The sequence below is a fragment of the Bos indicus x Bos taurus genome, chromosome 7 (genome assembly GCF_003369695.1).
Source record: "Bos indicus x Bos taurus breed Angus x Brahman F1 hybrid chromosome 7, Bos_hybrid_MaternalHap_v2.0, whole genome shotgun sequence".
NCBI classification, from domain to species: Eukaryota; Metazoa; Chordata; class Mammalia; order Artiodactyla; family Bovidae; genus Bos; species Bos indicus x Bos taurus.
Window position 1 is genome coordinate 70,584,599 of NC_040082.1, and position 71,593 is coordinate 70,656,191.

A 71,593-nucleotide genomic window follows, 5' to 3' on the forward strand; every position below is an offset into this window, starting at 1 on the left:
GCTTTCACCTTTTCTTTATTCTTATTACTCTTTCTCACTTCTTTCTCCTTGGTTTTTCTCTGGAGTGCCTAAGTAAGTTGTTCAAACATGTGCCATTCCATGGGTTATCAGTGATGGCTCATGGAAAAGTAGGAAGGCAAAGCATCCAAGACACAGCTGACTGCTGGCAACTCAAGCGCCAGGAAATGGTGAAGCCACATAAGAACCAGTAGGAAATTTTCTTCTTGTTGAAGGAGAATGAAAAGGGTGGAGAGTCACCTGCATAAAAAGCATCAGTAAGGGACTTCCCTGGCAGTTCAGTGGTTGTGTGTGTGTGTTAGTTGCTCAGTCGTGTCCGACTCTTTGCGACCCCATGGACTGAAGCTCCAATTCTTTGGCTATCTGATGTGAAGATCTGACTCATTAGAAAAGACCCTGGTTCTGGGAAAGATTGAAGGCAGGAGGAAATGGCATCACCAACACGATGGACATGAGTTTGAGCAAGCTGCAGGAGCTGATGATGGACAGGGAAGCCTGGTGTGCTGCAGTCCACGGGGTCACAAAGAGTTGGACATGACTAGACTTGTGCCTGACAAATGGTGGCAATTATTCAGTTTTCAACTTGAAAAAAAGCTTCACTGAACACTACATATCAGTATTTTTATGGATGTTTTTTTATTTTTTTGGCTATGCCACGTAGCACGTGGGATCTTGTCAACCAGGGTTCAAACCCCTGCCCCTGCGTTGAGATTGTGGAATCCTAACCACTGAACTGTGGAGAAGGAAATGGCAACCCACTCCAGTATTCTTGCCTGGAGAATCCCATGGACAGAGAAGCCTGGCAGGCTACTACAGTCCATGGGGTCGCAAGAGTCAGACACGACTTAATGACTAAACCACCACCATAAAGTGTTAAAAACTGGCCTTGGAAGATGTGTTTAATTTCATGTGTCAGCTTGGTTGAGCCATGGTCTCCAGATATCTGGTTAAACATTATTTTGGATGTTTCTGTTAGTCTTTTGGATGAGGTTTACATTTAAATGGATTGACTTTGAGTAAAGCACATTGCCCTCCATAATATGAGTGGTCTTGTCCAATCAGTTGAAGGCCTACAGAGAACAGAAAGACTAACCTCCTCTGAGCTAGAAGGAGCTGTGCCAGTTATGAGCCTTTGGACTCAAACTGCAACTTTTCTCTGCAGCTCTCCAGCCTGCTGGCCCACCCTGCTGATTTTGGACTGGCCAACCTCCAAAACTACATGAGCCAATTCCTTAAAAATCAATCTCTCACTCCCTTTCCTTTTCTCCTCTTCCCTCCTCTTCTTCCTCCTCCCACTGCCCCCTCCTCCTCCTTCTTTCCCTTACTGTTCTCCTTTCTCCTCCTGTTCTTCTTCTCTCTAAGATAGGTAGACAGACAGACAGACACATCTTCTTTATTCTGTCTCTCTGGAAAAGCCCAACTAATATGAGGAGGAGAGAGAATTATAAAATGGAGGGAAGAAAATAGTGTTCTCAGAAATGAATGGTAGTAGACAGCAATGGCAACCCACTCCAGTACTCTTGCCTGGAAAATCCCATGGACGGAGGAGCCTGGTAGGCTGCAGTCCATGGGGTCGCTAAGGGTCGGACACGACAGAGCATCTTCACTTTCACTTTTCACTTTCATGCACTGGAGAAGGAAATGGCAACCCACTCCAGTGTTCCTGCCTGGAGAATCCCAGGGACAGGGGACCCTGGTGGGCTGCCGTCTATGGAGTTGCAGAGTCAGACACGACTGAAGTGACTTAGCAGCAGCAGCAGCAGCAGACTGCAACTGAAAAGAACCAAAGATAGTAAAGGAAGCTGATTTACTGCTGTATGCTGCTCTGAACTCTTTCCCACCACCTTCAGGGATTACTCTGAAGGAGGCAACATACATTAGTCCCTTTCTTATTTTTGCTGATTGTTACTTCCTCCAAGCCTTAGCACAATGCTTGGCACAGAGAAGACACTCAGTAGATACTTGTTGAATGAATGGATAGTGTACTAAATAACTATGGTTCTAAGATGCCATAACAGGGGAGGCAAAAATCCAGCAGTGTAAATGACATATGTGTAACAGTCCAGAGGTAGGACTGGAAGGACAACTGTGCCATCTGCCTCTGGGCTGGGTGACTGCTGCAATCCCACCATGCCCTCCAGGTAATGGGCAGGGGGAAGACAGGGCATGCCTAATCCTTACAAGGGCAAGGCCTGAAGGTTGTACACATTGCTCCCCCTCACATCCCACTGGCCATAACTTAGTTGCAAGGATGCGCCAAGCTGCAAAGAAGACTGAGGTCAACTGAATTATCTGCCTGCAATTCTTCCTCTTCTCCCTGCCCTTAGCAAGTTTCACCAGGATGGAGAGTACTTCCCTATCCCATTGATTTTGGGATCCATAATCAATGGATCCCAAAATCAACCAGGGCGATATGTGGCAGAAGCGACAGTATGTTAGTTCTAAGCCAAGGCCATGTGTCTCTGCTCACCCTACCAACACAGCTGCCACCCTACATGGAGAAGAGCCTGCCCAAGTAGCCATTGGTCCAGAGAACAAGAGACAAGTGGAGCAGCCCTAAACCAGTGCATAGCCTAAAGCAGAGCTGCCTTTACTGGCCTGAAAGAAACATCAATGGCTTTTTTTTTTTTTTTTGAGATTTTTGGTCACTTGCTATGCAGCATTAATGCAGCAGAAACCTAATGCAGTGGCTATGGACTCAGCCTTAACTGAGGAGTTCTGCTGTTCAGTAGGGGAAAATGCACATTCGTATACTACAAGCATTCTATGGGTATAAGAAGGGCCCCTTCCTGGATAAAGCAGAGATAACCCAACCTGTGGGGGACTCCTATATGAGTCCAGAGCATTGTCAAGCCAGTTTAGTTAGCACGAATATAATGTAAGGGTGCATGGCTTCCTGGCACTGTCTTGGGTGGAAGCGCTGAAGATCAGCTGACCTGGAGCCAGTCACCTTGATGAGAGCAGAAGGGGGTATGGGAGTAGCAACTGTGTTTGGAATGGAGGCATCTGGGGAATAAAGTGCAAGCTGTGGGTTAGAGGAATGATAATAATAGAAAACTCTCTGAAAATCAATTAAAATAGCTACAACAACAACAAGCTTGGAAAGTTTTCCCCATGAGTCAGGAAGTAGTTTTAGTAATAAAAGCCTGAAATAACTGTATATTATCATATTTAAAAGTTATTTAGTGTCTGCTGCTGCTAAGTCGCTTCAGTTGTGTCCGACTCTGTGCAACCCCATAGATGGCAGCCCACCAGGCTCCCCTGTCCCCGGGATTCTCCAGGGAAGAACACTGGAGTGGGTTGCCATTTCCTTCTCCAATGCATGAAAGTGGAAAGTGAAAGTGAAAATGAAGTTGCTCAGTCGTGTCCGACTCTTTGTGACCCCATGGACTGCAGCCTACCAGACTCCTCCATCCATGGGATTTTCCAGGCAACAGGACTGGAGTGGGGTGCCATCGCCTTCTCCTGTTTAGTGTCTACCTGTTGCTAATACAGCTATAGAGAATGAAGCCATTCCTATCTGAATCCTAAACAAGATTTGTAATGCATGGGAAAGATAACTGATGCCTCGACCAGATTAATCAAAATTTACTTCTAAAAAAAACATTTTCTCCATGGTGCCTCAGTGCCTGAATATTCAGTTTGCACACCAAAAAGATTTTCAAAGGAAGAGACTCTCTGTGCTACTTGCTGGTTTGACAAATTCTTTGTCAACAAGAATTTAGATGTACAACAATGGTATCAAATTCTTTCTACTTGGGAAATTGCTAGACACCTGCTAGAGCTAAATAACTTTTGAAAGCACAGCAATTTGGGAGTGAACACATATTTTGAAGGGCTTCCCTGATAGCTTAATTGGTAAAGAATCTGCCTTAAATGCAGGAGACCCCAGTTCGATTCCTGGGTTGGGAAGATCCACTGGAGAAGGGATAGGCTACACACTCCAGTTTTCTTGGGTTTCCCTATGGCTTATCTGGTAAAGAATCCACCCACAATGTGGAGACCTGGGTTTGATCCCTGGGTTAGGAAGATCCCCTGTAGAAGGGAAAGGCTACCCACTCCAGTATTCTGGCGTGGAGAATTCCATGGACTCTATAGGCCATGGGGTCCAAAGAGTTGGACACAACTGAGCTACTTTCACATACATTTTGAGGGAAGTGAATTAACCCCTGATAAAGTATTGACTGCCTTTTGGAGACCAATTGAGGAAAATAAAAAACAGTTTAAAACATTTCTTCAAGTATGAATGTATCCTGAATTTTACCTAGATTTTTTTCTGACAATTTAAAAACACTTTAAGTTTTATTGTGAAAATTTTAAAACATTTTATGTTGAAAGAACCACGAAGGCCTTCCCTCTAAACAGAATGGTTAATATTTTACATTTGCTCTCTCTTCCCTGCCCCCACCACACATACACTGACATACATAAAATTTGAAACTAAGTTGTCAATATGACATCATGATCCTTAAATATTTCAGCATGAATCTCTAAATAAAGACAATTACCTATATAAACACAATGCCACTATCACACCTAAAAAAAGTAATAATCATTCTACAATCACAACTAATATCCAGATCAGATCAGATCAGTCACTCAGTCGTGTCCGACTCTTTGCGACCCCGTGCATCGCAGCACGCCAGGCCTCCCTGTCCATCACCAACTCCCAGAGTTCACTCAGACTCACGTCCATCGAGTCAGTGATGCCATCCAGCCATCTCATCCTCTGTCGTCCCCTTCTCCTCCTGCCCTCAATCCCTCCCAGCATCAGAGTCTTTTCCAATGAGTCAACTCTTTGCATGAGGTGGCCAAAGTACTGGAGTTTCAGCTTCAGCATCATTCCTTCCGAAGAAATCCCAGAGCTGATCTCTTTCAGAATGGACTGGTTGGATCTCCTTGCACTCCAAGGGACTCTCAAGGGTCTTTTCCAACACCACAGTTCAAAAGCATCAATTCTTTGGCACTCAGCCTTCTTCACAGTCCAACTCTCACATCCATACATGACCACAGGAAAAACCATAGCCTTGACTAGACAGACCTTTGTTGGCAAAGTAATGTCTCTGCTTTTTAATATGCTATCTAGGTTGGTCATAATTTTCCTTCCAAGGAGTAAGTGTCTTTTAATTTCATGGCTGCAGTCACCATCTGTAGTGATTTTGGAGCCCCCCAAAATAAAGTCTGACACTGTTTCCCCATCTATTTCCCATGAAGTGGTGGGACCGGATGCCATGATCTTCGTTTTCTGAATGTTGAGCTTTAAGCCAACTTTTTCACTCTCCACTTTCACCTTCATCAAGAGGCTTTTGAGTTCCTCTTCACTTTCTGTCATAAGGGTGGTGTCATCTGCATATCTGAGGTTATTGATATTTCTCCTGGCAATCTTGATTCCAGCTTGTGTTTCTTCCAGTCCAGCGTTTCTCATGATGTACTCTGCATATAAGTTAAATAAACAGGGTGACGACATAGAGCCTTGACTAACTCCTTTTCCTATTTGGACCAGTCTGTTGTTCCATGTCCAGTTCTAACTGTTGCTTCCTGACCTGCATACAGATTTCTCAAGAGGCAGATCAGGTGGTCTGGTATTCCCATCTCTTGAAGAATTTTCCACACTTTAAATTTTTAAAATTGTCCCCTGAAGATTTCTATGCAGTTTCCCCCACGATCTAATCAAGGTTTGTGAAGTCTTTCTGGAGGTTAACCTGGAAAATCTCCCCCATCTTAACTTCTGTTTGGTTTTGACTTACAACATTGACTGTTGAAGAGTCCAGGCCAGGGGATTTATAGAGTTGTACATTCTTAATGTGTCTGCTTTCTTCCTGATGGTGTTCTTTAACTTTTAAGCCTAGAAAAGAAAGTTAAGTTGCTCAGTTGTGTCCCACTCTTTGCGACCCCATGGACTATAGCCTACCAGGCTCCTCTGTCCATGGGATTTTCCAGGCAAGGATACTGGAGTGGGTTGCCATTTCCTTCTCCAGGGGATCTTCCCAACCCAGGGATCAAACCCAGGGATCAAACCCAGGTCTCCCGCATTGTAGTCAGACTCTTTACCATCTGAGCCACCAGGGAAGCCTATGTTGCCCTTAAAATGGAAATTAGATCTGGAAGCTTGATTCGTTTGGGGTTAAACATTGTTTGCAAGAATGCTTCAGAGCGTTCTGAAGAGTTCCACCTCATGAAGGTTCATCTTCATTCATTTTATGAAGAGGTCCATATGTTGGGTTTTTCCACTACTGGTGACCCTAATGGTGACTGGGTGGAGATGGTGACTGCCATACCTCCACAGAGAAGCACCTGCCTGGGAACAAAGACTGAGGCAAAGTTTACATGCTGGTGTTTTATAATGAGTACAATCTCATGGGAGCAAAAAAAGGGAGGGGTAAGAATTGAGGCAGAAAAGGAGGGAAACAAATAAAAAGTGATTTATTGCTGAGCTGCCAATGACTTCACAAGTGGCCTGCTTGTCACTTTGTCATGTGGGACATCTTTGGAGTTGCTGCGTGACACCATCACATCCTGGAGGACTCATCTGGGGAATCAACACTCCTATGGGGTGTTGATGCATTTGTACGTCTCGGCTGTGTTACCAGGTGCCTCTGGGCAGCTACTGGAAAAACCAGGGCCTCCATGGGTCCCACTGCTTTGGACCCAGGCATGGGAGCTGCTGCAGCTTTGACTCTGGTAGGTGTAATGACAGCCATGTCAAAGCAGGGACATCTGTCGTAGGAGGTGAGGTGACAAGGTGGAGGCTGGAGCTTTACAACTGTCACTGGGCCACTTTACCCAGCAGTCTGGGCAAGTGGTCCCCAGGGACAGGCAAGGCCACATGCATATGTGTGTGGGGGCATACATTGCATCGGGTATCAAAGGAACAACTTTCCCTTTGAAATTAGTAATGATCTGTGAAGTGGTACTCCGCCCCTGTGGGAATAACCTATTGCCCAACTACCTTTCCTGTAGTGATTGTAGTACCATTTGATTATCCTTGCCTGTGGCAGTTATTTTATTGGGAAATGCAAAATAAGGGGACTAGGTAGGCTCATTGTCACTAGAATATAATTTTTAGGATCCTTCAGGAGCACAACTATTTCATATGTATATGTATGGAGAGCAAGGAGGTGGAATATGAATTATATGAGTTTATATTGTTATTGGTATTTAACAGTGTTTTTCTTAAATTCTCCTTTATTTTTCCCCTCTTATACTGGACATTCCTCATTTCCAATAAAATGTATGTGCAGTCAGAATAACAGTGTTTCAGTTCAGATCAGTTCAGTTGCTCAGTCGTGTCTGACTCTTTGCAACCCCATGAATTGCAGCACGCCAGGCCTCCCTGTCCATCACTAACTCCCAGAGTTCACTCAAACTCACGTCCATCGAGTCAGTGATCCCATCCAACCATCTCATCCTCTGTCATCCCCTTCTCCTCCTGCCCTCAATCCCTCCCAGCATCAGAGTCTTTTCCAATGAGTCAACTCTTTGCATGAGGTGGCCAAAGTACTGGAGTTTCAGCTTCAGCATCATTCCTTCCAAAGAAATCCCAGGGCTGATCTCCTTCAGAATGGACTGGTTGGATCTCCTTGCAGTCCAAGGGACTCTCAAGAGTCTTCTCCAACACCACAGTTCAAAAGCATCAATTCTTCGGTGCTCAGCCTTCTTCACAGTCCAACTCTCACATGCATACATGACCACAGGAAAAACCATAGCCTTGACTAGACAGACCTTTGTTGGCAAAGTAATATCTCTGCTTTTGAATATGCTATCTAGGTTGGTCATAACTTTCCTTCCAAGGAGTAAGTGTCTTTTAATTTCGTGGCTGCAGTCACCATCTGCAGTGATTTTGGAGCCCCCCAAAATAAAGTCTGACACTGTTTCCACTGTTTCCCCATCTATTTCCCATGAAGTGATGGGACCGGATGCCATGATCTCCATTTTCTGAATGTTGAGCTTTAAGCCAACTTTTTCACTCTCCACTTTCATCAAGAGGCTTTTGAGTTCCTCTTCACTTTCTGCCATAAGGGTGGTGTCATCTGCATATCAGGTTATTGATATTTCTCCCGGCAATCTTGATGCCAGCTTGTGTTTCTTCCAGTCCAGCGTTTCTCATGATGTACTCTGCATATAAGTTAAATAAGCCAGGTGACAATATACAGCCTTGATGTACTCCTTTTCCTATTTGGAACCAGTCTATTGTTCCATGTCCAGTTCTAACTGTTGTTTCCTGACCTGCATAGAGATTTCTCAAGAGGCAGGTCAGGTGGTCTGGTATTCCCATCTCATTGAGAATTTTCCACAGTTTATTGTGATCCACACAGAGTTGGCATAGTCAATAAAGCAGAGATAGATGTTTTTCTGGCACCCTCTTGCTTTTTCCATGATCCAGTGGATGTTGGCAATTTGATCTCTGGTTCCTCTGCCTTTTCTAAAACCAGCTTGAACATCAGGAAGTTCACGGTTCACATATTGCTGAAGCCTGGCTTGGAGAATTTTGAGCATTACTTTACTAGCGTGTGAGATGAGTGCAATTGTGTGGTAGTTTGAGCATTCTTTGGCATTGCCTTTCTTTGGGATTGGAATGAAAACTGACCTTTTCCAGTCCTGTGGCCACTGCTGAGTTTTTCAAATTTGCTGGCATATTGAGTGCAGCACTTTCACAGCATCATCTTTCAGGATTTGAAATAGCTCAACTGGAAGAGTGTTTAGTTTATCCCAAATAAGCTTCTTTTTCATTGCTGGTTGAATGACCAATTTTATTTAGAGTTGGGCCATGTGTTTCTTTTAAGGTCCAACTTTAGGGCATTTTCCTTTTATGATTTACTCTTATTTCTGAATACATAAACTTTATGGCTCAAAAATCAACACTGTATAAACATATTTAGTCAGAGAAGTCTCACTCCCATGAACACTATCTCCACTCTGTTCCAATCTACCCCTTATAGGTAATCATTTTTATCAGTTTCTGTTTTCTCTTTTCCTATACTTTTTTTGGGGGGGGGGCAAAAATAAGCAAATACATATGTATATCTTGATTTTCCCTTCTTTCTTACACAAAATGTGACATGGTATATACTCTGTCTTCTTTTTTACTCTTAATATATATCAAAGGACTCATACTATACTTTAAGGTTCATAGATACCTTAAATGCTAAAATTTACTGTTTTCTATCTGTATCTAAGTTTCTATATCCAAGTATCTACATCTACCTACATTTAAGAAAAATACACTTAGTATCTCAAATGCATTGTTTAGTGTTTGCATGCATGCTAAATCACTTCAATCATGTCCGACTCTTTGTGACCCTATGGATTGTAGTTTGCCAGGCTCCTCTAGCCATGGGATTCTCCAGGCAAGAATACTGAAATGGGTTGCCATGTCCTCCTCTAGGAGATCTTCCCGACCCAGGGATCAAACCCAAGTCTCTTACATCCTCCTACATTGGCATGCAGGTTCTTTACACTAGTGCCACCTGAGAAGCCCCACTGGTCAGAGTTGGCTAGTCAATGCTGTAGCAACAAACTCAAAATCTTAATGGCCTTAAAGAATAAAAACTGAAAGAATCACTCAGTCATATCTGACTCTTTGTGACCCCATTAACTGTAGAGTCCATGGAATTTGGAATTCTCTAGGCTAGAATACTGGAGTAGGTAGCTGTTCCCTTCTCCAGGGGATTTTCCCAACCCAGGGATCGAACCTAGGTCTCCCTCATTGCAGGCAGATTCTTTACTGTCTGAGCCACCAGGGAAGCCCAAGAATACTGAAGTGGGTAGCCTATCCCTTCTCCAGGGGATCTTCCCGACCCAGGAATCAAACTAGGGTCTTCTACATTGCAGGCAGATTCTTTTCCAGCTGAGCTACCAGGAAGAAAGAATCAAAGAAAGGTTGACTTCTTGCTTAGTCTTATGTGAGTTGAGCAGTCTTCGTCTTGCAGCCACACGATCTAAAACATGTGTGCTCTATGGGAGCAGGTTAGGTAGCCAGGCCTAGAAATAGCCCACACCATAACCCAGTCACATAGCCCCAAACTAATTAAAGGGAGGTTTAAAACGTACTGTCAAGTTCATAAAGAGGAAACACAAATGGACTTTGGTGAGTATATAGCATTATCTTCCCCATGCCAGTCTTTATTCTTTCATATAAACTCCACAATAGCTCTTCCAGTTAGGTACTTCCCCCCATCTTACATTTAAGGATGTTGAGGCTCTAAGGCGTTATGTGCCTTTCAAAATCATAGTGTGTTGTGTGTCACAGTGTACTGTGTGTCAGAATTAGTTTCATATCCTGGTGTATCTGCCTCCAAAGCCTGTACATTCCATGGCCAAACAGTATCTCCCTACTGAAAAAGCATGGCAAATCCACTTCATTCATATATAAATACAAAATTTGAAGAAACAGAGGTTGGAACAATTGGTACAGGACAATAAGTATTTAGACTTAATATTTATAAGCTATTTCCGACAAAGAGTGCAAGATAAAAATTAAATCTCTAAGAACAATAAAAATAAAACATCACAGGACAAAATGTTTCAGTGACACTGGATGATAAAATAGCTTTATTTATAATTTCTGAATCAAGAGCTAATTGTTATAGGAATTTTTTAAAAATTCAAAGTACAACTGCAAACATTTCTTCTTCCACTTTCTAAGTAAAAGCATCATATATTCTTTGCATGAGAGAAATTATGACTCTGTCAAAACCATTTAGGGTAGCTTTGGGGAATTATCCCAAGTAATCTCCATGGATTTTTCAGTGAAAAACCTTTCCTCTAGAGGAGGAAATAAAGCAAATGTTAAAACCACTATGGTTTTCTGTAAAGCAATTATCCTTCAATAAAAAAATAAATTAAGAAAACCCACTATGGCCATTTGGACAATGCCTTTAGTCCCACATTATAACATATTTAATGCCTAAGACCAGGTGCAACAATGTTCAATTCCACGTACGTTTTTAATAAGTTATTACAGTACAGTAAACAAAATGAACAAACCTGGGAACTTTAAATGATTTAAATTAAGCATTGGCCATTTATATGCAGGGACTGAAGATTCCATGAAAAGATAAGATGGTTCCAGAGGGTGATTTCTCCAGAACAAGGCAAAGCTTACCCTAACCCATGGGTGTGAAACCAACTCATCCTGGCTGTTGATCCAACAGTTTTCACAATAATGTCCTGCAAGCCTCAACATCATCATTAGTGTCTTTCAAACATTTTGGACCCTGACTACAGTAAGAAATATTGTTAGTCATGTATACACACAATAACTCAGAGATACAAGATTTTTTTGAGATAAAATACAAGCAGTAGAGAAGGAAATGGCAACCCACTCCGATATTCTTATCAGGGAAATCCCGTGGACAGAGGAGTCTGGCAGGCTATAGTCCACTGGGTCACTGAGTCAGACACGACTCAGCAACTAACAACTGTGTGCATGGCAGTGGTGGGTGTGAGATAGATAGTAATTTGATTTTACTTTCAGGAAAGAGGAACAGCTGTCCTTTGGCTGTTTCTTACCACACTTCCTCCCAGTACCTAGTTTATATGAAGGATTGTGCAAAAGTATAAAATCACACATAGGAAACCTTCGGTAGTCACGGATTATTACATAAAATTTACTAAAATAATGAATGTTAAATGTTTATTGAAATTTTGTGGAATTGTCTAATTAAAAAATCAGTTTTTATTTTGTATTAATACTCTGCTTCTAGAGACAGTTAAGTAATAAAATTACAGATTGAAGATTGTCTTTGTAAAATTGTCATTTTTAAAATCTAGCAAACATTTTGTTTTCTTTCTCTACTTTAGGTCAAATCACAGCCAGTTACTGATTTCTCCTGCTTTATCTTTTTAAAAATCTGCTTACAAAAGCCTGTTTTGTTGTAAGAGGGTTAGGCTTTGTGAAGGATGGAAAATAGATGTGGATGTGATGCATGGGTTTTTCTTTCCCTAATGTGTCCTGCAAGCCTTTGTTTAATGTAGTCTTTGAACCTCTATGTTCCTGAGGTATGTAAGTGAGAGAACTAAAATCCATCCCAGGCAGTGATGAGGTCTAGCTCTGGCCATGGGAAGCAGTAGCTGACTGTGAGGGCTGGTGGGCAGTTTCCCCATTGCGTATCATGGGAATTCCATGGGCCAAGTGAAGGTCAACATTGTGAACTTTTAACAGTTCCTGTGGCTAATGAGATTGGGTGTGAAAAAGGAAAGTAGAAACACACTCGCTCAGAACTGTTAGTGGACTGGGTAGAAGTGACAGAATCATTAGTGGACTCAGCTTCCTCCATTAATGTGTATACTAGACTATTCTCTTATATCTCCATTACTGCTTTATTCTGTAAGGAAAAGTCTGCCCTCTGTTTAGTTCTGTTAACTCTAGCACGTTTATTCTGTATGTAATTGTCATACTTTGAGGGGAAAATCAGAAACAATCTTTATGAAGCTCAAAGAATTTTTAGTGAGTAGATGAACAGTGATGAGATATTTGAGATATCTTGCCAAAAATGCTTGAGAATGTTACCAGATTAATAATCATATATTTTAGAATGTAGGTTACCCAAAGGAGTAGGGTGACCAGGAATAGCTTTTTTACTCTTGAGAATACTTGAGAAAGGAAGACATCCTTTGCTTGTGTCAAGGTTGGTGTGGTTGAGCTGTGGGGTCACTGTGAAGCTGCATGTCCCACAGGCCTGTGCTCATCAAAGGTTCAATACCCGAGAGAGAAAGTCCTCTATACTTGGTTCATGGCAGACAGTGTGGGCAGGAGACAAACGCCTTAAGAATTCACCTCTGCTGAGTTGATGTTCTGTCATGTTTACTGTACTCTTGGGCTTCACCTGTATTAACAAGTTTTGTACTGATAAAACCTTCTAAAAGCCTCAGTGAATGAGCTTGTACGTCTTGTATGTGTATAGGAAACCCATCCTGTCTCTTACTGTGATTACTCATGTACAATATCATTGTGTAAAATTGATTAAAAAGGGAGAGCAGTTGAAAAAAAAATACAGGCTGTACACTCTGATCCCCTTCCCTAATCCACCCTATCCCCTACTCATGCTGGCATGACCTGGGTTCACAACCTGCAGGAGTTGTGACCCACAGTTTGAAACCCCTGAGTTACTGCCAGTTCCTTTGGCTGGCCCATCAAATCAGCTTGTATAGTATATTTCTTTTTTCTTTTCTCTCATAGCTCCCAGAGGGAAGAGGGGCCAAGTGCTTGGAAAGGAAACTGTCACCTGGGAGTCAGTAACAAAATCCCAGAGCCTGGAGAACTCAGCACCACTTCTGGAAATTCCTACAACTGCCCAGACATGACAAGACCCTATTACTTTAATACCATCCTCAAAAATGTTGAGATTCATTTAGCATTTGTCCTGTTAATCGAAATACCAGATTTAGCAAAACAATTTAAAAAAATCAGGACAGCCAGTAAGATTTTAATTTCAGATAAACAAGGAATAGTCTTTTTTTAGTGTATGTCTCATGCAATAACAATTATTCCTTGTTTGTCTTTAGTTCAAATTTAATTGGGTGTCCTGTGTTTTATCTGGCAACTCAACTGGCTGTACACCCTGTCTCTACTTTGAAGTTCCTAAATCTGATGGATGGATGTAGGCTGGACAGGATGTGGGCATCGTTGCTGGGAAGAAGGGGGAACATCTGGCTCAGCCTCCTTCTGCTCCCCTCAGTTTTCATTGCTGGCTACACACCCCACAGGCCCCTGATGGACCTCATCTGGAGAGCACCCTCTCAGACAGGGCAGTAGATTGGCGAGATGGCACAAACCCTGTTCCTGCTCTGTCCACTTGACCTTGGGGTCCTCCTGGAGCTTGGCATGCCAGACCTCTGGGATGCATGCTGCACTGCCACTCTAGCTCTGTGGCAAAGGGACAGTCACCAGCCCATCCAGCTTTTGAACGGAACCCCCATCTCTCCTAATAGTCACTCCCGTCTGTGCTAGTGATCTGCTTGGGGAGGGAAAGCCCACTGGGAGGACAGAACTCACTTCCTACTTCCCTCCTCCAGAGCCTACATTCCCAACCTCCCTCCTGCTTCCCCTTGCCTCCAATTCTACATATCCCAGAGAAAAGTCTTGCCTTTCCATCAAAGCATATTCTCTGCCCCATGTAGGCCCTCAGAATTAAGACCACTGGACTTGGTTTTTCTTCTCATTTTCCCTCTCCCACTGCCCCAGCAGGAAATCGGTAAATTTGAAACGGCTCACAAATGGATGGTTTAGTGAAATGATTCGATCCTCCCTGTGTCCTTGCTGTTCCAACAGTTCCCTTACATTTGGTTAATAGGAAGGACAAATGTTACCTCCTGGTCAAAGCTTCAGGTCAAGTTCTGAGCTCTGGGGCCCTGCAGGGCCTTCTTCCATGCCCTGGGTTGTTTTTCGAAGCTGCTGACCAGTTTCTTCAATGGGCTGTGAGCCTGAGGACAGGGGCCCAACATCTGCGGAAAAACACATGAAAAGGAGCCTGCCATAGCTGGACAGAGGGGGCAGTTGAAAAGTATGAGTCATGGTCCTTGTTATACCTTCTGTTTTGTTTTCATAAAACTTTTCAGTAAACACATTTTATTTCCTCTATCGAGACCCAGCAAGATCTGCTGCCGCAGCCACATTTCCTTCTGGGGTCTTCTCTCCCTTTGTTAACACTTACTTATCCAGACCTTTCTACCAGGGACATCTGGGTTTTCCAAGATGGCATTAAAAAAGAAAGAAGCTGGGACTTCCCTGGTGATCCAGTGGCTTCACTAAGACTTCATGCTCCCAACGCAGGCGTCCTGGGTTTGATCCCCGGTCTGGGAACTAGATCCTACATGCCACAGCTGAGTTTGCATGCCACAGGAAGACTGAAGATCCTGAGTGCCACAACTAACAGCCAAATAAATACTTACAAAGAAAGAAACTTATTGCTAATGTGTAAATGACTGTCATTGGGATACATTTGAAAGTTTGCATTTTAAAGGAACTAACAGGTATTAGTAAGCTCTGATATATGTGCCTCACATTGTGTCACATAAGGTTAAGACAGAACTTCCTGCATTCAAGAGTCATACTGGAAGACAAGATTTAAATACATGAAGTCATTTAAAAATGACCTAAAGAGACTGGTGGATAATAAAATGCAATTCAAATGGCTTATAAAGGTCACATAATCACACTGTGTTTCATCATTTATGAAAAATTTGATAAGGTTATTCCTAAAGTTTATTGATTCCAAATAAATCACCAAGGAGAACTTTCAAATTTCATGTGTAATAAAATAACATAGTACTCACTATGTACCAGGCACCATTTTTGGCAACTCCTCCAGTCTTTACAAGAATACCATGAGGTGGCCATTATCATTTCCCATTTGGCAGGTAGAGGAACTTAGGCGTCGAGAGGTTAAAGAATTGCCCATGGGCACAGAACTTTGTGGCGGAGGTGGCAGCTGAACTCAAGGCATAATGATATGCCATGGCATCTCTCAAAGCAGGCCTAAACTTGCACTTTCCCATACTTTTCAGATTGTGCTTCCTTACTTTTTAAATGAGAAAACAATGTATTATTCTTGGAGTGCCTACTCTATTTTCCATTACCCCACAGACTTGGCCCTCTTGGTTCAATCTTGTAAAATCTACAACCAAGTTTCTAACATTTTCTTGGCTCTATCTCTCCTCTAGGGATCTGGTTGAGTGGACTTTGTAAACTTCACTCAGATTTGAGCCCAAAGTTCTGCCTTATCCACTATATCATGTTTCTTTCTTCTTTTGCTCAAAATTTATCAGGCTAAATCTTCAACATTTTACATTTTTTTTCTACCTTTCTTAATTTCGATTTCACAGCTTGCCTGGGTTTCCATATAGGATTTCACTGAGACTTCGATTTCCTCTGTGGCTGCTCACATCTGCTGCATCCTGCAGCTGTTCATACTCCACTGGAGTCTCTCAAGATACTGCTGGGGGTGAGGTGAAACTGAGAGATGAGGAAAGGAGTAACACTAGGGATAGCTGTACCACAATGAATTCCAAGGGAAAGACAAATCAGTGCTGACAGTGACTGAGGTTTCAAGGAGGAAGAGGCATTTGAGCTAGTAATAGAATACTTCCGAGGACTTTGGTGGGTGGATAAGGAAGATGTGGCACCCCAAGCTGAGGGAGGGGAAATCAATCTGGAATCTCTGTGTTCCTCAGACCAACCATCCATGATCTCTTCCTTGGAAGAAACTGCCTCTTGTTTTCAGGTATTGACAAAGCCCAGAAAAATGCATATCAAATGTTTTTCTTGAGATATTTGCCTCACTCTGGGTTGCAGCTGAGTAACAGGATCCATTTCATACATCACACCCAATTCTGTACAGAAATTCCAATTGTTTTTCACCCACTCAAGAAGGCATGTGAGAATGCAAGCTTAATATTCCCCCAGACATGACCTCAAATGGATCTGGTTTATTTAGAAGCGCCAATCATCTGAAAAGGTCAGTCCTTCAACAGTTACCAGGAATGAAATCAGTGCGTGATACAATGCAGAGGTGACTGTCATATAGCAGTGAAATAACTGGGAGGCAGTAGGCAGAATGGATTATTAACTCCAAGAAGCTAGAGGCCCCTTAAACATTTTTGGTTTTTGCCTTGAACGGTTTCCAGGTGATACCTGATGAGTGTTTGCTGGGAGTGTAGGGTTGCCTTTAACTTCTGTTCTTCCACTATTCTAGAGGAGTCTAGTATTGGTTTGGGGGGCATGGGGGTGGGGAACATGAGTACCACACCTTTATCACAAAATAAGGTGGAAAACAGCAACTCACATACTGAGCAAAAGATCAGAAATGATACTTTGAAAAAGACTAATGTATGTGTTTCTCTTTTCATGATTAGTAAAGATTATTACTGACAATTATTTAAAATATTTCTAACAATTAGAAATAGTTATTCTGGTTTAAAACCCATTTCAAAAGAAATAAAGGAATTATGATGAGGTTATAGTTTTGCTTTGGAGGTATTCGTTAAAATTGTTTTCCCCAAAAGTACTTCTCAACTGCTCCTACATGAGGAGATGCTTTAAAGGGTTTGATTGGGATGTGTGAAACCTGGTCACTGCAATCAGGATCAGCATCCAAGCTCCTGGCACCAGGCTCAGTTTAGATGATAAAGATTAGAAATATTCCTATTTGAGCTAGGTTCTACTTCAAGTAGAGGATATATGACTCCTAAACCAGGGATTCCTCTCTCCTGGTTCCCTTCAAAACCTACCTTCAGGAAATACTCCAAATTAATTTTACATACTTCTTGTACTCCTGCATTGTCTTCAGTGTTTTACTTGTAAGTTTTTTTGTTCTTTCTTGATAACCAGTCTCCTCTCTCCTGTGACCTGATACATCCTGAAGGCAAAAGACATCTCTGTTTCAGACTGTTCTCCTTTGACTGCCCTTCTCCCTCTCCTCCCCTCTCTGCACCACTCCCCACTAGTGGAGGCCCTACAGGAAAACCTCAGCTTCCTGGCATCAGTATCTGAAGGTTCAAATATTCACTAGGTAACTGGAAAACCCTTTCTGATGGAGCTGGTCTAAAGGAATACTGACTTAAGAATGCTGCTGGTTTAAATGCAAATTCACAGATTTGAAAACCAACCAACTGATCTAGTGACAATCAGAACTTATAATATGGTTAAAGAAAGGTGTTTAAAAGCAGACTGGATTTCTCTGTGGCATGATCACACTCTGAGAGTCCTGAAAAAGGAGAGGCCAGGTGAGAAATGGGAGCAGCTTCCTAAGGGAGGGGATGCTCAGGGCTTTCTCAGTTCTCAGATGGAAAGGGCATTAAGGGGTCCTCCCCTGAAAGCTCAAAACGACTAGCACCCTGGCATACTGATTGCTATCTGGAAACTTCTAAATACCACAGATACTTACATAGCTCTTTTCAGTTCTAAAAGGGTTCCCATAGCCTTGGTTTCACTTGATCCTCATGAATGCCTTGCCAAGAATGAAAGGCAGATTTCACAACCTGAGCCTTGGAAAAGGAAACCGAATCTCCCAAGTCCACAGAAATCAGAGGAGCCAGAATCTGAGCTGGCAGGTAAATGTTCGCTGCATTGAACAAATTCAGAAACATATGAGTATTATGAGGTAAGCAGGGTCTCTTCTTGTAAGAAGCTCATAATCTAGTTGGGGAGAAATGCTCCAAAGTAATATAATTAAAATAATACTAGGATTAAATAAGGAAAGACCAGACACAAGGCAGTAAGTGCATCCTTCACTGTGAAACAAAGCAAGGCAGTGCTATGATTTTAAGTGTACTTAAATAGCTTTCATCCCATGATTAAACTGAAATTCCCAAGTGTCCTCCATCTACCACCCCACCTTCATCCTAAGTCTCTGCTTAATATTCTGGGTTTCACTTGAATTCCCTATGGCACACTACACAGTCTTCAGCTTTACACATCAGCTACGGAGATGTCTGGGCTAGTCACATCCTCTTTAGTCCCATATTTGCAGTATAACTCCAGGTCCCCACACCCAATTTTTAGTTATTTATTTTTAGCCACAAGGGACATAAAAAAGGGAGTGGGGGTTATCTGTCTTCAGTGTTCTAGAAAAGTCCACCCTCACCTCCTGGAAGTGCTAATGGGAGCAGATTTTAGAAAATAGTATAATGATTAAGAAAACCCACATGAAGAGAGACTTACAGGTGGAGGGTATTTCAGGAATGAATACCAACCAGGCCAAGGACTGAGTGAGTGACAAGACAGGAGAAAGTCAGAACATGCCCATGGTCAGGACTGTCTCCATCTGACACAGAAGATACATGGTGTGATGATTATGTGCATAACAAGAACAGGGGTAACAGATCATTTAAAATTGGGATTTCCCCAAATCTAGGGGGGCACTGGCCCACATCCACTGTTCCCCAGAAAACACAAATTTCTCCCAAATACCTTTCTTCATCTGAGGATTCTGTAGGCTTTTATGTGGAGGCTGCAGTCCAGTCTCCTTTTATGTATTCCTTATATTACACTGGCAAAAACAGATACTATAGAGTGGAAACAACTTAATATCTATCAACTGATGAATGAATAAACAACATATATACAGTGAAAAGTTATTCAGCCACAAAAAGGAATGAAGTGCTAATACATACTATAACATGGATGAAATCTTAAAAACTACGCTAAGAAGCAGACACATGTCTGATGATATTCATATGAAATGTTCAGAACAGGCTGATAGGGATGTATAGTAAATCAATGGTTCATAGGGGTGAGGGAGGCAAGAAAGGAGAGTGACTGCTAATGGACATGCAGTTTCTTTCAAGGGTGATGAAAGTGTTTTGGATAAGTGGTGATGGTTGTGTAACTGTATCAAGTATACTGAAAACCACTAAATCATACATTTTGGAAGAATGAAAAAATAAAACCAAGTATGCACTGTTAGAATTTTATTTTAAATTTAAGGAAAATTGGGGGAACTTAACTGTATTAACCTGATATTTGCCTGGGAACACTAGAAACATCAAAAATAAAATAAGTATAACTAAAAAAACTAGGGGCTTCCCAGGTAGCTCAGTGGTAAAGAATCCGCTTGCCAATGCAGGAGATGCTGGTTTGAACCCTGGGTCAGGAAGATTCCCTACAGGAAGAAATGGTAACCCACTCCCAGTATTCTTGCTTGGAAAATTCCTTGGACAGAGGAGCCTGGTGGGCTACAGTTCACATGATTGCAAAGAGCTGGACACAACTGAGCAAGCATGCATGCATGCACAAAAAACTATTCAAAAAACATGACAAATGGCAAAGAAACAAAGACCAGAAAATGAGGGAAGTGGAAGTAGTCAAATGAGTCCCAACATATACAAAACTGGTATTCCTAAGATGGGAATAGAACAAATGAAACAAACAAAAAGTACTAGACTGAAACTTTTCAGAATTAATCATAAGAATAGTAACCAACATTTACTGAGCACTTACTATATATATTGCACATAGTTTGAGCATCAACTCATGTCAGAAGGTCAAAAGGTTGAGCAAGGCCCACAAATCTTGAGCAAGTGTCCTCCAAGACTTTCGTCCTTTAAATAGAAAAGCTGAAACTATTTTCATTTGTGCTCGTGGTTTGCTATCTGACAGAAACCTTCTCCTAGTTCGGTAAATTCCAGGAAGGAACTGGCTGGCCAAGCTTGAGTCCTTTGTGACCCAATCCCTATGGTTAGGGTATGAGCTGTAACAACTGGCCCAGGTTGGGAAGAGACAGAGAGAAGCGCAGCATGAAGTAATTGGGAGATGAACCTTGAGGAGTGTGTTTATTGATTAGAGGTGGAAACTTTGTGAAGGACTTGGAATTCTGGCACAAGTATTTCGTGGGATGATGGAGCTACTCACTGAGAAGGGGAATGCTGGGAGAGGAGCTGGGAGGAATACTGTGAGTCAGTTTTGGACACGTGCATTAGAGCTGTCTGTAAGGGGACCCAGTTGAGATGTCCAAGTATGTAGCTGGATATATGGGCCTGGAGGATGAGGAGAAGGGGCCTGGGGGCTTATTTGTGGAGTTGATAATGGAAGCCAAGTGACTCATACTGGGATTGAAAGCAGCTTCTGGCAGGAAAGAACTCTCCTGAGAGGTTCCTTTTGTCTTGACATTGATAGCTTATGCTGAACAATGTGGGATTTGTGATCTCTGAAGAAGATGATTTAGCTTTGGGACCAGGGACCTGGCTTGATCACTTAAGAGCTTTTGTGTAGCAGAGTTTTATTAAAGAGAAAAAGGGACAGAGAAAGCTTCTGACATAGACATCAGAAGGGGGAATGGAGACAGCCCCCCTTGCTAGTCTTAACAAGAGAGCTATATGCTTTTTAAATTGGTTATTACAGTAAATCAAAAGAATGTCTCAAGGTTGTAAAGGTCTTACCAGACCCATTCCCATAATTTACATCTTAGGATAACAGGATTCAGTTCGGTTCAGTTCAGTCGTTCAGTCGTGTCCAACTCTTTGCGACCCCATGTACTGCAGCATGCCAGGTTTTCCTGTCCATCACCAACTCCCAAAGCTTGCTCAAACCCATGTCCATCGAGTCAGTGATGCCATCCAACCATCGCATCCTCTGTCATCCCCTTCTCCTCCTGCCTTCAATCATTCCCAGCATCAAGGTCTTTTCCACTGAGTCATTTCTTTGCATCAGGTGGCTAAAGTATTAGAGCTTCAGCTTCAGCATCAGTCTTTCCAATGAATATTCAGGACTGATTTCCTTTAGGACTGACTGGTTGGATCTTCTTGCAGTCCAAGGGACTCTCAAGAGTCTTCTCTAACACCACAGTTCAAAAGCATCAATTCTTTGGCTCTCAGCTTTCTTTATGTCGGGAACTGAAACAACTCTGTGCCCCTATTTCAATGATTAACTGAGATTATTTCCTTTTTTTCCCCTTTACAAACTATCATGGCCAAGCAGAATCTTCAGAGATAGCTTTGCAGGGAAACTGAATTCACTGTCTCCTCAGATTGCCAGCACTCTGATTAAAAGCAACTTTCCTTTTACAAACATTTGTCTCTTTCTTGAGTAATAATTTTTGGACATCGAGGATCCAGACCTAAGTTCGGTAACAGCATTACATAAACAGAAAGTGTTGGGTACAGAATAAAAGGGAAGAGGAAGAAGCTGGTTAGGAAGGTTGAGAAGGAGTAGTCAGAGAGGGAGGAGGGCACCCAGGAGAGAGTGGTGGCAAGGGAATTAAAGGGGAATAGTGTTGGAAGAAGAGGTGCATAGTCCAGTGTCTTACAAGTTGCTAAGAGGTAAAATAAGATAAGAGGAGAAAACGAATATGGCCATTTCTTTATGGGTCAGAGTTTTACAATATATTCCAGAATAAAAGAACATGTCACAAATAGCAAATATACAAACTGACTTTTGTCCCTATAGGGCTTTGGACCAAAATCAATACAAAGAATACTTGATAAGATAAGGAGGAGTCTATTAAATTATAAAAGAGGATCTAATTTCTAAAATGAATCCCAAATAATTATCACCTGAAAAATATTATGTTGGAAAAAAATATACTTGTGAAAACATTCAAGAAAACATCGAAAAACAAGGTAATGTGGAAGACTTTTAAGACGGTGTTGGCACAATGTGAAGAAAAGGATCCTTCTGCCTGCTGGAGTGAAAGCAGTGACACCATTTGGTAGGTCTACTGACAACACCATCAAAAGCCTTCAACAGTGAGCACAACCTTTTAACAACTGTTCCAAGGGTTTTATCCTGAGGAAATAATTAGGGATGTGCACAGAGATTCATCTACAAGTAATTCCACAAAAATGAAAAGCTGGAAACAAACCAAATGTACAAAATCAGGTAAAATAATTATGGTACATTTATACAATGGGAGACCACACAGTCATTAAAAATGCCATGGAAGTGTATTTTCTGACATGAAAAAATGTTTGCAATATATAAAGCAATAAAAGCTAATTATAATAGGAACTCAAGTATGCATATATATGAACAGAACAAATTGATTATTTCTGGCTGCTGGCTTTACGTATGGTTTTTATTTTGCTTATTTGTGACTTACTATTTTAAGATGCTTACTCCTTGGAAAAATAGCTATTAACAAACCTAGACAGTGTATTAAAAAGCAGAGAATCGCTTGGCCAACAAAAATCCATACAGTCAAAACTATGGTTTTTCCAGGACTCATGCATGGACGTGAGAGTTGGACCATAAAGAAGGCTGAGCACCAGAGAAGTGATGCTTTCAAACTGTGGTGTTGGAGAAGACTCTTGAGAGTCCCTTGGACTGCAAGGAGATCAAACTAGTCCATCCTAAAGGAAATCAACCATGAATATTCATTGAAGGACTGATGCTGAAACTGAAGCTCCAGTGCTTTGACCAGCAGATACAAAGAGCTGACTCACTGGGGAAGACCCTGATGCTGGGAAAAACTGAGGACAAGAGAAGCGGGCAGCAGAGGAGGTGGCATCACTGATTCAAGAGACATTAGTTTGAGCAAATTCAGGGAGATAGTGAAGGACAGAGAAGCCTGGCATACTGCAGTTCACGGGGTCTCAAAGAGGCAGACAGCTGTTGTTAGCAGCTGAACGACAACAAAATTTTTCTGCAATGAATATATACTTTTATAATAACTTTAAAAAACTTGGTAATTATATAAAGGTGAAAGAAGAAAAGAACAAGTTCACTAGAATTAAACCATGCTGTGCTGTGCTTAGTCGTTCAGTTGGGTCCGTTTCTTTGCAACCCCATGGACTGCAGCCTGCCAAGCTCCTCTGTCCATGGGGATTCTCCAGGCAAGAATACTGGAGTGGGTTGCCATGCCCTCCTTCAGGGGATCTTGCCAATCCAGGGATCAAACCCAGGTCTCCCACATTGCAGGTGGATTAAGCCTGAATTAAACCATAACTGATCATTAAAACATAAGCAAATCATGAAGTGTGAACATTTATTCTGAGTTAACTACACTTAGTTTTTCTGCTATCAGAGTAAGTGAGGCCTAAAATAGAAACTGGCTTGTGTTACAGAAAATAAAGTTACATACTTGTCTTTGAACTGTGAAATCTGTACATGTTACATATTTATATGTACGTATAGAGAAAATATTTGGAAAGATATCCACTAAATTTGAAAGTGGTTCCTTTCAGCAGGATAAGTGGAGGTGGGAAATAATTAACTTTTCCTTTGAACAAGTCTATTGTCTGAAAAATAATAACAAGCATGCAAAAAGTTTAAGTACATTTAAAAAGAAAAAGTGGTTGTAATTCTGAAAATATTTAGAAACATGATAGTATTTATGGTATGATGATAAAAATATCATATACAAAATATGCATAGTATGCTTACCACTATGTTCATGTATCTGCAGGTAAGAAAGGCCCAGATAACAATACTCCATCATGAAAATAATTGTTCAAGTTCATTCATTCATTCATTTCACAAATGTTTACTGAGCACCTACTAAGTGCTGAGCATACCCTTGTCCAGGCACTTGGGATATAGCAAGGAACCAAACAGCCAAACATGCCTCCTCTCAGGGAACTGACATTCAAGCAGGCAGAGGCAGATAGGAAGTAGTAAAGCATAATAAATATGGAAGGAGTTGATAAGTGCTACTGAAAAAATGGAGCAGAGTGAGGGAGAGTAACTGTAGTGTTGGGAGAAGACCCTTTAAGAATCCCTTGGACTGCAAGGAGATCAAACCAGTCAATCCTAAAGGAAATCAATCCTGAATATTCATTTGGATGGACTGATGTTGAAGCTGAAGCTCCAGTACTTTGGCCACCTGATTCAAAGAGCCAACTCATTAGAAAAGACCTTGATGCTGGGAAAGATTGAAGGCAGGAGGAGAAGGGGACGACAGAGGATGCAATGGTTGGATGGCATCACTGACTCAATGGACATGAGTTTGAGCAAGCTCCAGGAGATGGTGAAGGACAGGGAAGCCTGACAGGCTGCAGTTGATGGGCTGCAAAGACTCAGACACGACTGAGCGACTGAACAACAACAAAGGGATACTGGCAATGCTGTGGTAAGGGCCAGGGTTTAAATAGGTTGGTCAGGGAAGGCCTCACTGAGAAGGTGACATTTGAGGAAATATCTGAGTAATGAAAATATCCAGAATAGGAGCTTTATAAGCAGAGAGATCAAATTGCAACATCTGTTGGATCATATAAAAAGCGAGAGTTCCAGAATAACATTTACTTCTGCTTTATTGACTATACCAAAGCCTTTAACTGTGTGGATCACAACAAACTGTGGAAAATTCTTCAAGAGATGGGAATACCTGACCACTTTACCTGCCTCTTGAGAAATCTGTATGCAGGTCAAGAAGCAACAGTTAGAATTGGACATGGAACAATGGACTGGTTCCAAATTGGGAAAGGAGTATGTCAAGGCTGTATATTGTCACCCTGCTTATTTAACTTCCATGCAGAGTACATCATGCAAAATGCTGGGCTGGATGAAGCACAAGCAGGAATCAAGATTGCCAGGAGAAATATCAGTAACCTCAGATATGCAGATGATACCACTCTTATGGCAGAAAGTGAAGAGGAACTGAAGAATCTCTTGATGAAAGTGAGAGGAGGGTGAAAAAGTTGGCTTAAAACTCAACATTAAAAAAAAAAAACAAAGATCATGGCATCCAGTTCCATCACTTCATGGCAAATAGATGGGGAAACAATGGAAAACAGTGACAGACTTTATTTTCTTGGGCTCCAAAATCACTGCAGATGGTGAGTGCAGCCATGAAATTAAAAGACACTTCCTCCTTGGAAGAAAAGCTATGTCAAACATAGACAGCATATTAAAAAGCAGAGACATTACTTTGCCAACAATGGTCTGTCTAGCCAAAGCTATGATTTTTCCAGTAGTCATGCATGGATGTGAGAATTGAATCATAAAGAAAGCTGAACACTTTAGAATTGATGCTTTTGAACTGTGGTGTTAGAGAAGATTCTTGCAAGTCTCTTTGACTACAAGGAGATCAAATCAGTCAATCTTAAAGGAAATCAGACCTGAATATTCATTGGAAGGACTGATGCTGACACTCCAATGTTTTGGCCACCTGATGTGAAGAACTGACTCACTGGAAAAGACCCTGATGCTGGGAAAATTTGAAGGCAAGAGGAGAAGTGGCTGACAGAGGATGAAATGGTTGGATGGCATCACTGACTTGATGGACATGAGTTTGAGCAAGCTCCAGGAGTTGGTGATGAATAGGGAAGCCTAGCATGCTTCAGTCCATGGGGTTGCAAAGAGTCAGATATGACTGAGCAACTGAACTGACTGATGAACTGATAAGCAGAGAGAACAGCTAGAGCTTTTGCACTAGAAATATTCCCCAAGGAATAGCAATGAAGGTAGTGTGGCTGAGACAGAGTGAGCAAAGCCCATCAGGAGTAAGCAGGCCAGTTGGTATTGGGCTCTGTAGTCTACTGAAAGGACTGGCTTTTTATTCCAATTGAACTGGGGATACACTGTGGGGTTTTAAGCAGAAAAATGCCAGGATCACTCTGACTGCTGTGTGAAGACCAGGCTACTGGAGGAGGGAAGTAAGGATAGAGGGACCTGGGTTGTCCAGGTGTGGGATGAAGGTGGCTGTGAGAATACCGAGGTACTGAACCTGAGACATGGTTTGAAGATAGAGCCAAGAGGATTTTCAGACAGATTGACAGGGGTTGTAAGAGAGGAGTATGAGGATGGCTCTCAGCATTATGGCCTGAACAAATGAAGTGGTGTTACCATTAATTCCAATAAGAAAGCCAGCTGAGTGGAGTAAATTTGGGGTTGTGAAAGTATCAGGAAGTTATCTGTAGAACTGTATTATGTGAGGTTGACAGCAATATAAATTTTGTCTTAAGACTGTTTCTAATATTATGCTGCTACTGCTAAGTCACTTCAGTTGTGTCCGACTCTGTGCGACCCCATAGATGGGAGCCCACCAGGCTTCCCCGTCCCTGGGATACTCCAGGCAAGAACACTGGAGTGGGTTGCCATTTCCTTCTCCAATGCAGGAAAGTGAAAAGTGAAAGTGAAGTCGCTCAGTCGTGTCCGACCCTCAGCGACCCCGTGGACTGCAGCCCACCAGGCTCCTCCGTCCAAGGGATTTTCCAAGCAAGAGTACTGGAGTGGGGTGCCATTGCCTTCTCCTCTAATATTATGACATCTTTCCAAATAAAAAAATCATTTCAAGACTCCTGACTTAGTAACTATTACATTCCCAGTACTGTAAATATGCAACTTGGTCACTGCTAATATTCTGGAGGAACTGTGTGGGTAGAAGATATTCCAGGAAACTGGAACCTAGGTTACAATTTTCAAAAGGGTGGTGGGGTGGGGTGGGGTGGGAAACAGAGGCTATAAATCTTTCCATAATCTTGGCGAGATCCTAGAACATGTCATTAAATGGATGACATATGATTGCCTAAAATTAGTAGTTCCTATTGGATTCAGTCTGATGTTAACAGCAAGTCAGATTAACGTACGTACTAAAAAACCCAGTCTTTTTCCTACATGTCTTCATTACTACTCATACAGAATACTTTACCTCTGCCACCAAATGCATGGGCGTTTTCTCCCACCAAGCAGTTCTCTGGGATACCAGCTGGTTGTCCTACAATTTAACTCAATTCTGACACAATCTGAAATAACATCAGATAACACAGGTTAGGGACCAGTACCATGGGACTGACTCTGCTTCAGATGCCAATTACAAGTAGTAAGTCACCAAGTTACTCCTAACTTCTGTTCTACCTGGAGGTTCCTGTGACTTCATACCCGGAGGATTCAGTAATTTGCTAGACCAACTCACAGAACTCTGGGAAACACTTATCCATGTTTATTAGTTTATTAAAGGATATAGATGAATGCCAGATGATATACAGAGGTCAAGGCCTGGGGTGGGGGATATGGGGGTGGGGGAAGGGGAAAGGCATGGGGGGGGCAGGTCCCAAGCACAGGAGCTTCTGTCTTCCTGAGTTGAGGGTGTTGCACCCTCCCAGTTTGTGGATGTGTTCACCAACCTGGAAGCTCTCTGAACCCCCATTTTGTTGGAATTTTAAAGGATGCTTCATCACCTAAGCATGATTTATCATTAGCTCCATTTTCAACCCTTCTCTCATCTCAATACGATGGCAAGGGTAGGGGGTGGCATGAGAACGAAATCAAAATCACTCAGTAGTGTCCAACTCTTTGCAACAGTATGGACTATAGTCCATGGAATTCTCTATGCCAGAATACTGGAGTGGGTAGCCTTTCCCTTCTCCAGGGGATCAAATCCAGATCTCCGGCATTGCAGGTGGATTCTTTACCAGCTGAGCCACAAGGGAAGCCTTCCCACAAGGAAAGGTGCAGGAGGGAGATGCTAAAAAATTCCAACTTTCTAATCGTAGCTTGATCTTTCCAATGATCAGCTCCCATTCAGAAGCTGTCTAGGAGCCCACACAAAGTTGCTCATTAGAAGAAATGACATTCCTATCACCCAGGAAATGCCAAGGGTTTTTGTGGCCTTGTGGCAGGAACTAAGGTCAAAGGTCAAATATTATAACAAAAGAGCCTCCTAGTACTCTTATCACATATGAAAATTCCAAGGATTTTAGCAGTTCAGTATCAAAGAAGATATTCCAGAAGACTACAGACTAAGTTCCAGTTTTCAATAAAAGGGGAAAAAAACAAAGGTTGCACAGCCCTGGCAAAATTCTAGAACATGTCATTAAGTAGACGACATATGAACAAAAATTAGTAGTAGCTGCTTTTGCATGCAGTTTTAAGTCAAGAACAGGTCTGACCAATACATTTAGAGAAAAATCAACCAGGGCAATTTTGGAAACTGGAAGTCTAATGTTTGAAGGTGTGGAAAGGTTCAAGAGGAGACTGTTTGCACACGATAGTGGCAACACAGGTCAGTGTCACAGACTGGAAGGTTCGCTATCAGCCCCTATCACTTTCTAGCCATCTAACCTCTGCAAAACTTCTGTGCTGTTCAGAGAACGGTAACCAAGGTTCAGACTTGTGCGTACTAACACTGATACTTGACAAGGGCTTCGCACAATGCGTGTAGAACAGAGTTGTCCTGGGGGTGGGAGGGGGAGTAGAGCTTACTCTATGAGTAGACCCAAGGAAGGTCCTGCCTCCGTTAGAGATGCAGCGAGAAAAGTGAGCAATAAACAAAACAGCTTTCTTCTAGTACTGCTACAGAGCTCTCAGCGTAGGAACGGGTGAACACAGGCCTTGGTGCTTCCAGAATTGCTTCTCACCAGGACTCGAATCCAGAGAGTGGGCCAGCTTAGGCCTTCTTCAGAACCCCAAAGAGGCATGGTGTTGTGACAGTAAAACCGTGGGGGCCTGGCGAGACTGCCCCTGGCCGACTCCGCCCCCACTTCCGGGCTCTCGCTCCGCCCCCTTCCCGCCCAAGTCCGGCCTGGCGAAGCTGTCCAAGCACCAAACTTCACCCGGCCGAGGTGTCATGCGCATGCGCTCTTCTTCCCGCGCGGCTCGACGTGACGCGAGCTCCGGCTTTCCGCCACACTGCCCCGCCCCTTCTTGCCCAGCCTTTACTCTTGTCCACATGTCCTTTCTCACCCGCACTCTGTCCTGCCCACACCTCTTCTCCAGTTCTGTGAATAGTAACTGCAGAACAACCTCAAGTCCTGCAGAGTCACGTTCCGTGCTCCCTTGGTGGCGATGGTGATAGGCGGGGGGCGATAAGGCGGGATGACGGGAGGTGGCAGTTGCCGCGGACCCACTTCCGGAGGACGGGCGGAAGTGGCTGCGGTAGATGGTGGGAGGGGGAAAGGAGTGCGAGGGGAGGGCCGGGCGCCGGGGGTCGAGGGGGTGGGGCCTGGGCCGGTAGTGGGGACCCAGCCTGGGGCCTGGAGTTCGACCAGGGGCGGGCTGCGGATACCTGCCGAGTTTGGGTGGGCGGGACCCAGGTAAAGAACCAGCGCAGATAGGGCGAGGGTCGTCTGGGCCGCAGAGGGGTGCGGGGGTCAGAGTCTAGAGAGGGTCGCGTTGTTACCCTCTTTCCCAGTGAACACAGAGCAAGGGGTTCCAGGGAGAAGGGTGGGAGGAGTCAAATTCTTGGCTGGGGGGGTGGGGGGGGTCGTTCTTGTGGACGCCACGCCCCTACAGGAAGGAAAGGCGCGTGCGTGCGTGTGTGTGTGTGTGTGTGTGTTGTGTGTGTGTGTGTGTGTGTGTAGGAATAAACTTAGAAGGGAAGGGGCGGCCGGGGTGGGCCACTGGATTGAAAAAATTGGAACATCACTGGGGCTGTTGGTGGTAGCATTCGGGCCTCTAGCATTTCAGGAAAGTGCTCTCGGGAGTCGCCTCAGGAAGGAGTTTGACGAAGATTGGGAATTACATCTTTGGCACAATTTTGGAAGGGGCGGGGGGTGCCAGTGAAGGGAAGGGGGCAAAGAATGCTTGTAGAAGGTGCCAGCATCTAGGTCTGGTATGGATTTAATTCAGACTGGGAGAGTTGGCCGATTAAAACACTGCACACCCTAAGAAGCTTGGGAGATGTAGGACGATTAGTGTGTGGCACAAACGGGAACAGGAGGAGAATGTTCTTTTCTGTATTTCTTAGAAGACAGTCTCCACACAGCAGTGGTTTTGGTTACTTTTCTATGGTGGGATTAGGTGCTGTCTTTCCTTTACCTTGAGTCATATTTGTATACATATTGTTGAGGTGACTGTTTGGGGTGGAATTGTGAGTGAGGTAGGTACTTTGAATAACCTTGTGGAGTGTTTAAGGAAGGGTTTTTGATGATAATCTCATTTAGGTAGGAAGTATTAGGGATTCCTTTGAGTATATAATAGATTAGAGAGTGTCATGATTAAATATTCTTCAGGTTAACACAGAAATCAGCTTCAAGGGCCATGCCGGTTCTAAGGCCTGTTTCCTCTCATGAGCTTCAACAGAAGACGGACTCTCCAGCCCTCACAGTGGATGACTTTCCTTCCCTGAACAGGAGATGGGATAGTACCTGGGATCTGCCTATCACCAGACTTTGGGCATAATAAACCAGCTGAATGAAGGGATGTAATAGACCTCTGGGAGGGACACTGAAGCCTGCAGGGGGGGGAGGGACCTGGACATACTCCTTCCCCCCCAGACTCCTCCCATTCAGAGTCCACTTAGCCATGGACTTTGGACCTGGACCAGAGGAGAGAAGCTGCACTTCGGTGTTTCTGATCTGGGATTCTCAGTTTTGGAAATGGAGTACTGGATGGGGGTTTGATGATCTTCAGGGAAGCAGCTGAGAGAAGAAAGGTAAGGTTCCTGTCTCATTTCCCACTTGGTGTCTTGCTGCTCCTGTGCAGATAGTGTTGAGTAGGGCGAGTCCGGGACACTGCCATTCAGAAAATGCCCTGATGAGAACTCTTACCCTGATGGGTACACAGAAAACTTCACTTCTCCTTCCCTCTCAGAGTGCAGGCTTGTTCCCAGTATCTCCTTACCCAGACAGAGTACCTTGAAAGGAGTTGTGAGCAATGTCAGTTGTGAGGTTAGACCACGGAGAACATAAAAAGACTTTAGGCCTCTGAAGGGAGGTTGTATTAGATTACTTGTAAAGGCCTTTTCCACACTGGGGTAATAGGATTCCAAGTCAGTTTGGGCTAAGTACAACTCTGGAATGGATTATCCAGGCTGAGGCAGGCTGCTGTGTTTTGGAGAACTAACTAAATAGAGCTACCTTGGGTGGGGGCAGGTAGCAGATGGTCTGGAATACCTCCTAAGTTGCCTCTCCTCCTTCCCCTTTAAGGAAATGTAGGCCGTGAAACCTCACTGTAAGAGCAGAGGAACTGAACACAGGTTTGGGAATCAGGATTTGTGTCCTAGCTCTGCCTTTCTTAGTGTACACCCCTAGATAATGTCAGTTAAGCTATGCCATGTTCTCTTCGCTTGCAAAATGGGGATAACTAACTTTCCAAGTCCCTCACAGGTTGTTTCCAAGGAACAAATGAAATGATTGATTTTTCAGGAGTATCCAGGGCCATGTACATGTAGCAGAGTAACATTGTTATTGTTTGATATGCTTGTTTAGTTGCATAGAGAAAAACTGAATTAGGAGTTCTGTTCATTTATTGAATTAGTGTTCTGGCAAAAGTCTTATTTGTGCTTAATTAAGAGTCTGTCCTGAATTTGTCTCATCCTGTTGCTACTAGCCAATACCTGCTATCATGAAGTGGTGGCAAAGGTGCATGGGTTCAAAGAGAGCTCAGATTGAGGGATTCTTGTTGGCTCTCAGAGCTCTCCGGTCAGCTGGGCATGTGTGCTTCTGGGTAGCAGACCAAAGAGAGGTGGAGAGAAGTGTAAGTCTCAAGGACCAAGTGTCTGTTAGGAGATGGAGCTCCATTTCTTGGAGTGAGCACTGGGCCTTTCTTTTCTATGCCATATCCTGGTCTTCTGTCCTGCTCTTTGAAGTGACAGTGTTTTTCAGACTGCCATTGTTTAGCCTTCTATATTTTCACAGGCTCTATTCCCACTTAAAGCAGAAGCTGTTCATCTTACCTTCTTACCTTCTGTTCCTTCCTTGAATTCCAATTTACCTATGCCAGGATGCCTGCTTTTCTGAGTGACAACAACAGCAGAAAGGAGAGGTGATGGAAATTTTGATAGGATACAGTGGACTGGGCAAGGGGTAGGAAGCTTGCTTCTAGCATCTCTTTGCCTCTCACTGCTGTGTAACACCTGGGCCTCATATTCAGTGGGCATTTGCAAGCTGAAAATCGTGTATTTATGACTTGGTTTCTTTCTTTTTCCCTTCCTTCTTTTCCACAGGAGTCTGTGAGGCCCCCAGTGGCCTGAGGGCTGGGCAGGCAGACCTAGGTGGATTTCCTGTCACCTCCCCTAGCTTTGCCCAGCAAATTCCTGGTGCTATTCTTTGCTTAGACACTAGGATCACAGTGATCCCTCAGGGATATGTGGTCCCAGGCCCTCATCCTGCCTAGGAGGCCTGTGAGTGCTTCGAAGCACTTGAAGTACCACAGAGTCGTGCTGTATTTGTACAGTGCTTACATTATGTGAAGTGTCCAGGCTGTTGTGTTGTGTCAGTTTTTCGTCACCACATTGTTGTGAGGAGAACAGAGCAGGGATTATTCTCCCAGTATGATGCGTGAGGGGAAGCTACAGAAGCCCTGAGCAGGCAGGGCTTGCCTAAGTGTGAAGTGGCAGATGCTGTGATCGCCTGCCCAGTTCTGTGCTTCTTCTATAGTATCTGACCTGACAAGGGCCGTCGGGATTCTGCTGCAAACCTCCAGGGAGGAGAACTCAAGGGCCCTGTCAGACAGCCTCCTGGTAAGATGCTTCCTTCTTAGAGTGAGCCAGAATTCCTCTCCCCTATTGTTTCCAGCAAAAGCAGTAGTCCTTCCCTCAGCCTGACCCTTTGACAAGACAGTCCTCTGGACACAGCCATTAGCCTTCTCAAAGGGGCACCATGATGCCAGGGCACAGCACTCATTGGGTGTTCAGCCACTTAGCCAGGACCAATAAACCACATGTTGTGTGTATGTTGTAACTGAATTTATTTATACCCTTCTTTTTTCCAAAAGGAATCGTCGGTGACTAACCCAAAGTTCCATTTAATAGACATTGCTCAGTGGTGGTTGTGTTAATCTTTTCTCTTTTCTTTGATTTTGGTGAGCTGAGTTTCTGTGTTGTCGAGGGGAGTAGTGATATTGGGAGGAAGTAAGGGGAAAAATAGATACATCGTTGATTTAAAACTTTGCTTTTATTTCTACTTACGGTTTCAAGCTAAGATCTGTCTTATGTTCAGAGCATGAATTCTTTGCAAATTATACAAAAATTCAGGATATCTTGGGCATTGTTTATGGGAGGGCAGTTTCCTGGGACAATTTTCACTTCCTTCTTATCTGTCCTCTCCTTTTTTGGGAGTAGTAGCTAGGACCAGAACTTCCTATTCTTCCATTTTCACAGAATCCAATCCCAGTTTCATCCCCAGAATTCAGGCACTTGGCTCCTTGTTTCTGCCCTTCTTACCCTATAACCCTTCTCCATGAAACATCCATCAGGAGCCCAGGGCCTCTTCCCAGGTCAATTTGGCACTCATCACCCTGGCTTCTTGCCTCTCAGAACAAATGTTTTCTTTTGCTTCCATCCAAGAATTCAGCTCATCCTGCCTCTCTAACCAGGTCCTTTGTTTTGGGACAGTCAGGGAATTTCTACTCTTAGATCTTCTCTAAGACTTGAAATTTAAACAGAGGGTTATAGTGATGGGGCATGAGTTTTGGTACACAGTTATCTTTCCTCTTTCCCACTGAACAGCCTTAGATAGAGAAGGAGGATTGGTAGAGATGGGAATCTGACATATTCTGGGATAATTGGTTTCCTCACCTTTCAGCATTCTACTCTGGCCTTTGTCCTGGGATAGTGATCTTAGCTTATCTTGGATCCACAGTGTTTCCCAACTTTTCCCAATTTTAGGAAACGATGGTTTTCCTTCTTGCTTTGATATGGAGTATTAGTATTATAATCCCATGTACCCCTCATGAGGAAAAGCTTAGAGAGAGGGCAGAGATACAGAAACATTCGCTGCTGACTGGCCCATAAGTGTGGACTCCCATCGCTTGCCACAGTCCACACAATCAACCAAACTGGAGACCCTGGACACACACAGAGTCCAGCATCACTGAGGCGTCAGCTCTTCTTTCACTCTTCTCCTTTAGGACCAGGCTCCAACTGCAGGATTTCCCTGCTGCCCCACTATGTGCTTGTCATGCTGGACACACAGCTATCTCAAACACTCAAGGCTGCATGAGAAGAGGGAATGAGTGCCATCTTGGAAGTAGGACTGCCTGGGTCTAAAACCTAGCCATGACCCTCATTAGGTCTTGTGACCTTCAGCAAATTGGGACTTAGCTTGAGCCTCAGAATATACATCTGTAGAGTGAGACGACAGTGTATATTCTGCAGAGCTGCTAGGGTTAAAGGAGAGGCTGGGGGTGGGGTAGGTTGTAGGTGCATGTAAAGGCCACTGCAATTTTGTTTTAGCTCCTTACCCCCATGCAGGGAATTTTAGGTCATGTCCTGCCTTTGTTTCTTTAAACCGCCACACAATTCCTAGTTTCACTTAGAAACAAGTTAGTGAGTGATGTCAGTAACCACACACCAGGAAGTTCCAGACTGCTCTGTGCTCTGAAACACAGGGGAGGGAAGTGGATGGGGGCAGGTGCTGGTGCCAGAACAGTGTGTCCTGATCACATGGCAGCCCTGGCTCTGGACCCAGTCCTTCTCAGGAAAGTTATCTGCACGAGTAACCAGTAGTTCTTAGCGTCCCTCCTTCACTTCTTAGGGTCAGATACAGATATCTACGCTTTTCCAGGGTTCCCCCTACCCCCTTTCACAGGTCAACCCCAAAGCCTGCTTGAGGCCTTAATTTCCTCTTTGGGTCTAATGGTTCTCCCCTAGGGAAAGGTCTGTCTGTTTCTACTCTTTTACTTCCAACTAACAGCATTATCTACCCCGAAAGAAAAAACAAAAGCAAGGGTGGGTGAGGGAAGCCAGCTTGCTCTTTCTCGATTTTGACTGCAAGTGTTTCCTCCCTGGCTTCTTTTTGGCACCCTGGTTCTTGTTCTCACTTCCCTGTAAGCTGTAGCCTCTGTGATGCCCTGGACTCCTCCCTTCCGGAAGCCAGCGGTTGGGGGAGCAGGCCCCCAGATTCTTGGCTTTGGGTTTGGTAAACACACTGCTGAGGTAAGCTGCTCGGCCTACCCCTGGCAGGGCTGTTCCCCTAAGCTCCACGAGATTCTGCACTGTGTGACTGGGTCTGGGCTGGGAGACGCGAGAAGTCTGGACTGGAGTGGATTAAGCGTAATTGGTTTGATGGGTATTGACCCGTGGAGTTGCGATTGTGAGTAGCGAAGGGCCCAATAGTAACAGTTATCTCCACTACATCTCCCGAAGTTGGGGACCCCGGAAAACTTGGGGTGGTCCAGACCTCGAGTCGTTCTGAGAGATCGGGCATTGGAGACGACCTGGGGAGAAGGGGCCCTGGAAGAGTTGAGGCAGACAGCTCCGCCCCTCGGCCCGCCCCGCCCCGCTCCGCCCTCCCCGGGGAAGGGCCACGTTGCCCGCCCGGCTATCCGGCCCGGCGCGCAGCGAGAAGGGCCGGCCGGGCGGAAGGCGCCTGCAGCCGCGCGAGCGCCTTGAACGCGCCGGGGCACCCGGCTCGCTCCCCACGCTTCGGGGCGGGCCAAGTTCAGGGCCGGGAAGTTGGAAGGACCTGGTAAGTGGGAGCCAGGGAACGCCGGCATCCGTCAGTTCTGGGGTTTGTTCCCGGAAGGGGATCGAGGTCTGACTGAAGGAGGCCCCGCCGGAGGGGAGAGGGCGCTTCGGGACTCGGGTCCCGACTTGAGAGGCTGCCGCTTTCCAGTCCCTCTGTGTCCCCCGCCAGCCTCGGTGCCTGAGAGCCCCAGCAAGAGGATATTGGCCCGGGCCACCCGGGGTCACGGCCGCGCGCCGCTCCTGAGCCGGGAAGTGAACTCTTGCGTTCCGTTTGCGGAATCCCGGGCCTCCAGCTGTTGGAGAGAGGGCGGGCTCTGCGAGGAGGGGGGCGGTTGTGAAACATCCTCCGGGCGGACTTGGGTGCGGGGCTTGGAGGAGCTGGTGTTGCTGGAGAGGGTTGGGGAGAGGAATCCGAGGTGGCTTTTCCTCAGACTCCACCCCAGAGTCCTTTCCAAAAGTTATTAGGAGTTCTTTCTCAACAGCTCTGAGGAAGAATTGACTCAATGTGGGAATAAGTAAATTGTCAAGAAAATTTGCTCCTACTTGTTTGCTAATGTGTGTGAAGTAGGGGGCCCTGAGACGTACAGGGCCCCCATCTTATAAACTCCCGAGCAGAAGGGCTGGGGCCAGCTAGTCAGTGTCTCCTCAGGACAGTGAGCCCCGGGGTAAAAGGCTCTACCTTGGTTAACCTTTGCCCCTGTGATGTATTTAATTAGTCTCTGCTTTACGAACGTGAACTGGCTAAGATTGCCCAGCTTTCTCTTCTGTCGTTTATAATACTTTTCATACCATGTAGCCTCTTCTCTTAGATGCTTACACCCGCCGCCCCACCCCACGTCTGCCTCGATTCCGATTCCGAGACTATTGAGCTCTCTTGGATTCCCCACCCTGTCCTTCTCTCAGATTAGAAAGCAATGTAGTGAGTTTAACCTCAGTGGCTTATGTGACAGGTTAAACTCTTTTCCTGTTTGGGACATTGAGGAAGTTAGTACTGTTCTTTTTGTCATTAGAACCCAGAGACCTTGGAGATGATCCACATCAAGCCTCTCCCTGTACAAATGCAGGAACGAAGGCCCAAGTGACTACTCAGGGTTACTTGGTTTCCCAAGGCTTTGTGCTTTTTTCCTGCACTAGCATCATATATCCCGTTAGCCTTTTCCAGGATGAATAACCTGTATCCCTTCTCTCTAGGTCTTATTCTCTTAAGTCCTTGAATTATTTAGTGTATCTTCTCTGACTCCCTTTCAGTTCTTCCATCCTTTTGAAATTGTGGAGCCTGGTACAAGATACAGGAGGATACATTATTAGAGGAGGCCTAATAATGAACAAAAAGTAATTCAATTGAGTCTCCATTATTTTTGGCGTGTCTATACTTTCTCGGTTTTTTTAGGCGGTGCTTTTTAACATGCTAAGCAAGACAGAGATAGAAGGGAAGTTCTGTCAACATTCATTTCCATGCTTTCTAAAAACTAAGACTTCTCCATTTTTGCTCATTTTTGACTATCTGGTGTTCTCTTGCTGTTTAAAAAAACACCTTTTTAAATTTTTTTGCCATAGAGAGAGGACTGGCTAGAGAATACTATAGGAATCAGAGTGTTAGAAAGGGTTCTTACAGCTCCGAGGCAGTTCTTCAGAAGAAAAAACTGAGACTTACAGGAGTTGGTGGGACCTGCCCAGAGCCTTCTGGTTTTTGATTGAGGGTCTTATTCACTAAAAAGGCTCATTCCTCATTCCCACCACAGTGTACTTGGTCTTTGTACTTGGTGGTATGGACCAGCTGTGTCACTTCCCTGAAGGAGCAGTGAAAACTCTGGCAAAACATAGTTTAAGTTTGAGTTTGTGCTTTGCAGGCAAATGTCATTGATAACAAAACATCAGGTATTCAGGTCAAGGTTAAGGACTGTTCTATTTTAGAAAAGGAAGGTGTGTCCGATTGTATTTTCCCAAATGGCCACAACCTTAAACATCACATTCTCCAGTTGTTACCATAGGACACTGCCCTCCTGCCACCTGGCTGTGGTGGCTGTGTTTCTTTTTCCTTGAATGTAGGCGGTACTCAGGATGCCCCTGACCAGTGAATATGTCAGAAGTGATGCAAGGTTGGATCCTGAAAAGGATGCAGTTTTATTTGACTTGCGCTCTTCCTTCAGACAGTCACTTTTTGGAGTTCAGCCTCATGCTCAGAGGAAGTCTATGCCATGTGGAGAGACCACATGGAGGTGACTCCAGCTGACATCTCAGCCAACGCCAACATCATCCTGCCGACACATGAGAAACTGAGCCTTTAGAGGAGTCTTCTAGCTGAAGTTGCAGACCTGATGGTGCAGAGGCAGGTCATCTTTGTGCCCCAGCGTCCAAATTCCTTACTTGTAGAAACCAAGAGAGAATAAATGATTGCTCTTGTTTTAAGCCATTCGGTATTTTTTATTATTCATCAGTAAATATCTAATAAAGGAGTATGTATAGGGGCAGGACCTCAAAACTTGGACTCTTGTGGACAGACGGCAGAAGGAACACTTGCTCTTTGTATCAAGGCTACTTAGATTCTGCTTCACTCATCATTTCAGATACTCATTGCTACATAACAAATCACCCTAAAACCTAGTGGCTTAAAACAGCAGAATTATCTTATTCCCGTCTCAGCTATGTCATTTTGCTTCTGGTCTTTCATGTAGTTGCAGTTGGATGTGGCTGGGGCTGGAATCATTTGGAAGGCTTCCTGTCATGTCTACTATCTGTGGCTGACTGTCAGCTGACCTTAGCTGTGGTTGTCAGCCAGAATACTTGGAAGGTATCTAGTCCATGTGGCTGGGCTTCCTCTTACCTTGGTGGCTGGGTTCCAACAATAGGCATCTCAGGAGCATCAAGTAGGAACTGTGTTGACTTTCATAAACTAGTCTTAAGAAGTCACATAATCATCACTTCCTCTGTAGTCACAGCTCAGAGAGAGGGAACACTGACCCCACCTGCTATCCCCGCCGGCCCCCCCAACCCCCAAGCTCTGGAGGGAGGCGTGTCATTGTCACTTTGTAAGAAGAGCATGTAGAATGGGATGTTTTGTAATCAACTTTGAAAAATGTAATCCTTCACTGTTAGGCTTCTAATTTGGTCTTTCTCTCCAATTTAGTTAATAATGTCCTCCATCTAACTACTTGAACTTCATACATGTGCCAAGCATTGTAATAGGTTTAGAGGTCATAGAGCCTTTTCTTCTAAGGAGTAAGGTGAGAGTCAGGTAAGTACAGCCACAGATTCTATTACAGTGTGGAAAGGGAAGGCAGGAGGTGTGGAGAGAGTATGGTGGAAGTATAGTGTGGAAAGCCTGAGTCTGCCTGAATGTTAAGGAAGTATCACCCAAACTGGGTTCTTAGGAGGTATAGTGCTTGTTGATGAGGCTTTAGATGATTTCAGCATGCAGGACCAGCCAGAGCAGAGACAACAGTGTAGAAAGCATACTTACTGGGGGAGGTAAGTAGCCTGTCGAGGCCAGAGTATGCAGTTCCTGGAGTTAGTGGTTGGAGGTGAGATTGAAAGGGATGTTTGAGTCAGTTTGTTGTGAAGGCCCTGTGTGTCATAATAATGATTTTGCATTTTATTCTGTGGGTAGTGGCAGTATAGTTTTTAAGGCAGGTGAGTGTTGTGACCAGGTGTGTACTTTAAGAAGGATGCTCTGTTGCTATTGGGAAGGTTGCTAAAGGGAAGCAAAGTTAGTGATAGGTGGTCCAGCTGAGAAACCTAGTCAGATTAAAGGGTTTGAAATCTTGAAAATGGGATGATGGCAGTGAAAGAATAACTTTCTCTTCCACTTTCATAATTCTGAAATTCTTGGGGCTGGATATGTTTCAGAATTTAGAAATTTTTGGATTAAAAAAGATGACCTGGTACATTTATGATACAGTCTAAGATCTGGAGCAGCATACCATAGTCCAGCATGTTTATTTCTGTAGCAAAATATATGAAGGGATATATAAAGGCTATAGTAGCCTCACATTAGATTAGATTTCTCCAAATGAGGTTATGCCAAACAAGTGTGGAAAACTTCTGTTTTTCAACACTTTTTGGACTTGGGAATTACAATTAAGTGATTGTAGGTGTGTGACATACACATGAAAGTCACTTTTTTGTTACAGGCAAATCTCCTGAATGTTGAAGATCCTAGCATAGCAGCTTGGCAGCATTGGGGGAGCTGGTCTACCTCAAGTAGCATGTAGCTGAGGGGACTTGACAGATTCTGAGCACAGGTTTGTGCTGGTGCTGATGGTTGTGAAGGGGAGGTAGACCTCACAGGGGCCGACGGTATCTGGGAAGGTGTCCAGTGAGATGTGAGTCAGAACCCACTAGGTGAAGGAGAGAGGGAAGAACAGACCAAGCATACAGGCACATGCAAAGGCCCTGAGGCAGGCTTGGATGTTTGGACCCTGGAAGGAATCTAGTAGAATGGTGCAGAGAGAACCACCAAGAGAGGAGACAGACAAGTGATGGGCTAGCACTTACCCTGTCATATGCCAGGCACTGTTCTAAACACTTAATGTGAATTATCTCACCCAATCCTCAAAGCAACCCAGTGAGGTATTCTACTACCATTTCCGTCTTAGAGGTGAGAAAATTGAGTCTCAGCAATTTGAAAAAACTCAGGGTGATGCCCAAGCATTGCCCTGGGATGTTTGACTTGCTCTTGTTACTGCCATACCCTCCAAACGGTAGGACTTAGAGCAGCAGTGCTTCCTGGATGAGTGCATGGGCTCTGTTGGTCAAAAGCTGGACTGTCTCATCCCATGGGCACAGCCATCTGCTGGAGAGTGCATTCACACACCACTAACTTCTAGACGAAGTAGAGGATCATGCCCTGGAGAATAAGGGGAGAAGTAGTAGGAAATGGCACTGGGACTGCGGGGGAGTCTGTGTGGAAAAGGGGTGGGCCTGGGAATAGTTATGTCCCAGTACCCGGATGGCAAGAGAAGCAAGTTCTGTTTGAGAATTTAAAGGAAAGGGTTGTGGAGTGAGAACAAAGGCCTGAGCGCTAAGTTGGAGGCCTGGTGGCCTGGGGCAGCTGTTTGCTATGGGCTGTCTAGCCATTTACAAGGTTTATAGACTTGCTAAGGATACAGTCTGCAGAGGGACTGAGAAGATTGGTTTGATCTGCCTGGCTTAGAAGGGTGGTGGGGAGGTCTTCTAGGCCTGGGGTAGTGGGTGTGGGCCGCCTAGTTCTAATGTCAGGAGAAGAGTGAGGTTGGAGACCATACGGTCCCTTGGGGTTTTGCCACCACTCTGAGAGCCTCTTGGCCTGAGGTGGCTCATTGATAAGTCTGAGATAGGCCTGCTCCTCCAGCCCTGAAGCCAACACTTGAGCTGCTGGAGTTCAGTTTCTCTTTTCTTTCCCCTATCCTTCTGCCTGAAGTCTTTTCCTACCCAGTCAGTTGGGAGGCAGGACATCAAGGGTTAGGGATTCCAACATTGACCACATCGTCAGGCAGAGGAAGGAAAAACTGGGAATCTGTGTGTGTTTCTGTTCTGGGAAACCCTGATTGGTGAATGAGCACTGATAAAATGGAAATTTAATGACACAATAAAACAGAGGCTTCTAAGAAGACTGGTGCTATGGAGTAGGGAGTGTGGATGGTTTCTGGAAGGAAGATAGGAGGTGGTGGTGCAGGAGCTGGAGGGGTCTCAGAGGAGGGACAGGATCCATTCCCTGTAGAGACTCTTAAAGATCTGCCCTTTGATCCTTGGATACTGAATCGGCCTGCTTGAGAGCCCAGGAGCACAGAGACGAAATCTGGGACCTGAGATTTTGGTTAGCTTAGTGAACTGGGCTATGAGGCAGAGGGTAGCTGGCAGAGCAGCCAGCACAAGAGAGTGCAGACCTGCAACTTTTGGGTGTGAAGTGTTGAGACCAGAGGCAGGAATGCCAGGGTTAAAGTTGCATGATCAAGAATGGCAGCTGTCCTGGCATTGAAGGGTGTGGTAGATCCTTTAAGTAATGAGGTCTGGTAGAGTGAGGGGCCTGGCAGAACCATGCCTTTTTCTTGTTGGCTGTGTGTCCCAGTCCCTTCCCAGAGCCTGGCAGAGAGCAGGTCGTGTCATTGCAGACCGTGGAATGGTTGAAGAGTTCAGGACAAATAGATTGTCCCCAGTTCTTCTGATGTGTCCAGCTGGGGCCATATTGGACGAAGCTAGTCAGAGCTGTGGGCTATGTCCCTGTTTGATTGTATTTGAAAATAACTTCAAAATATAAAAAAGTTGCAAGAATAAAAATGGTGTAAGGATTCTCATATTCCCTTTACTCAGATCCACCTATTAACATTTTGCTCCATTTTCTCTTCATATTTATACTTGATATTTTTGTTCTGAACCATTTGAGAAATTGCATCTACCATGGCTCTCTATACCTAATTACTTCATCATGTATTATATAAGAATTGGGATATTCTTTTATATAACCACAGTGTGGTTATCACCTAGTCAACACTGATATTTTGATCTACTGTCTATATTCAATTTTGTCATTTGATGTGATAATATCTTTTTAAAAAGTTTTATTGAAGTATAAATGATATACAGTAAGCCTTAGGTATCTAAAGTGTGCATTTTCAGAACTTTGTTCATCTGTATTCAGCCCATGAAACTATCACCCCCACAAAGTTTCCTAGTGTCCCTTTGAAATACTCCCCTGATGGTCTCACTGCCAGGCAGACACTGATCTGTATGTATTCCTTCATATGTTGCAACATTATCTTGAGATTTGTCTATGTGTTGTATGTATCAGTAGTTTGTTTCATTCATTTTATTTATTTTTTATGTTTCATTTTACTTGCTGAATATTATTCCATTCCGTGGATAAGCCACAGTATTCCAGTGCTGATGGGTGTTTGGGTTGTTTCCACTTTTTGGCAAAGTGCCCTCAAACATTCTATATTGGTTTTTGTATAGACATTTGTTTTCATTTCTCTTGGGTGTATATGTAGGAGTGGACTTACTGGGTCATATGGTATCTCTGTTTAGCATTTTGACAAACTGCCAAACTACTCTAAAAGGGCTTCAGTTCCTTATCTCACACCATATAGGAAAACTAATTCAAAATGAATCATAAATGTAAATGTAAAACTTAAAACTGTAAAACATAAAAAAGAAAACATAGGGGAAAAAAATCTCTGTGACTTTAACAAAGATTTCTTAAATACAACACCAAAAACATGATTCATTTAAAAAAAAAAAAACCTGAAAATTAGAAATCATCAAAATTAGAACTTCTATTCTTAAACTGATTCTATTATGAGAATCAGACAAATTTTTGATTTTTGCTAGTCTGATGGGTGAGAAATGTTACCTTAGTATAGTTTTAATTAGAATTTTTCTTATCATAAGTGAAATTGAACACCTTTTCATACATCTATGGGCCATTTTAGTACTTTTTTGTGTGAGTTATGCTAGTGTTTTAGACAGGGAATTTTTGGCTTTTTTTCCCTTCAGTTTTTAAGAAGCTCTTTGTCAGTTAGGGTATTGGCTTTTTATTTGTGATGTGTGTTTCAAATATTCTCTTCCAGTTTGTTAATCTTCTTTTGACTTGGCTTATGGTGTTTTTGGAGAAGGAAATGGCAACCCACTCCAGTATTCTTGCCTGGAAAATTCCATGGATAGAGGAGCCTGGTGGGCTACAGTCCATGGGGTCGAAAAGAGTCAGACACAACTTAGCAACTGAGCACACATGGTATTTTTAGCCATGCAAAAGTATTTTATTTATCACTGCATCTGTATTTTAAGGCATATTTAGAAAGCCTTTCCCTCTGCTAAGCTATAGAGGAATTGACATAAATCTTTTAGCACTTGTATGTTTTTAGTTTTCTACTTAAATATCTAGTCCACTTGTTAAATTTATTCTTGTATACAGATCTTGTTGTTGTTCGCAAATACCTATGTAGTTGTTATAACACAATTAATAAGACCATTTTTTTTTTTGCCCCAGTAATTCTAATAATCCTCTTTATCATATATTAGATATCTACATGTATTTGGGTCTGTTTCTGTAGTTGAAATTCTATTCCTTTGCATGATCTGTTTAATTTCCATTCCTTGAATGATCTGTTTGTTTACATATCAGCACCACATTGCTGTTGTTCATTCATTCAGTTGTGTCCGACTCTTTGCGACCCCCATGGACTGCAGCACGTTAGGCGTCCCTGTCCTTCACCATCTCCCATAGCTTGCTCAAACTCATGTCCATTTAGTTGGTGATGCCATCCAACCATCTGTCTCATCCTGTCATCCCATCCCCTTCTCCTCCTGACTTCTGTCTTTCCCAGCGTCAGGATCTTTTCCAGTGACTTGGCTTTTTGCATCAGGTGGAAAAAGTATTGGAGTTTCAGCTTTAGCACCAGTGACTATTCAGGGTTGGTTTCCTTTAGGATTGACTGTTTTGATCTGATCAGCATAACACACTTTTAATTATAGAGGCTTTGTAATGTGTAGTATATCTGGTAGGGCTAGTCCCTCTTCACAGCTTGTTCATTTTCATCATTTTCCTAGATGTTCTGTTTGAACTTCAGTGCCAGTTTGACTGCTACTGCTGCTGCTAAGTCGCTTCAGTCGTGTCCAACTCTGTGCGACCCCATAGACGGCAGCCCACCAGGCTCCCCCGTCCCTGGGATTCTCCAGGCAAGCACACTGGAGTGGGTTGCCATTTCCTTCTCTAATGCATGTTTGACTAGCTGTACAAAAACTATTTTTATTGAGATTTTTGATGAAGCTGAGGTGTCCTAACCAAGAACAAGGAACATTTAAGTTGTCTTTTGTCTTTTCAGGAATTATAAGTTCCGGTAGGTTTTTGCATATTTCTTGTTTATTCCTGAATAGTGTATCATCATTGCATACATTTCATATCATTTCATAGCTATTATACATAAGGTTTTCTCATTTATTGTTTATTTAATGAGTTATTGTTTGTGGATATGAAGGCTACTGATATTTGCACATTAATTTTTATCTACCACTACCTGACTCAAGTTTTTGATTGTTTGGGTTGGACTTATCATTGTTTCTCTTAGAGTTTTCTAGTCATAGTCTCATAGCATCAGCACATTTGTACTTCTGCCTGTAATTGTATTCTGCAGTCGAATTGCATTGGCTCATCCCTCCAACAGAATCTTAAACAGTCATGTAGATCTGGTCCCTGACCTTCATGGGAATGCCTCTGGTTCTTCCTTATTAGGTAAGGTTCTGGCTTTAGTCCTGAAGTGTGATACTAAGAATTTTAAAGTCAGTAATCTTTGGGCAGTTTGATTTGAGGAACGGGAGGCAGATGGTCTTACCCCCCATCTCTCCTAAGCTCTGGATGGAAGATGGTAAACAAAATCTGTCAGGTAGAGAAGGGGTGGGTGGGGTTCCTTTGCTTCCTGTCTTCCACCAATATCATTCTCTACATATCCTGCTCCCCCACTCCCCCCTGCAAAAAAAACCCCACATTTCTTTTCAGAGGATTCATAAACCATTTTGGAGTCGGGGAGCATGCTATCCTAATCCTGTTCTTCCATACAGATTGACCCTCCGAATTAGGGAATGGGTAGCTCTTTTCTAAGAGAGGTCTGGAGTTAACCTCCTGGTCTTCCTTGTCCTGAATTTTTCATCTGTTTCTGCCCCCCACCCCCTTCTTCTACTCTAGAGCAGGCCCGTGCCTTGTGATGATGGTTGTTTTTCTCCTCTTCTCAGGTGCATGGCTGCTTCCTAATCCTGGAGCCCAGAGGAAGCATCCCTAGAACCGCGGGGGTGTGAGCCAGGCAAGCTGAGGGCAGCCTTGAGCCCTACCCTTCCCGCCTCCCCTGCGGGGGCCAGGATGCTGAAGAAGCAGTCTGCAGGGCTTGTGCTGTGGGGTGCCATCCTCTTTGTGGCCTGGAACGCCCTGCTGCTCCTCTTCTTTTGGACACGCCCAGCGCCTGGCAGGCTACCCTCAGACAGTGCTCTTGATGATGACCCCGCCAGCCTCACCCGTGAGGTGATCCGCCTGGCCCAGGACGCCGAGGTGGAGTTGGAGCGGCAGCGGGGCCTGTTGCAGCAGATCAGGGAGCACCATGCTAGGTGGAGCCAGCGGTGGAGGGTACCCACCGTGGCCCCGCCCGTCCCGCCACGAGTGCCTGTGACCACTCCACCAGCTGTAATCCCCATCCTGGTCATCGCCTGTGACCGCAGCACTGTTCGGCGCTGCCTGGACAAGCTGCTGAATTACCGGCCTTCTGCTGAGCACTTTCCCATCATTGTCAGCCAGGACTGCGGGCATGAGGAGACAGCCCAGGTTATCGCCTCCTACGGCAGTGCTGTCATGCACATCCGGCAGCCTGACCTGAGCACCATTGCAGTGCCACCCGACCACCGAAAGTTCCAGGGCTACTACAAGATTGCTCGGCACTACCGCTGGGCACTGGGCCAGGTCTTTCACGAGTTCAAGTTCCCAGCAGCCGTGGTGGTAGAGGATGATCTGGAGGTGGCTCCAGACTTCTTCGAGTACTTTCAGGCCACTTACCCGCTGCTGAGAGCCGACCCCTCCCTCTGGTGTGTGTCTGCCTGGAACGACAATGGCAAGGAGCAGATGGTGGACTCCAGCAAGCCCGAACTGCTCTACCGCACAGACTTTTTCCCTGGCCTGGGCTGGCTGCTGTTGGCTGAGCTTTGGGCTGAGCTGGAGCCCAAGTGGCCCAAGGCCTTTTGGGATGACTGGATGCGCCGGCCAGAGCAGCGGCAGGGCCGGGCCTGCGTGCGGCCCGAAATCTCCAGAACAATGACCTTTGGCCGCAAAGGTGTGAGCCACGGGCAGTTCTTTGACCAGCACCTCAAGTTTATCAAGCTGAACCAGCACTTCGTGCCCTTCACCCAGCTGGACCTGTCGTACCTGCGACAGGAGACTTATGACAGGGATTTCCTTGCACGTGTCTATGGTGCTCCCCTGCTGCAGGTAGAGAAAGTGAGGACCAGTGAGCGGAGCGAGCTGCAGGAGGTGCGAGTGCAGTACACGAGCAGGGACAGCTTCAAGGCCTTTGCCAAGGCCCTGGGAGTCATGGATGACCTCAAGTCTGGTGTCCCCAGGGCCGGCTACCGGGGCATCGTCAGCTTCCTGTACCGGGGCCGCCGTGTCCACCTGGCCCCACCCCAGACCTGGGATGGTTATGATCCTAGCTGGAATTAGCAGCACCTGCGTGTCCATCGTGGGCCCCCTCCTTGCCATCTCATGGCCTAAGATGGGACCGCAGTCTCTGGGCTTCATCGTCCTCTCTGTGTTTCTCTCTTGGGTCCATTTATCTTTTTTTTTTTTTTTTCTTTTTCCGAGTGGCATTCAGGTGCACAGATGATAAGGTGAGGGGGTCAAATCAGGGGACTCTTTCTGGGATATGTTGGGGGAGTTATTGAACAAGAAACCACTGTGTGGTAGGAGGGACTTGAGCTTATCATGGCCACACACATCCACATTCCAGGTTTTCTCCTAGGACATCGGTGGAGAGGTTGACAACTTTAGTTTTCTTGATCAGGCCTCTTTTCCCTCTCCTGGCTCTTCTAGCCAGAGTATGAGCCCTCCTCCTGTACCTGTCCCCGACCATCTCTGCTTTCTCCCAATTGGAGTAGGGGTAGGGGGCTGTATTATGTGAGAAGGGGATGTATCTGTGCCGGAATGAGACTAACCAAAGGGGTTTCATCACCGTCAGGGTCCAGATAGAGCTGTTAGGTTGTCAGGGTTTACTGCCTCCTGCCTGTATTTCTCTTCTTCCCCTCTCTTTCATCTCTGACCTCCTCTCAGCTCTTCTTTCTATGCAGCCCAGCAGTTCATGATTCTAAGATGAAATGGTGAAGGGGAAAAGCAGAATGTTCCCCCCAGCTCATCCACTGTGGTGGGGAGAAAGACTTGGATGCTGGGGCACCCCTCCCTCATTCTTCCTCTAAGAAACAGACTGCCCCTCTCTCCTCTCCATCCAGTCCTTTCCAAAAACCAGTCCTTTCCCTGTTGCTCTAGGACAGTTCATGCTAGCCTGGCTTTTGGAGGCCCTCTCAGTGTGAGGTACAGCAGCCAAGACCATTCGACCCAACCTCCCTCCCTTCTCTCCCAAACATCCCCGGGTACACAGATCAGGATGCAGATGGGTTGGAGAGCAATGTGTGTGTTTTTGTCTCTTGCCTGACCTCAGTTCATGGAGGAAAGTTTAAGCTACAGAATTATTTTCAAAAATAAAGGCTGACTTGTCTGAAAAACTGTGTGTTTATGTGTCCTGGAAAAGGAGGTGGGAGTGGAAAAGGGAGGTGAAGGGTGGAGGAAGAAAGGAAAAGAATGAGGACTGAAGGAAGGGGCTGCGCAGAGAGGAAGTAGATCCTTTGGAGGAAGAAAAGCAGCTGACAGGAAGGTAAGAGCACGGAGTTGGGGGGAAAAGGCATAGGAGAGCTGAGGCGGGGCCTGGGCACGAAAGGCCAGGCTTGGCGGTGGAGAGGACCTAAGGCTTAACTGCCCTACTGCTAATCTCTATAGAGGTAGGCTATGGCCCCTCAAGGCCTGAGAGAACGTGGGCCTCGTCTCCTGCAGTGGGTACATTGTGTGCGCGCCCTCTGCTGGCCCAGGCACCATTTCCTAGGCATCCTCCCTCCGGCACTGTCCCTGAGCTCCAAGATGTAGAGCTGACAGCTGGATCAAATCTGGCAGTAGCACATGAAGCGTGAGAATGGCTTTTACACTGCCACCCAGAACACCCACACTTAAATGGCAAACTTTGCCTGAAAGGATTCCTAAGAGTTTCTGTTATCCGCTTTTTTTTTTTTTTTTTTTTCTGATACTGCTTGTGACCTATCAACTTGATTTCGTTAGTGGGTTTGAAAACCCTGGGCTAGGTGACTTTGTTGACAGTAACCACCTTCAAGCGTCACACCAGATGGATGAGCTGTGGAGAAGCCATGTAACCAGGTCACTGAGGGAGCAACTCTGGCCTCCCTACTGGGCTCAGGAATTTCCTCTGTGCTAAGGGATGTTGAAGCTGAAACTCCAATACTTGGCCATCTGACGCAAAGAGCTGACTCATTTGAAAAGACCCTGATGCTGGGAAAGATTGAGGGCAGGAGAAGGGGACGAGAGAGGATGAGATGGTTGGATAGCATCGCCAACTCAATGGACATGAGTTTGAGTAAACTCCAGGAGTTGGTGATGGACAGGGAAGCCTGGCGTGCTACAGTCCATGGAGTTGCAAAGAGTTGGACACAACTGAGAGACTGAACTGAACTGAACTGAAGGGAACCAGTGTTCAGACATTCATTTTAACCTTTTAGATTCTTGTAGAGCTAGTTTTGTCTTCCAGCATCCTCTTAGATGGATTATTTAACGTTGTTCTAGGTTAGGGACATGGTCGTTGTCCATGATTTGCAAGGCTGTCTATCTCACCTGACACAACAAGGCAAGGTGTACTTTGGTCTTGGCACTAAATTAACACTTCCTTACCAAGTGCATTATTTTTAGTGTTCCACAATTAAAACTAACTCATTTAATCCTCAAAAAGATCATGGGTGGTAATTAATGCTCTGATTTTACAGGTGGGGAAATGGCACAGAGACGTTCCTTTGGCCAAGGCCACACACCTAGTTGTGGATGGAACCCATGTTTAGTGAAATTAAAAGATGTTTTCTCCTTTAAGTAAGGACAGACCTTCAGTTCAGTTCAGTTCAGTTCAGTCGCTCAGTCGTGTCCAACTCTTTGTGACCCCGTGAGTTGCAACACGCCAGGCCTCCCTGTCCATCACCAACTCCCGGAGTTTACCCAAACTCATGTCCATTAAGTCTGTGAACCATCCAACCATCTCGTCCTCTGTCGTCCCCTTCTCCTCCTGCCTCCCAGTACCGCCCCCCCACCCCCGGCATCAGGGTCTTTTCCAATGAGTCAACTCTTCGAATTAGGTGGCCAAGTATTGGAGTTTTAGCTTCAGCATCAGTCCTTCCAATGAACACCCAGGTCAGATCTCCTTTAGGATGAACTGGTTGTATCTCCTGGCAGTCCAAGGGATTCTCAAGAGTCTTCCCCAACACCACAGTTCAAAAGCATCAATTCTTCGGCACTCAGCTTTCTTCACAGTACAACTCTCACATCCATACATGACCACTGGAAAAACCATAGACTTGACTAGACGGACCTTTGTTGGCAAAGTAACGTCTCTGCTTTTTAATATGCTGTCTAGGTTGGTCGTAACTTTCCTTCCAAGGAGTAAGCGTCTTTTAATTTCATGGCTGCCGTCACCATCTGCAGTGATTTTGGAGCCCCCAAAAATAAATCTGACACTGTTTCCACTGTTTCCCCATCTATTTGCCATGAAGTGATGGGACCAAATGCCATGATCTTCGTTTTCTGAATGTTGAGCTTTAAGCCAACTTTTTCACCCCCCTCTTTCACCTTCATCAATAGGCTTTTTAATTCCTCTTTCACTTTCATTAAGAGGCTTTTGAGTTCCTCTTCACTTTCTGCCATAAGGGTGGTGTCATCTGCATATCTGAGGTTATTGATATTTCTCCCAGCAATCTTGATTCCAGCTTGTGCTTCTTCCAGCCCAGTGTTTCTCATGATGTACTCTGCATAGAAGTTAAATAAGCAGGGTGACAATATACAGCCTTGATGTACTCCTTTTCTTATTTGGAACCAGTCTGTTGTTCCATGTCCAGTTCTAACTGTTGCCTCCTGACCTGCATATAGATTTATCAAGAGGCAGGTCAGGTGGCCTGGTATTCCCATCTCTTGAAGAATTTTCCACAGTTTATTGTGATCTACACAAAGGCTTTGGCATAGTCAATAAAGCAGAAATAGATATTTTTCTGGAACTCTTTTGCTTTTTTGATGATCCAGCAGATGTTGGCAATTTGATCTCTGGTTCCTCTGCCTTTTCTAAAACCAGCTTGAACATCTGGAAGTTCATGGTTCACATGGTGCTGAAGCCTGGCTTGGAGAATTTTGAGTATTACTTTACTAGCGTGTGAGGTAAGTGCAATTGTGTGGTAGTTTGAGCATTCTTTGGCATTGCCTTTCTTTGGGATTGGAATGAAAACTGACCTTTTCCAGTCCTGTGGCCACTGCTGAGTTTTCCAAATTTGCTGGCATATTGAGTGCAGCACTTTCACAGCATCATCTTTCAGGATTTGAAATAGCTCAACTGGAATTCCATCACCTCCACTAGCTTTGTTCGTAGTGATGCTTGCTAAGGCCCACTTGACTTCACATTCCAGGATGTCTGGCTCTAGGTGAGTGATCACACCATTGTGATTATCTGAGACATGAAGATCTTTATTGTACAGTTCTTCTGTGTATTCTTGCTACCTCTTCTTAATATCTTCTGCTTCTGTTAGGTCCATACCATTTCTGTCCTTTATCGAGCCCATCTTGGCATGAAATGTTCCCTTGGTATCTGTAATTTTCTTTTTAATATAAATTTATTTATTTTAATTGGAGGCTAATTATTTTACAATATTGTATTGGTTTTTTCATATATTGACATGAATCCGCCACGGGTGTACATGTGTTCCCCATCCTGAACCCCCCTCCCACTTCCCTCTCCTTCCCATCCCTCTGGATCATCCTAGTGCACCAGCCCCAAGCATCCTGTATCATACATCAAACCTGGACTGGTGATTCATTTCACATATGATAATATACATGTTTCAATGCCATTCTCCCAAATCATCCCACCCTCGCCCTCTCCCACAGAGTCCAAAAGACTGTTGTATACATCTGTGTCTCTTTTGCTGTCTCACATACAGGTTTATTGTTACCATCTTTCTAAATTCCATATATATGCATTATTATACTGTATTGGTGGTTTTCTTTCTGGCTTACTTCACTCTGTATAATAGGCTCCAGTTTCATCCACCTCATTAGAACTGATTCAAATGTATTCTTTTTAATGGCTGAGTAATACTCCATTGTATATATGTACCACAGCTTTCTTATCCATTCGTCTGCTGATGGACATCTAGTTGCTTCCATGTCCTGGCTATTATAAACAGTGCTGCGATGAACATTGGGGTACATGGGTCTCTTTCAATTCTGGTTTCCTTGATGTGTATGCCCATCAGTGGGATTGCTGGGTCGTATGGCAGTTCTATTTCCAGTTTTTTAAGAAATCTCCACACTGTTCTCCATAGTGGCTGTACTAGTTTGCATTCCCACCAACAGTGTAAGAGGGTTCCCTTTTCTCCACACCCTCTCCAGCATTTATTGCTTGTAGACTTTTGGATAGCAGCCATTCTGACTGGTGTCAAATGGTACCTCATTGTGGTTTTGATTTGCATTTCTCTGATAATGAGTGATGTTGAGCATCTTTTCATGTGTTTGTTAGCCATCTTTATATCTCCTTTGGAGAAATGTCTGTTTAGTTCTTTGGCCCATTTTTTGATTGGGTCATTTATTTTTCTGGAATTGAGCTGCAGGAGCTGCTTGTATATTTTTGAGAATAATTCTTTGTCAATTGCTTCATTTGCTATTATTTTCTCCCATTCCGAAGGCTGTCATTTCATCTTGCTTATAGTTTCCTTTGTTGTGCAGAAGCTTATAATTTTAATTAGGTCCCATTTGTTTATTTTGCTTTCATTTCCAATATTCTGGGAGGTGGGTATAGAGGATCCTGCTGTGATTTATGTCAGAGAGTGTTTTGCCTATGTTCTCCTCTAGGAGTTTTATAGTTTCTGGTCTTATGTTTAGATCTTTAATCTATTTTGAGTTTATTTTTGTGTATGGTGTTAGAAAGTGTTCTAGTTTCATTCTTTCACAAGTGGTTGACCAGTTTTCCCAGCACCACTTGTTAAAGAGATTGTCTTTAATCCATTGTATATTCTTGCCTCCTTTGTCAAAGATAAAGTGTCCATAGGTGTGTGGGTTTATCTCTGGGCTTTCTATTTTGTTCCATTGATCTATATTTCTGTCTTTGTGCCAGTACCATACTGTCTTGATGACTGTGGCTTTGGAGTAGAGCCTGAAGTCAGGCAGGTTGATTCCTCCAGTTCCATTCTTCTTTCTCAAGATTGCTTTGGTTATTCGAGGTTTTTTGTATTTCCATACAAATTGTGAAATTATTTGTTCTAGCTCTGTGAAAAATACCGTTGGTAGCTTGATAGGGATTGCATTGAATCTATAGATTGCTTTGGGTAGTATACTCCATTTCACTGTATTGATTCTTCTGATCCATGAACACGGTATATTTCTCCATCTATTAGTGTCCTCTTTGATTTCTTTCACCAGTGTTTTATAGCTTTCTATATATAGGTCTTTAGTTTCTTTAGGTAGATATGTTCCTAAGTATTTCCTTCTTTTCATTGCAATGATGAATGGAATTGTTTCCTTAATTCCTCTTTCTATTTTCTCATTATTAGTGTATAGGAATGCAAGGGATTTCTGTGTGTTGATTTTATATCCTGCAACTTTACTATATTCATTGATTGGCTCTAGTAATTTTCTGGTGGAGTCTTTAGGGTTTTCTATGTAGAGGATCATGTCATCTACAAACAGTGAGAGTTTTACTTCTTCTTTTCCAATTTGGATTCCTTTTATTTATTTTTCTGCTCTGATTTCTGTGGCTAAAACTTCCAAAACTATGTTGAATAGTGGTGGTGAGAGTGGGCACCCTTGTGTTGTTCCTGACTTTAGGGAAATGCCTTCAATTTTTCACCATTGAGGATAATGCTTGCTGTGGGTTTGTCATATATAGCTTTTATTATGTTGAGGTATGTTCTTTCTATTCCTGCTTTCTGGAGGGTTTTTATCATAAATTGATGTTGAATTTTGTCAAAGGTTTTCTCTGCATCTATTGAGATAATCATATGGTTTTTATTTTTCAATTTCTTAATGTGGTGTATTACCTTGATTGATTTGTGGATATTGAAGAATCCTTGCATCCCTGGGATAAAGCCCACTTGGTCATGATGTATAATCTTTTTAATGTGTTGTTGGATTCTGATTGCTAGAATTTTGTTAAGGATTTTTGCATCTATGTTCATCAGTGATACTGGCCTGTAGTTTTCTTTTTTTGTGGCATCTTTGTCAGGTTTTGGTATTAGGGTGATGATGGCCTCAGAGAATGAGTTTGAAAGTTTACCTTCCTCTGCAATTTTCTGGAAGAGTTTGAGTAGGATAGGTGTTAGCCCTTCTCTAAATTTTTGGTAGAATTCAGCTGTGAAGCCGTCTGGACCTGGGCTTTTGCTTGCTGGAAGATTTCTGATTACAGTTTCAATTTCTGTGCTTGTGATAGGTCTGTTAAGATTCTCTATTTCTTCCTGGTTCAGTTTTGGAAAGTTGTACTTTTCTAAGAATTTGTCCATTTCTACCAAGTTGTCTATTTTTTGGCATATAGTTGGTGATAGTAGTCTCTTCTGATCCTTTGTATTTCTGTGATGTCTGTTGTGATCTATTTTCATTTCTAATTTTATTGATCTGATTTTTCTCCCCTTGTTTCTTGATGAGTCTGGCTAATGGTTTGTCCATTTTGTTTATCTTCTCAAAGAACCAGCTTTTGGCTTTGTTGATTTTTGCTATGGTCTCTTTTGTTTCTTTTGCATTTATTTCTGCCCTAGTTTTTAAGATTTCTTTCCTTCTACTAACCCTGGGGTTCTTCATTTCTTCCTTTTCTAGTTGCTTTAGGTGTAGAGTTAAGTTATTTATTTGACTTTTTTTCTCATTTCTTGAGGTATGCCTGTATTGCTATGAACCTTCCCCTTAGCACTGCTTTTCCAGTGTCCCACAGGTTTTGGGTTGTTGTGCTTTCATTTTCACTCGTTTCTATGCATATTTTGATTTCTTCTGTGATTTGTTGGTTATTTAGCAGCGTGTTGTTCAGTCTCCATATGTCGGAATTTTTAAAAGTTTTTTTCCTGTAATTGAGATCTAATCTTACTGCATTGTGGTCAGACAAGATGCTTGGAATGATTTCAATTTTTTTGAATTTACCAACGCTAGATTTATAGCCCAGGATGTGATCTATCCTGGAGAAGGTTCTGTGTGCGCTGGAGAAAAAGGTGAAATTCATTGTTTTGGGGTGAAATGTCCTATAGATATCAATTAGGTCTAACTAGTCTATTGTATCATTTAAAGCTTGTGTTTCCTTGTTAATTTTCTGTTTGATTTATCTATCCATAGGTGTGAGTGGGGTATTAAAGTCTCCCACTATTATTGTGTTACTGTTAATTCCCCTTTCATACTTGTTAGCATTTGTCTTACATATTGTGGTGATTCTATGTTGGGTGCATAGATATTTATAATTGTTTTATCTCCTTCTTGGATTGATCCTTTGATCATTATATAATGTCCTTCTTTGTCTCTTTTCACAGCCTTTGTTTTAAAGTCTATTTTATCTGATATGAGTATTGCTACTCCTGCTTTCTTTTAGTCTCTATTTGCATGGAATATCTTTTTCCAGCCCTTCACTTTCAGTCTGTATGTGTCCCTTGTTTCGAGGTGGGTCTCTTGTAGACAGCATATATAGGGGTCTTGTTTCTGTATCCATTCAGCCAGTCTTTGTCTTTTGGTTGGGGCATTCAACACATTTATATTTAAGGTAATTATTTATAAGTATGATCCCGTTGCCATTTACTGTATTTAGTATATTTAAATTTTAATTTAGTATTTAGTTTATACACCCTTTCTGTGTTTCCTGTCTAGAGAAGATCCTTTAGCATTTGTTGGAGAGCTGGTTTGGTGGTGCTGAATTCTCTCAGCTTTTGCTTGTCTGTAAAGCTTTTGATTTCTCCTTCATATTTGAATGAGATCCTTCCTGGGTACAGTAATCTGGGCTGTAGGTTATTTTCTTTCATCATTTTAAGTATGTCCTGCCATTCCCTCCTGGCCTGAAGAGTTTCTATTGAAATATCAGCTGTTATCCTTATTGGAATCCCCTTGTGTTTTTCCCTTGCTGCTTTTAATATTTGTTCATTGTGTTTGATCTTTGTTAATTTGATTAATATGTGTTGGGTGCTTCGCCTTGGGTTTATCCTGTTCGGGACTCCCTGGGTTTCTTGGACTTGGGTGATTATTTCCTTCCCCATTTTAGGGACGTTTTCAACTATTATCTCCTCAAGTATTTTCTCATGGTCTTTCTTTTTGTCTTCTTCTTCTGGGACTCCTATGATTCGAATGTTGGGGCATTTAACATTGTCCCGGGGTCTCTGCGGAGAAGGCAATGGCATCCCACTCTAGTACTCTTGCTTGGAAAATCCCATGGATGGAGGAGCCTGGTAGGCAGCAGTCCATGGGGTCACACAGAGTCGGACACGACTGAGCGACTTCACTTTCACTTTTCACTTTCATGCATTGGAGAAGAAAATGGCAACCCACTCCAGTGTTCTTGCCTGGAGAATCCCAGGGATGGGGAAGCCTGGTGGGCTGGGGTCGCACAGAGTCGGACATGACTGAATTGACTTAGCTGCAGCAGCAGCAGAAGCAGGGGTCTCTGAGATTGTCCTCATTTCTTTTAATTTGTTTTTCTTTTTCCCTCTCTGTTTCATTTATTTCCACCATTCTATCTTCTACCTCACTTATCCTATCTTCTGCCTTTGTTATTCTACTGTTGGTTCCCTCCAGAGTGTTTTTTATCTCATTTTTTGCATTATTCATTATATATTGACTCTTTTTTATTTCTTCTAGGTCCTTGTTAAACCTTTCTTGCATCTTCTTGATCCTTTTCTCCAGGCTATTTATCTGTAACTCCAATTTGTTTTCAAGATTTTGAATCATTTTCACTATTCAGAATTATTCAGAATTCTTTATCTGGTAGATTCCCTATCTCTTCCTCTTTTGTTTGGTTTGGTGGGCATTTATCCTGTTCCTTTATCTACTCTGCCTTTTCATCTTGTTTATATTGCTGTGTTTGGGGTGGCCTTTCCGTATTCTGGCAGTTTGTAGAGTTCTCTTTATTGTGGAGTTTCTTTGCTGTGGGTGGGGTTGGATGGGTGCCTTGTCAAGGTTTCCTGGTTAGGGAAGCCTGTGTCAGTGTTCTGGTGGGTGGAGCTGGATTTCTTCTCTCTGGAGTGCAATGAAGTGTCCAGTAATGAGTTATGAGGTGTCAGTGGGTTTGGAGTGACTTTGGGCAGCCTGTATATTGAAGTTCAGAGATATGTTCCTGTGTTGCTGGACAATTTGCGTGGTATGTCTTGCTCTGGAACTTGTTGGCCCTTGGGTGGTGCTTGGTTTCAGTGTAGGTATGGAGGCATTTGATGAGCTCCTATCGATGAATGTTTCCTGGAGTCAGGAGTCCTCTGGTGTTCTCAGGATTTGGACTTAAGCCTCCTGCTTCTGGTTTTCAGTCTTATTCTTACAGTAGCCTCAAGACTTCTCCATCTATACAGCACCAATGATAAACATCTAGGTTAGAGATGAAAAGTTTCTCCACAGTGAGGGACACCCATAGAGGTTCACAGAGTTATATGGAGAAGAGAAAAGGGAGGAGGGAGATAGAGGTGACCAGGAGGAGAAGAGAGGGAATCAAAAGAGGAGAGAGCAAGCTAGCCAGTAATCACTTCCCTATGTGCTCTCCACAGTCTGGATCCATCAGAGATGTTCACAGAGTTACATAGAGAAGAAAAGAGGGAGGAAGGAGACAGAGGTGGCCAGTAGGATAAAGGAGAGAATCAAAAGGAGAGAGACAGATCCAGCCAGTAATCAGTTCCCTAAGTGTTCTCCACAGTCTGGAACACACAGAGATTCACAGAGTTGGGTAGAGAAGAGAAGGTGGAAGGAGGAGATAGAGGTGACTTGGTGGAGAAAAAGGAGAGTCCAAAGGGGGAGAGAGAGGTCAAGCCACTAATCTCGATCCCAAGTAAAAATGGGTACTGAAGATTTGCTTCTTAAAGCTACAAAATTGATAACAAATACCAAAAAGCAAAAATTAAAAATCTAGAGTAGAGGTTGGATTCTCAAAATACAATATTAAAGAAAAAAGAAAGTCACAAAAATTATAAAACATATATATATGAAGTTTGCTTTAAAAAATAGGGTCTTTTTTTTTTTTTTTGCAAAGCAATAGTAGGTGATAAAAATGAAAATTAAAGGCGTAATAGAGGACTTTAAATTGTTTTTAATTTAAAGAATGAAAATAGTAAAAATATATCTAGGACTTTCTCTGGTGTTGTTTTGGACAATGTGGGGTCAGTTCATTTTCAGATAGTTTCTTGATCCAGCTTATACTTCTCAAGATCTATAGGCCCCTTCCTATGTAGTCAATGCTAACTACAGGGTTTTAATCTATTCCACCTGTCATTTCCAAGGCGGTTCCCTCTGTTTTAGCTTCTTCTGTTTGCAGGTATCTTCAGTGTGTAATTTCCGCCCTGACACATGGGGGTGGTGGTGGACACTTTTTTAGGCTCACTTGTTCAGTTGTGCTATGGGCAGGGAGGAACACTGCAAACAAATAACACTGGCGTGTGCTCACAGTGTCTCAGCCACACTGGGCTTGCCCCTGCTCTCGGCGTGTGTGCATTCCTTGTCTACACTGCTTAGGCTCTAGGTTGCTCTGCTGGGGACTGCCTGAGGCCGGCCCTGGGTTGTATGCACTTCCCAGGTCTAAGCCGCTCAGGTTCAGGTACTAGGGTACTCCTCACAGGCGCAGACTTGGTTGGGCCTGCGTTTTGTGCCCTTCCCAGGTCAGAGCAGCTCAGGTGACCAGGTATTTGGTGAGCACGGTCGCTGCGACTTATCACCTCCCCTGTCCCTGCCGCTCGGTTTTCTAGGTGTACAACCGGTGCACCTTCTCAGGTGTGCCATGTGTCTCTTCTGGGGAGCTGATCTCTGACTGTGACCCTCCTGGTGGATGTCGACCGTCCAGAATCCCAAGAAGTCTTGGTTAGCAGCAAAGCCTGATTGCTGTTTGGTAGATGATGCCTCTCTGGGGCTGCGATTGCCCCCTTCTGGCTCTGGCTGCCCTCTCCTGCTTGTCTCCAGTGGGGGATGGGCCAGCCCGCAGCCCACTAGCTCTGCTCAGTCCTTTGTTCTGTGAGCAGGCCTGGAGGTGTCTTAGGTTAGGGCTTTTCAAGGGATAGCTATCCCACAGTCTGGTTTGCTATCTCAAGTTATTTCCCTCAGATTGCCCTCGGGGCATTCAGGCCTGGTCCTTACTCTAAGCAATGCAGCCCGCGTCTCCCTGCCCAGCCCCCACTTGCTAGTGGCGGATGCAGGCGTCTGCACTGCTTCTCTACTGGGAGTTACCATTGGGCACGTAATATGTGGGTTTTAATTACTTATTTATTTTTCCTCCCTGTTATGTTGCCCTCTGAGATTCCAAGGCTCTCCACAGACTCGCCAGTGAGAGTGTTTCCTGGTGTTTGGAAACTTCTTTCTTTTTTAAGACTCATCTCCGTCCCTACCTCTTTTGTCTCTCTTTTTGTCTTTTATATTTTTTCCTACCCTCTTTCGAAGACAATGGGCTACTTTTCTGGGTCCCTGATATCCTCTGCCGGCATTCAGAAGTTGTTTTGTGGAATTTACTCAGCGTTCAAATGTTCTTTTGATGAATTTGTGGGGGAGAAAGTGGTCTCCCCGTCCTATTGCTCTGCCACCTTAGGACCGCCCCTTTAATTTTCTTGAAGAGATCTCTAGTCTTTCCCATTCTGTTGTTTCCCTCTATTTCTTTGCATTATTCATGTGAGAGGCCTTCTTATCTCTCCTTGCTATTCTTTGGAACTCTGCATTCAGATGCTTATATCTTTCCTTTTCTCCTTTGCTTTTTGCTTCTCTTCTTTTCACAGCTATTTGTAAGGCCTCCTCAGACAGCCATTTTGCTTTTTTGCATTTCTTATCTGTGGGGATGGTCTTGATCCCTGTTTCCTGTACAATGTCATGAACCTCTCTCTGTCCATAGTTCATCAGGCACTCTGTCTATCAGATCTAGTCCCTTAAATCTATTTCTTACTTCCATTGTATAATAAGGGATTTGATTTATGTCATACCTGAATGGTCTAGTGGTTTCCATACTTTCTTTAATTTCATTCTGAATTTGGCAATAAGGAGTTCATGATCTGAGCCACAGTCAGCTCCTGGTCTTGTTTTCGCTGTCTGTATACAGCTTTTTCATCCTTGGCTGCAAAGAATATAATCAATCTGATTTCAGTGTTGACCATCTGGTGATGTCCATGAGTAGAGTCTTCTCTTGTGTTGTTGGAAGAGGGTGTTTGCTATGACCAGTGCGTTCTCTTGGCAAAACTTTATTAGCCTTTGCTCTGCTTCATTCCATACTCCAAGGCCAAATTTGCATGTTACTCCAGGTGTTTCTTGACTTTCTACTTTTGCATTCCAGTCCTCTATAATGAAAAGGACATCTTTTTTGGGTGTTAGTTCTAAAAGGTCTTGTAGGTCTTCATAGAATTGTTCAACTTCAGCTTCTTCAGCATTACTCGTTGGGGGCATAGACTTGGATTACTGTGATATTGAATGGTTTGCCTTGGAAACGAACATAGATCATTCTGTCATTTTTGAGACTGCATCCAAGTACTGCATTTCGGACTCTTTTGTTGACCATGATGGCTACTCCATTTCTTCTAAGGGATTCCTGCCCACAGTAGTAGATATAATGGTCATCTAGTTAAATTCACCCATTCCAGTCCATTTAAGTTCGCTGATTCCTAGAATGTCGATGTTCACTCTTGCCATCTCCTGTTTGACCACTTCTAATTTGCCTTGATTCGTGAACCTAACATTTCAGGTTCCTATGCAATATTGCTCTTTACAGCATCGGACCTTGCTTCTATCACCAGTCACATCCACAGCTGGGTATTCTTTTTGCTTTGGCTCCATCCCTTCATTCTTTCTGGAGTTATTTCTCCACTGATCTCCAGTAGCATATTGGGCACTTACTGACCTGGGGAGTTCCTCTTTCAGTATCCTATCATTTTGCCTTTTCATACTGTTCATGGGGTTCTCAAGGCAAGAATACTGAAGTGGTTTACCATTCCCTTCTCCAGTGGACCACATTCTGACAGACCTAGTTCAGTTCAATTCAGTCACTCAGTTGTGTCTGACTCTTTGAGACCACATGGACTGCAGCATGCCAAGCTTCCCTGTCCATCACCAACTCCCAGGGTTTACTCAGATTCATGTCCATTGAGTCAGTGATGCCATTCAACCATCTCATCCTGTCATCCCCTTCTCCGGCCTTCAATCTTTCCCAGCATCAGGGCCTTTTCCGTTGAGTCAGTTCTTCGCATCAGGTGGCCAAAGTATTGTAGTTTCAGCTTCAGCATCAGTCCTTCCAATGAATACTGAGGGTGATTTCCTTTAGGATTGACTGCTTTGATCTCCTTGCAGTCCAAGAGACTCTCAAGAGTCTTTTCCAACATCACAGTTCAAAAGCATCAATTCTTCAAATTTCTTTATGGTTCAAATCTCACATCCATACACGACTACTGGAAAAACCATAGCTTTGACTAGATGGACCTTTGTTGGCAAAGTAATGTTTCTGCTTTTTAATGTGCTGTCTAGGTTGATCATAGCTTCTTCCAAGGAGCAAGCGTCTTTTAATTTCATAGCCGCAGTCACCATCTGCCATGATTTTGGAACCCAAGTAAATAAAAGTCTTTCACCATTTCCATTGTTTCCTCATCTATTTGTCATGAAGTGATGGGACTGGATGCCATGATCTTCATTTTTTGAATGTTGAGTTTTAAGCCAGTTTTTTCACTCTCCTCTTTCACTTTCTTCAAGAGGACAGCCCAAGACAGAGTATAAAAAACTGAGACATCACTTTGGTGACAAAGGTCCATATATTCAAAGCTATGGTTTTTCCAGTAGTCATGTATGGATGTGAGAGTTGGACCATAAAGAAGGCTGAGCACCTAAGAATTGATGCATTTGAGTTGTGGTGCTGGAAAAGACTCTTGCGAGTCCCTTGGACTCCAAGTGAAACTGTTTACCACAGATTGGGACTTGAACCCACATGGCTGGGACTCGAACCCAGCCAAAACCCTGGTTGGGCCTTGAACCCACATAGTTGGGACTCAAACCCAGCCAAAACCCACAGTACCTGGTTTCAGGACCTAATGAAGCTCAGGTTCTTGATGTCTCATCATAGAAAGAATTCAGTGAGAGACAAAGTGATAGGTAAGAAGTGGTTGTATTCAGATACAGATAAAAACACACCCCACAGAGTGTGGGCCATTGCACAGGGCGAGTGCAACAGTGAAATGTAGCTTGGTTAGTTTTTATAAGCTGGGTAATTTCATATGCTAATGAGTGGGATGATTATTCCAACTATTTTTGGGAAGGGGCAGAAGTTTCCAGGATTTGGGCCACCGCCCACACCATGGTCTTTTGATAGTGACTTGGAACTGTCATGGCACCTCTAGGTGTGTCATTTCACTTGCTGATTTAGGATCAAGGTCTAGTCTTGTCTGCCATCTTGGTCCCATTTGATTCTAATCAGTTTATGTTGTGTGCTTGGGCTATGTCATTCTTTCAAAAGTTGTGCCCTGCCCTTTTCTCTCCTGTTACACAAGGAGATCAAACCACTAAATCCTAAAGGAAATCAACTCTGAATATTCATTGGAAAGACTGCTGAAACTCCAATACTTTGGCCACATGATGCGAACAGCCAACTCATTGGAAAAGACCCTGATGCTGGGAAAAATTGAATGCGGGAGGAGAAGGGGATGACAGAGGATGAGATGGTTGGATGGCATCACCGACTCAATGGACATGAGTTTGAGTAAACTCTGGGAGTTGGTGATGGACAGGGAGGCCTGGCGAGCTACAGTCCATGGGGTCACAAAGAGTCGGACACAACTGAGTGACTGAACTGAACTTAATCAGGACCATCCCCTTTCTATCTTTTACCTCATTTCCTCCAAGGCCATCTCAGCCTTCCTTGTACTCTGGTCTCCTCTCCCTCAAGCCCCTGGGTGGTAGATGGGGCTGGGCTGCCAGGTCAAATAGCAAGAGGGGGTGGGAAGGCAGCCATCCCAGAGAGATTGCAGAGGAGGAGACAGAAGATTCAGGCTGGTTTCTCCTCAAGTGAGGAGCACTTTCAGGTGTCTCTGTATTCTGTTTGTCTTTCTTTTGATGTGGGTCCCCAGAGAGGTCAAGTGATTCGTGTGTGCCTGGCTGCCACTCCCTCAAACCGTGATTCTCCTGTGGATAACAAAGCAAGCGGAAGTACCAAATGGAAAAAGCACGGTGTAATTAAACCTGCAGAGCTATGCTAACCTTGAGTCCAGAGATTAAAGATAATTCAGGAGCTGACAGGAGCTGGGTATTGAACTCACCCAGCTCAACATGGCTCCCAGGTGAGATGGGCCTGATCTCCGGAGACAGCACACAGCAGCGATTTGAAGTAGAATCTTAGTTCCCAACCTAGGAATTGAATTTGGGTAGCCTGGGTGAAAAGTCAGAAATCCTAGCTACCAGACCACCAGAGAGTATGTGGGAGAATGGCTAGAAGCTAGAAGCAAAGTTCCCCTGGCTCTTGCCCCATTTGAAAAATGAATTTCTCAAGGAGGCAAGAACTGTAAAAACAAGTGTAAAGTTTATTATTAGAGACACAATATAATGTGTGAGAGAGCACACAGAGAAACAGTTAATTTAAATAAGACAGAAGCAAGGCAGAAATACACACGTGGAGAGAAAGCCCACCCTCCCTAATGAGGAGGAGAACAGTAAAGAGATGGTTAAATCATCTGTATAGGGCAGTTCTTCCAGGTCTTTGTTTACTTTTGGCCAATTATCTCATTTCTTTTCTCACTCCTGATCTGTTCTAGGTCTCTCCCCAATATGCATATGCAAGTTTTTGCCAAGATGGATTCCGGTGCAGAGGCCTGTGGGAGTTTTAGCGCTACCTATTATGGGGTGGCACCCCCTCCTTTTTGAACCCCGAGGAGCATTCCTCTGCACATGCAGTCAGGAGGGTTTCCTTGACCCCAGAAATCGTCGTCTTATCTCTTTACTCCAACAGGGCTCAGCTCCTGCCATTAACTTTGTCCTTTGAAAACAAAGCTTCAATTTTACTCTGCTTGACAAACACCCACTGTCCAGCCCTGGGACCCACCCACCTCCTACCTCAGGCCCTCACTGGAACCTCGGTGACTGACTGGTATGGTGCTTGCAGTTCCCGAGGGTGGAGGGTTTGTCTGTGAGATGTGCAGGGTACAGCGGCCCACAGGTGGCCTCGTGGGGACCTGCAGTGTTTGTGGGCCCGGAAGCGGCTTGGGCCAGCCCACTACTCCTCTGCCTTGGCTTCAGCGTTTCAGCCTCTGCCAGTGACCCACAGCTCTTCCTCTTCCACTTCCTGCCATTCTCTTCAACCACTGCTATTTCCGCCTTCCCTCCACTCCAGAAGTTTCTCAGCCTTCATCCTCTTATCTGGGTCATCCTGGTGGGATCTCATTCATGGGCTCAGTTACCCCCAGCATACACAAATGTGTTGGGTACAGTCTCTGACCAGGGTTCCCCAGAACCTCTGTTTGGTACATTAGGGTTTGTTCAAAACTAGACCAAGGCTGGGGGTTGCAGCTGGGGGTGTGGTAGGCAACCAGGGATGGGCTGCAAGCAGAGGAGTTGAGGATGGGGGTTGGGGCCAGTAGAAGCTGGTGGGGGAAAGGTGGGGACTGTTAGATGGTTAGCTACAGTGACCTCTAATTTGTTGTGTGTGTGTGTGAGTGTGTGTGTTTTACAATAACCTTTTAAAGTGAAAAGTATCATTAACACTTTTTTTCATATTACAAAAGCAAAACATGTTCATTTTAGAAATCAGAAAGCAAATAATAAAACATTCACACTTACAATCTACCACCCCCCTCATATATGTAGATAAATAGATAAATCATCTATAAAGTCATAAAGTTACATAAATATTTATTTAGCTTTATATAAGTTAAACATTTATATATATCCTATATATTGTTTTATAACCATGTCACATACTCACCTTCACCATAATTATGATCATTTACTCTTTTCCTTAAATATCTTTAACAAACACTTGGAGTTTCAGGCTTCCTGAAAGGATTTCCTTAGAGATAAGTGGTTTGCCTCCAGCCCAGTTGGGGCCTTGAGTTTCTGTCAGTTCTCCCACACCCCTCCATCTAGAGGCAAAGGTTAGGGCCCTTCCTGATGTGGAAACATGCACCACATTTCCTGTTTTTTGAAAAAAGTATATTTGACTACTTCTGTGTCATCTTTTTTTTCCTATTTATTAAGCATTCTGAAAAACATTTATTTTATTCATTTGTCTAGGCTTCCCCAGTGGCTTAGCAGTAAAGAATTCACCTGCAGTCTCTGAATCAGGAAGATCCCCTGGAGAAGGCAATGGCAGCCCACTTCAGTATTCTTGCCTGGACAGTCCCACGGATAGAGGCATGTGGTGGACTACAGTCCATGGCGTCGCAAAAAGCTGGACACAACTGAACGACTGAGCACACGTTTATCTGGCTGCACTGGGTCTTGGCTGCAGCACGAAGGCTCTTCCATCTTTACTGTGGCGTGAGGGATCTTTAGTTGTGGTAGGCAAACTCTTTAGTTGCAGCATTGGAATCTAGTTCCCTGACTGTTGCAGGAAGGAAGCCAATTCTGACTCCATGTTGGAACTATTTCTTTGACTTGCCTTTCATTGCTTTTATTATAATCACACATAACGGCCCACCTCAGAGAATCCTGCCCCTCTGCCTGACTATTTAACTAAAGGGCCTTTGTTCAGAACCCTGTCCACCTGTGGATGGCAGGAAGGAAGAACTTAACATATCCCCTGCCTGAGATTTGCCACTCTAGGAGATGTTTGCAAAATTAATGGCCTTTTTACTTTGCTTCCTCACCTCCCCTATCTCTGATCTATAAAATAATCTGGGATTCAGACCCCATAAGATGGTTATTTTAAGGCACTAGCCTGTCATGTTCTCCATCTGCCGGGTCCCTGATTAAAGTCTCTTCCTTGCCTCAACACCTTGTCTCTCAGATTTATTGGCCCACCATGCAATGAGCAGAGTGAGCTTGGACTCAGTAACATGACCAGGGATCAAACCTGAGCTCCCTACATTGGGAGTGTGAAATCTAAGCTACTGGACTACCACGGAAGTCCCCCCATCGCCTGTCTTGAGGCACGGAATCTTGCTTAACTGCTTTCCATTGTTTCTGCATTTTCTGTTGTTGTTGTTGTTTAGTCACTAAGTCATGTCCAACGCTTTTGGAACCCCATGGATGTAGCCCACCAGGCTCCTCTGCCCATGAGATATCCCAGGCAAGAATACTGGAGTGAGTCACCATTTGCTTCTCCAGAGGATCTTCCCAACCCAGGGACTGAACCCCCGTCTCCTGCATTGCAGGTAGATTCTTTACCCCTGAGCCACCAGGGACCACTTCTCTGATTAAATTTACTATTTGGAACTCAGGGAAGGCCTAGGAAGCTAGAGTTTTCTTACAATGAGGGGTGGTAGTGGGGGGGGGGTGGGGATCTGCTCCCAGAAAGGCCCCACATGGTCCTACTCTGTTTCACAGGGATCTGTGTGTCCCTTCCAGGAGATGCACTTGTATTGAAAGCAGAGGACCTTTGCCTTTAAGGTATCAGTCTGGTCGCTCAGAGACACCCAACATGATCTGATGATGGGCGAAATAATATGTTTTATTTCTCATCCACTCAGAAGTTCAGGTGGGTGGTCTTTGAGGCTGCCACAGCAGACTCACACCCACCAAGAGCTCAGTCTTCCATTTCGTCGTTTTTTACCATCTTCAACACATGGTTCCCAGCTCCCAGAGATGGTGCCCTGGCTCCAGCTAGAAAGGAGGAAAAGAGAAGGGGAAGGCAACCCTCTTTCTTTTTAGAATGAAACCTAGAATTTGTACATGTCTTCTTTCCTCATTACCCACTCACCAGAACTTGGTCTAGTTCCCGTATTTGCAAGGGAGCCAGGGAAGTGGAGTGGCAACCTTATGTTCAGCTAAATTTCTCTTACCACGTGGGACCAGCCATCTTAGCCTATAGGAAGCTATGCAGTGGGTGGGAATGAGGTCCCAGGTCATGAAAGGGGACTTGGCTTCTGCTTCACTTTCTGGCCTGCACACACTCTGATCCTTGAGCTGTGTGGGGCTGCCATGTAAGAAGTCTGATGACCCCTAAACTGCTTTGCTGGAAAGGCTTCAACCATGTGAGTCAGTCACTTTGCATAACCGGTCTGGAAGCCTTTAGGTGTCTGCTGCCCTGCTGACACCTACCTGCAACTGCACGGGACACCCCAAGTGACAACCGCCCAGACAAACCCTTCCTGAATTTATGACCCATTGTAAGCAAAGTGGTTGTTTTATGATGCTAAGTTTTTGGGGCAATTTGTTAAGCAACAGTAGTACCTGATACTTGTCTTGTTTTCATCCCCAAACTTTTTTTTTTTTTCCATTTTATGTTTAAAATATGCCCCAAGTTTTTATTATGAAAAATTTCAAACCCATAGAGAAGTTGAATTACTAGTACCAAGAAGACATGGTCCTCTGAGATGGTACGACAAGTAGTGTTTTGTCATATGACAGACATATAAAACTTTCTATACCATTTGAGAGAAAGTTCTTGCAGTTGAAGCAAAGAATTTTAACCACTAGACCATCAGGGAAGTCCCACATTTTTTATAATCATGTAAGTAATATTTGCTCATTGTATAACTCTTGTAAAATACAGTAAAATAAAAAGAAAATAAGGTTCATCTATTAACTGTCCTGAAGCAGGTTTTTAATTTGAATTGTCTTCATAGAGAAGGCGCGCCCTCTGCTGACAGTAGGGTGAATTGTGAGGTAGTGGGATTTTTATTTATTGTACACCGTCTCTAGGGGATTTTGTTGAATTGATTCTTTAGACATGAATGAATCAGGAAAGCTGAGTTTCTGAATGGCAGACCTGAGCCCCAGAGCCACCTACCTGGGGATTTTATCAAAGTCTTAGGCGACACCTCACCTGAAACAAGTAGTCTGACTTACCATTCCTTGCTAAGTTGCTTCCTTTTATTGTCCAAAGAGATAGACTTCCATCCTCAATCCACACCCCCGACAGTTCTACATGGCACAGATACGTGGTTCAGACATGGCACAGACACGTGGTTCTGAGGTAGTAGGGTTCTGGGTCCCTGGGCTGGACAGCCCGTGTTTGTCAAGTACAGTAGATTTTAAGCTTTGTTCTCACCCAGACACTCCAAGGACAAAGCTAGTGGTGAAAGCTGACATCTAGTGAAGTAAAGAGATAACCTCTTATCTCTTCCTGAGGTCATGGAAGACTTTCCTGTCTGCACATGAGCAAGAAAGCTTCTTAGGGGTCAGAAAGGGGGGCTGCTGCTGCTGCTGCTAAGTCGCTTCAGTCGTGTCCGACTCTGTGCGACCCCATAGATGGCAGGCAACCAGGCTCATCCGTCCATGGGATTCTCCAGGCAAGAATACTGGAGTGGGTTGCCATTTCTGATAATTCGATAAACATATATATTGTGGAATGATTACCGCAATAAGGTTAGTTAATACATCTATCACCATATGTAGTTACCATTTTTATGTGGGTAGTGAGAATTGTTAATATCTATTCTCTTAGCAACTTTCAAGTGTGTGATATAGTATTGTTAACTATAGTCAACATGCCGCACACTGCTGCTGCTGCTGCTGCTGCTGCTGCTATGTTGCTTCAGTCGTATCCGAATCTGTGCAACCCCATAGACAGCAGCCCGCCAGGCTCTCCTGTCCCTGGGATTCTCCAGGCAAGAACACTGGAGTGGGTTGCCATTTCCTTCTCCAATGCATGAAAGTGAAAAGTGAAAGTGAAGTTGCTCAGTCGTGTCTGACTCTTAGCGATCCCATGGACTGCAGCCTACCAGGCTCCTCCATCCATGGGATTTTCCAGGCAAGAGTTCTGGAGTGGGGTGCCATTGCCACACACTAGGTTCCCACAACTTATTCGTCTTATACTGAGAAATTTGTACTCTTTGACAACATTCATCCATTTCTGCCCACTCCCACCTGGCAATGACCATGCTACTTTCTATAGGAAAGCATTTCAAGATCCCGAAGCTAGTCATGGCAGAGAAATTTTCTCTACATTATGTTATGACGCCTTAAATAAACACAAATAATTTTCATTGTTGAATTTCTTATTTACCACAGTATCTAGAACAGGGTTAATTGCTTAATATTTTTTGAATGAATTAATAAATGAATACATTTTATTTTAAAATTTTGTGTATTAAAGCAGAATATAAGAAGCTAAATACCAATACTTTAAATATTGTGTATGAGAGAAAAATGTAAAACAATAAACTTGTTGTTAAGGAAATTAATATTTAATTGGATGAATGATGTGCATAAATGAGAATATGTGAGCATTCTTTGAGGAGTCCAAGGGAGGAAAAGATGTGGGATATGTTATGAACACAGTAAACTTCAAGTGAGACATGGAACTTAGTCTGAGTGGTGAGGGGCAGGTAGCATTTGGGTCAAGATAGAAGTATGAAGAATCCAAGTAGCATGAGCCAAGTGAGAAGGTATAATCTGAGGACACTAAGTAGATCAGCTTGGCTGGAGCAGTGTAAGAGGGATAGAGAGAATTGAAAATTTCAAGGCAGATCATGAAGCACCAGTGAGTTGATCATAATTGCCACATTGGGCCCCAAACGTCTCCAAGGTCTCACCTGGTAACAATTCTCTCTTCATTGCTCTAAGGAGAACTTGGCAGTGCCCATGGGACCGAACTGGTGCACTCAGCCTTGCAGTCAGGAGATGGTCTGATAATACACCAGCTCCCTCCTGGTCTGAGTTGCTTAGGGTAAGCAAGTGGGATACAGTGGGAGGGTATTCCCAGCTCCTGGCATATGTGCCCTGCTCAGGGAGGAAACATATACAATCAGTTCTCCAGGAAAGGGACTCTGACCTAAGCCCTCCATCCCACAGATGGAGTTAGGATCAAAGTGGAACGCATCTTCTTCAGACATCTCTATATGCCACCAATCTTAAATGTGTCTCTTATCACCTTAGAATCCAAAGAACTGAGAGAAGTAAATGCAGTATTTGTCTTTCCTAGATCTCTGGGTGAGTACTGAGTTCCTTTGGCTTTGCAATTAAAATTCATATAACTCTGGAAATATTCCATTAGGCAATTAGTATTGAGTTCCATTGTGTTGGGTCCTGGATTTGAGGATATAGAGGTATTAAATTCATTTAAAAACTTATTTTATCACTGATAGAATCTTTACTTCTTTACCTACTCACCCACAACACACAGCAGGTAAAATAATTTCACATGCATCTCTTATAATTGCATAAACTTAGGGAAATCACTGAACAATGATAAGGCTTTCAGTTTCTTTATATAAAGTATAAGGTTTGGCTTAAAATAATTTTGAAGTCCCTCCTAATACTCAAATTCTATAATATCAATGGCTATAATATGTAAAGTAAACGGTGTACATCAGAGGAAGGAGACAAAGTATAGAGGCATGGTCAGAGTTGTTGAAAAGAAATCAAGAAAGTCTTCTTGGAGGAGTAGACAACAAGACGGAATCCCTCCTATTTGGAGACAGTGTTCTGTGTAGGGAAACAGAGTTGAAAAAAGCAGTTTGTTAATTCAACCTTTGAATGTGAATTAAGCAGACTGGACTCTCACTATGGTTTTCTGACCTTATAATAGAAAATATCGGTGGGTTATTATTGAGTATTTAATAAAAGAGTCTTGAAGATCACTGCACAGACTTGTGGGAGGAGATGGGATTTGTGTGTGAGAGTAGTGGGGTCAGGATAAGAGAATGGCCAAGTGAGACTATGGGATGGAGAAGGCATAGAAGGATGTTTTAGTATCTAGTAAGGTTTGATATTTTAATCTTCCAAAAATGAACAAGAGAGCTATTATGCAGGTATAATAGGAGGAAATGAAATTAGATTAGGTTCATACTTAAGGATGGATATTCTAACAATGAAGGTTAGGAAGGAATTTGTGGGATCTCTTTCTCTCTCTCTCTCTCTCTTTTTTTTTTTTTTTGCCTAGGATAGAAGATTAAATTTTCTGGTTTGAATCTGGCTCCACTGTAGTCAGATAACATTGTTAAATTAGTGTATTGGCATTAAGGATATATTACTGCATGCTGTTGAATAAAAACTATAAATATAATTTCTGTTCTCAAGAAGTCTGTTATTTATAGAGATAATGCACACACACAGATGCATGTACACACAGACACAAATACAAAGATAAACACAAAATTTGATATATGTACTGTAGAAAATCAACAGTCTCATATGCAGATATCAAAATGCCTTGTGTGTGCCCAGGAAATTAAGAATAAGAGTAAAAAAAATTTAAACAGAATTTAAGATTAGAAAAATATAAATCAGAACTGGGTTAGATCATCTGGGTCAGATCATCTAGCCCAATCCTCCAGTTAGTGCAGGAACATTTTTACAACATCCTGAAATGTCAACTTTCAGCCTCTGAATGCGGAAGCTTTCAAGTGACAAGAAAATCACTACATTTCCAGGCAGGGTATTTTTAGACTGCTTCATTTTTTCCCCCAAGCTTTTCTTTCTATTGAGCCACACTCTCAGGCACAGTCACAGCCACAGTGTAAGTTTCACCAGTTGGTTATACTTCTGCCTTTGGAGGAGTACAAAGCAAATTCAATACCTTTTCCATATGATAGATCTTTGAACATGTATACATGCTATCATGTTTGTCTTTAAGTGAACTCCTTCCTAATCTGAAAAACACAATTAAAACCTCTGTTTCTCATGCAGGATATTTTCAGTGCCTAATTGATTTTACTGCCCTTAGGTTCTATGTATTTTGTCAAGGTTTTGATCCCAGTTGATTGCCATGAGCTTGCAAAACACTCAAAATTATATCTGGCCAGGGCAGAGTATTGGGTTCAGTTCAGTCGCTCAGTCGTGTCCGACTCTTTGC

The 71,593-nt window shown here is 43.7% G+C and overlaps 1 protein-coding gene and 1 long non-coding RNA gene across 7 annotated transcripts; one reads left to right on the forward strand and one right to left on the reverse strand.

Annotated features, from left to right (window-relative positions):
* Positions 1–10,119: 10,119 nt before the first annotated feature.
* On the reverse strand, positions 10,120–29,261 carry LOC113895506. Of its 4 annotated transcripts, XR_003511853.1 has the most exons (5): positions 28,595–29,260; positions 27,042–27,135; positions 17,904–18,080; positions 17,248–17,375; positions 10,120–14,463 (listed from the first exon to the last, which is right to left on the reverse strand). It is a non-coding gene; the product is annotated as an uncharacterized LOC113895506 (long non-coding RNA). The 4 variants fall into 4 exon arrangements; XR_003511852.1 differs by having other exon boundaries at positions 17,248–18,080; positions 28,595–29,261; XR_003511854.1 differs by lacking the exon at positions 17,904–18,080.
* Positions 29,262–29,318: 57 nt separating this feature from the next.
* Positions 29,319–47,963, forward strand: MGAT1 (mannosyl (alpha-1,3-)-glycoprotein beta-1,2-N-acetylglucosaminyltransferase). Of its 3 annotated transcripts, XM_027546778.1 has the most exons (3): positions 29,319–29,424; positions 30,343–30,764; positions 45,441–47,963. In XM_027546778.1, exon 3 carries the CDS (start codon positions 45,565–45,567, stop codon positions 46,906–46,908), a length of 1,344 nt encoding a protein of 447 aa, XP_027402579.1. In that variant the 5' UTR covers positions 29,319–29,424; positions 30,343–30,764; positions 45,441–45,564; the 3' UTR covers positions 46,909–47,963. The 3 variants fall into 3 exon arrangements, with proteins under 3 accessions (XP_027402579.1, XP_027402581.1, XP_027402580.1); XM_027546780.1 differs by lacking the exons at positions 29,319–29,424; positions 30,343–30,764 and adding an exon at positions 32,698–32,792; XM_027546779.1 differs by lacking the exons at positions 29,319–29,424; positions 30,343–30,764 and adding an exon at positions 35,602–35,739.
* The last annotated feature ends 23,630 nt before the right edge of the window (positions 47,964–71,593 follow it).

Excerpts from the sequence above, each read along its gene's own strand:
- MGAT1 (XM_027546778.1), top strand. The coding sequence starts at position 45,565 with ATGCTGAAGAAGCAGTCTGCAGGGCTTGTGCTGTGGGGTGCCATCCTC.